This window comes from Sciurus carolinensis, chromosome 9 (genome assembly GCF_902686445.1).
Source record: "Sciurus carolinensis chromosome 9, mSciCar1.2, whole genome shotgun sequence".
Taxonomy (NCBI): Eukaryota; Metazoa; Chordata; class Mammalia; order Rodentia; family Sciuridae; genus Sciurus; species Sciurus carolinensis.
The window spans coordinates 121,420,917-121,493,005 of NC_062221.1; positions in this window are offsets into that span (position 1 = coordinate 121,420,917).

Genomic DNA, 72,089 nt, shown 5'->3' on the forward strand with positions numbered 1-72,089 from the left:
CAGACATTGAAGACAAATTATTTAATCTTGAAAGCAAAGTTGACCAAACAGAAAAGACGGTAAGAAATCATGAACAGAATCTACAAGAATTATGGGATATCATGAAAAGGCCAAATTTAAGAATTATTGGGATTGAGGAAGGCTTAGAGAAACAAACCAAAGGAATGAACAACCTATTCAATGAAATAATATCAGAAAATTTCCCAAATCTGAAGATGAAATGGAAAACCAAATACAAGAGGCTTATAGAACTCCAAACATACAAAATTACAACAGACCCACACCAAGGCACATTATTATGAAAATACCTAACATACAAAATAAAGACAGAATATTAAAGGCCGCGAGAGAAAAGAATCAAATTACATTCAGAGGGAAACCAATAAGATTATCAGCAGATTTTTCAATCCAGACCCTAAAAGCCAGAAGGGCCTGGAACAACATTTACCAAGCCCTGAAAGAAAACGGATGCCAACCAAGAATCTTATACCCAGCAAAACTTACCTTCAAATTTGACGATGAAATAAGATCCTTCCATGATAAACAAAAGCTAAAGGAATTTACAAAAAGAAAGCCAGCATTATATAACATTCTCAGCAAAATATTCCATGAGGAAGAGATGAAAAACAACGATGCAAATCAGCAACAGGAGGCGCTAGCCTAAAGGAATAGCCAAATAAAGGAGAAACCAAATCATGCCAAAAACAAATATGAGTCAATTGACTGGGAATACAAATCATCTCACAATAATAACCCTGAATGTTAATGGCCTGAATTCATCAATCAAAAGACACAGACTGGCAGATTGGATTAAAAAGAAAAATCCAACAATATGCTGCCTGCAAGAGACTCACCTCATAGAAAGAGACACCCATAGACTAAAGGTGAAAGGATGGGGAAAAACATACCATGCACACAGACACAGCAAAAAAGCTGGAGTATCCATCCTCATCTCAGATAATGTGGACTTCAAACCAAAACTAGTCAGAAGGGATAAAGAAGGACATTACATGCTGCTTAAGGGAAGCATAAATCAGCAAGACATAACAATCATAAATATCTATGCCCCGAACATTGGCTCATCCACGTACATCAAACAAATCCTTCTCAATTCCAGAAATCAAATAGACCACAACACAATCATACTAGGCGATTTTAACACACCTCTCTCACCACTGGATAGATCGTCCAAACAAAAATTGAATAAAGAAACTATAGATCTCAACAACACAATCAGCAATTTAGACTTAACAGACATATATAGAATATACCATCCAACAAAGAACGAATACACTTTCTTCTCAACAGCACATGGATCCTTCTCTAAAATAGACCATATTTTATGCCACAAAGCTACTGTTAGCAAATACAAGAAGATAGAGATACTACCTTGTACTCTATCAGATCATAATGGATTGAAATTAGAAATAAATGACAGAATAAAAAACAGAAACTTCTCCAATACTTGGAGACTAAATAATACACTATTATACGATGAATGGATAACAGAAGACATCAGGAGGGAAATAAAAAAATTCTTAGAAGTAAACGAGAACAAAGACACATCATATCAAAATCTCTGGGACACTATGAAAGCAGTACTTAGAGGAAGATTTATTTCATGAGGTGCATTCAAAAAAAGAAGTAGAAATCAACAAATAAACGACTTAACACTACAGCTCAAAGCGCTAGAAAAAGAAGAGCAGACCAATACCAAAAGTAGTAGAAGACAGGAAATAGTTAAAATCAGAGCCGAAATCAACGAAATCGAAACAAAAGAAACAATTGGAAAAGTTAACAAAATAAATAGTTGGTTCTTTGAAAAAATAAATAAAATTGATAAACCCTTAGCCACACTAACAAAGAGAAAGAGGGAGAAAACTCAAATTACTAAAATTCGGAACGAACAAGGAAACATCACAACAGACACGAATGAAATACAAAACATAATTAGAAGCTATTTCGAAAATCTATACTCCAACAAAACAGAAAACCTCGAAGACATCAACAAATTTCTAGAGACATATGAATTACCTAAACTGAACGAGGAGGACATACACAACCTAAATAAACCAATTTCAAGCAATGAAATAGAAGAGGTCATCAAAAGCCTACCAACAAAGAAAAGTCCAGGACCAGATGGGTTCTCAGCTGAGTTCTACAAAACCTTTAAAGAAGAGCTCATTCCAATACTCCTCAAACTATTTCATGAAATAGAAGAGGAGGGAACCCTCCCAAACTCGTTCTATGAAGCCAATATCACCCTGATACCTAAACCAGACAGAGACACATCGAGGAAGGAAAATTTCAGACCAATATCCTTAATGAACATCGATGCAAAAATTCTCAACAAAATTTTAGCAAATCGCATACAAATATATATTAAAAAGATAGTGCACCACGATCAAGTGGGTTTTATCCCAGGGATGCAAGGTTGGTTCAACATTCGGAAATCAATAAATATCATTCACCATATCAACAGACTTAACGTTAAGAATCACATGATTATTTCAATAGATGCAGAAAAAGCATTCGATAAAATACAGCATCCCTTCATGCTCAAAACACTAGAAAAAATTGGGGTAGTGGGAACATTCCTAAACATTATAAAGGCAATCTACGCTAAGCCCATGGCTACTATCATTCTAAATGGTGAAAAACTGAAAGCGTTCCCCCTAAAAACTGGAACAAGGCAGGGATGCCCTCTTTCACCACTTCTATTCAACATCGTCCTTGAGACTCTAGCCAGAGCAATCAGACAAACCAAAGAAATTAAAGGAATACGAATAGGAAAAGAAGAACTCAAACTATCCCTGTTCGCTGATGACATGATTATATATTTAGAGGAACCTGGAAATTCCACCAGAAAACTTTTAGAACTCATAAGTGAATTCAGTAAAGTAGCAGGTTACAAGATCAATGCTCATAAATCCAATGCATTTTTATACATAAGTGATGAATCTTCAGAAAGAGAAATTAGGAAAACTACCCCATTCACAATAGCATCGAAAAAAATAAAATACTTGGGAATCAATCTCACAAAAGAGGTGAAAGACCTCTACAATGAGAACTACAGAACACTAAAGAAAGAAATTCAAGAAAACCTTAGAAGATGGAAAGATCTCCCATGTTCCTGGATAGGCAGAATTAATATCGTCAAAATGGCTATACTACCTAAAGTGCTATACAGATTCAATGCAATTCCAATTAAAATCCCAATGATGTACCTTGCAGAAATAGAGCAAGCAATTATGAAATTCATCTGGAAGAATAAAAAACCTAGAATAGCTAAAGCAATCCTCAGTAGAAAGAGCGAAGCAGGGGGTATTGCAATACCAGATCTTCAACTCTACTACAAAGCAATAGTAACAAAAACGGCATGGTATTGGTACCAAAATAGACAGGTAGATCAATGGTACAGAATAGAGGACATGGACACAAACCCAAATAAATACAATTTTCTCATACTAGACAAAGGTTCCAACAATATGCAATGGAGAAAAGATAGCCTCTTCAACAAATGGTGCTGGGAAAACTGGAAAACCATATGCAATAGAATGAAATTAAACCCCTATCTCTCACCCTACACAAAACTCAACTCAAAATGGATCAAGGACCTTGGAATCAGACCAGAGACCCTGCATCTTATAGAAGAAAAAGTAGGTCCAAATCTCAACTTGTTGGCTTAGGATCAGACTTCCTTAACAGGACTCCCATAGCACAAGAAATAAAAGCAAGAATCAACAACTGGGATATATTCAAACTAAAAAGCTTTCTCTCAGCAAAGGAAACTATCAGAAATGTGAAGAGAGAGCCTACAGAGTGGGAGAATATTTTTGCCAACCATACCTCAGATAGAGCGCTAATTTCCAGAATCTATAAAGAACTCAAAAAACTCTACACCAAGAATACAAATAATCCAATCAACAAATGGGCTAAGGAAATGAACAGACACTTCACAGAAGAAGATGTACAAGTAATCAACAGATATATGAAAAAATGTTCAACATCCCTAGTAATAAGAGAAATGCAAATCAAAACTACCCTAAGATTTCATCTCACCCCAATTAGAATGGCGATTATCAAGAACACAAGCAACAATAGGTGTTGGCGAGGATGTGGTGAAAAAGGAACACTCATACATTGCTGGTGGGGTTGCAAATTAGTGCAGCCACTCTGGAAAGCAGTGTGGAGATTCCTCAGAAAGCTTGGAATGGAAACACCATTTGACCCAGCTATCCCACTCCTTGGCCTATACCCAAAGGACTTAAAATCAGCATACTACAGAGATACAGCCACATCAATGTTCATTGCTGCTCAATTCACCATAGCCAGATTGTGGAACCAACCTAGATGCCCTTCAGTTGATGAATGGATAAAGAAACTGTGGCATATTTATACAATGGAATATTACTCCGCAATGAAGAATGATAAAATTATGGCATTTGTAGGCAAATGGTCGAAATTGGAGAATATCATGCTAAGTGAGATAAGCCAATCTCAAAAAACTAAAGGTCGAATGATCTCGCTGATAAGCAGATGAGGACATATAATGGGGGTGGGAGGGGTTAGCATTAGGTTTAGGGTTAGGTTTAGAGTTAGGCTAAGGAGAGCGGTAAGAATGAAGGAAAGAAGGACTGTATAAAGGGAAAAGGGTGGGAGGGGTGGGGGGGGAAGGGAAAAAAAAGAAACATCATTACCCTATGTAAACGTAAAAAAATAAAAAAAAATTAAAAAAAAAAAAACTCAGGAGACTTGGGTTCTACTGAGAAAAAAAAAAAAAAGAGTTGATCACTGGAATAATCATGAAGTATAATGTTTACATTCTCAAGACTTTAAACTGGTAACAACGTTTATCTAACCTAATACCTTCTTCACCTGCCCACAAAATGGAATCTAGAAAAGCTTAACTTCTTTTTGTTAGTTTCTCATGCAGCAAATTAAAAAGTGAAATTTAAATAGTGAGTTCCTGCAATAGGACACAGGGTTCTTAGGAGAGTTTCGCTTTCTTACCAATGTAAAATTTGGGAGTATATGATGTCTCTTGTAACTTTCTCCTGCTTTGAAACAGAAAGTGAAGTTTGGAACTTCAATGGGAAATGTTCAATCATGAAATGTCTGGCAGATATGCTAAGTGAAATTGAGGATCTTGATATTCTTGTCCTGTTCACAAGTTCTGGGCTGCTACCTTGATGTGGGGAAACAACTACCTGTTCGCTTAAGCCATCATTAATTGACTTTTCTGTTTGCTTGTTTGTTTGTTTGCCTTAAACACATTTCTAAATGATTCAAGAGTTTGTGAGGACTATGATTCTACCCTAGCTAGAGTCACAAAATCTTGGATTTTGTATTCATGAACATTAATTTGAAGATGTGTAACACACTAAGGACATTATTACACATTGGGGAGAGTTTGCTAATATTTCAAGTACTGCACAAGAGGAAATCACAAGGAATGCAAAGAAGGAACATTAAGCACAACTGATTAAAGCATACAACAGTAAACTTTATAAGTAAATGTAAAAAACAAAAGGTTTCAAGAAACCATTGCTCACAGATGCTGTAATTCCAAATAGCCAAAAGTGTTAGATCATAGATATTTTAATATTCAAACCTATGCATTGCCTTTTGTCATTACAAAAATGTAAGCCCTATTATTGATATTGATTTCATATTCTATTGTCTTTATAAAATCAGAAATGAAATAAGTAAAATGCAGGATATGGCTTTCTTTTTCCACTAAAGTGTCATTGTCTAAAGGAAGTAATCTCATTTTAATGAAACTTTCACTAACTCTTGCTGCAGAACACTGAATAGGGTTCAAGTTAACTATAGAGAAATTAAATTTAATTCAAATAAGTTAAGGATATATTTTACACAGTAAGAATAGAGAACATTCAAATAAAAGTATAAAATATTAAAATTCTATACACATAGAACTTTGAAGGATTATGCCCTATTCTTGAAAGACTTAACAAAATTAATATTCCATTTCTCCCTAAATCTATAAGTAGTATTTGTGCAATTCCCACCCAAAACCACAGAAATCTTTTTGTTTGGAAATAGGATATGCAAACTCATTCATATACAAGAACTCTTTAAAGAATACATGAAATAGGAAGGCATGTTCTGCTAAATATTATGACATTATTAACATATGTTGATCCCGTGTAAAATCATGGAAAGAAAGAGAATAGAAGAGAAAAGTCAGATCAGAAACCCAACCAAACTTGCTAGTGCTGTAATAGATTTACCACATATTTCATTTCTAGGATTTTAGGGGAAAAAAATCTAGTGCCACAGACTCCAACATGTCACACTTGGAGATCCACATTATTCTGCCACCATTATGGTCATTTATTTCATTTGTTTGTAGTCGTTCAGTGGCCTCTGCAACTGCAGGCTCTCATTACCTGCAGTAATAACTGTAGATCAGGCAACATTACCCACCCTTATTGTATAAGGACCCTCCCACCACTATGGCTTATTTCATTAGTGTAGATTTCCGTGTTTGACATGCCCTTTGTCCCCCTTGAAATATGTAGTCAGTGTGGGGAGAGTTGAGGGCGAAGCTCCCCCCTGATTATTCTGCTCTGACATTCTTGCATTTTTGGATACCTTTCTGTATGTGCGATCCAGGGAGTTATGTCCCCTGAATGCAGGCCATGTCGACCTCATTTTCAATCAGTTAACCGAGGAAACTACTAGAGTCAATCCTTTTGGAAGCATCTCAGAAATATGTTGTAAAGACCAGGACCCATTTCAAACTGATTTCCAGCATCAAGTCTGTTTTCACTTTATCACTCATGGCACTAAAATATAATAGAAGAAATTGAAAAAAAAAAAAAAAAAACATGTTAGAAACACCAAAATTACCATGGCATTTAATATATTTTAGCAGTTCTTTATAAGCTAATTATCATAAGAATAATAAGAGGATGTTTCACGTATCTTCATCAGTTCTTCACTGGTGAAATGCTTCTGTTAACTGCTAATGAAAAAACAAGTAGTTAATTATAAAGTGACAGCCATTGAGCTGCAAATTTTAGTACTTTCATTTCAGCAACTGATTGTTACCATCTCAGAATCTGTAATGGCATCACTTGTTCTCAATCTGAAAAGCAAATATAATACATGCCTCCACTATTTTGATTGAGTATGAAAATGGTTGTCTGTTAAAATAAGTACCATTTTCATTTTACTTATTTATTTTTAGCTACTAACCCTTCTCCTGAAAGAATATTTTGACTTTTGAGAATTAATGGGGACAAGGGATGTAGTTACACATACATTTCTTTTGCCCAACAATGACAGTTCTTTTTCCAGGGACTTGCCAGAAAGGATACCAACATTCCCTATGCCACAAGTCCGTTCCTTTCAGCAAATTATTTGTTAATACCATTCTCTATTTTCATCTGTTATACAATAGGAAGGAAAAAGTTTATATAATAATTTATTAATTTTTACTTTTTTATTTTTTGGGGGGTACTGGGAATTGAACTCAGGGTCACTCAACCATTGAGCCACATCTCCAACCCTATTTTGTATTTTATTTAGAGACAGGGTCTCACTGAGTTGCTTAAAACCCCACTTTTGATGAGGTTGGCTTTGAACTTTCCATCCTTCTGCCTCAGACTTTTAAGCTACTAGAATTACAGGCGTGTGCCACTGTGCCCGGCTGAATTTTACTTATTTATAATACACTGATAAGCTTTCTGTATGTACCTATTTTGGTTTTCTGTTTTCCTGGATAATTTTCTCTATAAAAACAATCAGTCATTTGCTGTCTGAAACTATTATCAGAACTACAAAGGGAAGTCGTTACGAGGGAAAGGAGAGGAAGTGGAGAATGAAATTGACCAAAGTATATTGTGTGCAAATATGAATATATCACAATGAATCCCATCATGTTATATATAGTTATGATGCACCTATATGCAAAAAGACAAAAACAAAAACTAAGAATCAAAATTATCACGGTAGAATTGTCATCCCTCCTGTGACAGAACCATGCATCAATTGCTTTCATACTGTTTGTTTATTTCTGTATTTTGTAAGATAAAACAGTACACTTAGAATGATACTAAAATGGTAACAACTATTTTGGAATAACTACTTATTAGGGAAGCTTATCAGTTTCATGATGGACACTCCTCTATCTTAGAAGATCTCCATAGGAATATGTAATGTGCACCCTGGTCAGAATGTAAACAACTGAATGCAATTTGAATTCCACTACTTCATTCATCTTTCGGAACACTTTTCAAAGTGTTCATTGATTCTAACTCCCTTCATTTCTGAAATGAAGTTCAATAAAGCCAAGAAGTACTTTATCTTCCAAAAGTGATACGGTAGAAAATTCCTCTGTTGGATTTAATTAGGTGAGATGTCTGCAAGTGGGTAATTAGTTCACTCAGCAAATGAATTCAGAAATGTTTCTCATGAGGCAGCTTTATTATATTTTCACCTTCAGGACCCAAGAGGAAACATTATTTTTTAAATAAATACTTCTAATGAAACTGCACTTCTTCCACTGGTGTAATTTGAAATAAACAGGAAATAAGATTTAATAAAATCATCTTTATCAGTAATTTATCTTTCAATGCAAGTTCTTATTCATTAGTAGGAATTTTATAAAAACCATTTCTTTGGTTAAATGAGAGATACAAAATTTAAGTAGATATTACTTGGAAATACCATACATATTTTACTTTCAAGAAGATAACTGGAAAATGATTCCAACCACACTTGGTAAATGTGAATTTTGTCTATCTTTATAGAGCTAATGTTCTTTCCCTAAAATGTGCTTTAAATAATTGCATTCATTGGGAATTTGACTGTTAGCATCTATTGTTCAGATTACTGAATTGAATTCATGCATATCTATTACCACATACATATTGTATCACCGAAAGATTAACTTTGCATTCCTCAAATTAAGCAGTGCCTACAAGCAAACCCAATCACATTTTACCTATGTCATCTATATATACAATAGCACCTAATGTCTTCTAAAAAAAATAAAAATCAGTATGTCACTTTTGAATTGAGCACACTGAGGAAATGAAATGATATATTAAATTTCCAGTCTGAGTTCCAGGTCAGTGAGTTGAATAAAGAGAAATTATTTCTATAATTTTTATTTAACAATGGGTGGCATTTGAGTCTTAAACCTTTATTTACATTGAGACTTTATTAATATCTTAAATCCTGAAGTTTTCACTACCACAGACGTTGTCACTCTATGTGGTTTTAATATACACAAAATATCAAATATTATTTTGGACACTGAAGTGCATCTCCAGTCCCATGTGATACACATCTTATATTAGGTTTACATACATACCTTATATTAGGTATACATACCTTATGTTTGCTATTATGAAATAATTATATATAATATATAAATTTTACAAAAAATGTTAGTATGATTTATACTAATAGAGAAATATGATTATTTTTCAAGCTGGAAAAATTTCAAGACAAAACTACGTTTCTTTTTTTTTTTAGATAATAGTGAATATCTAATTACTTGAGAAACACATAAAGTTTTGAAGAACTAGAACCATTCCTTTTCACTCCACATGATATTATTTTACCAAGAAACTGTGAAACTGAATTCTTACCCTTCACAACGTCCTGTATCACTTAGTCAATGGATATTGAATGTCAGACTCTCATCTCTGCAGTTACAATGTTGTTGCTTAAGCAATTTGAGAGGAACTTCAGGCCTTGCCATTTATAACTGGGACAAAGATCTGTTATAAACATTGGGCAACCAGGATACACAGCTAACCAGTTTTACCATTGACGGAATATTCTTCTCAATTCTTCTCAATGTCTCTTCATTTCTTAGCTGCAGAAGAGTACAGGGATACTTTCTCCAAGTTTTTCATAGAATGAAATATAACCACTTGTCCCAACTGGAAATTAATCTTTAAAAAATTCAGCAAAGTAAGAAAGAAGTATCCTTTATGAAATATTTGGGAATAAACCCTATCACCTAAAAGCATACAATATTTGTAAAAACAAAATGCTTAGTACTTTTAGATTTTTTATGTTACCTTGTCATTAATAGCTACACTTAATGGTCATATTTCCCCATTCCTTCATTGTTAGCAGGAATGGGGAAATATGACCATTAAGTGTAGCATCTGCTGTAACTTTTCTGTGTATTCTATTTAACTAGTATAGAGCTAATTTCTGTTCCTAATTTGCTAAAAATTGTTATAAATGGGTAGCTCTATTTTATCACATTTATCTAGCATCTATTTAAAAAATGACAACCAGTTCACCTATCCATGGATTGCTCATACTTTGATTCAACCAAACTTTAATCAAAAGTATTTTAAAAATGCTTTCTTCTCAGAAGATGTATAGTTTTTTTTCTTATCATCATTTCCTAAACAATACAATTTTACCAAGATTTTCATAGCACTTTTATATTATGTATTATAAATTATGTGGAAAGGGTTTAAAGAATACAGGAGGACATACATGTTTTATACAAATACTATACATTCTGCATAAGGAACTTGAGCATGCTCAGATTTTGCTATCCATGGGACAATGAGGTGGGTGGTGGTGATTCTGGAACTATTCCCTCATATGTGCAAGGTACCACAGATAATTCCCATATTCTTGGTACAGGGACCACATTTTCTTTTCTTTTTCTTTTTGTTTCTTCTTCCTTTCTTTTTCTTTTTCTACTCTTCCTTTCTTTTTCTTTTCCCCTCCCCTCCCCTCCCCTCCCCTCCCCTCTCCTCTCCTCTCCTCTCCTCTCCTCTCCTCTCCTCTCTTCTCTTCTCTTCTCTTCTCTTTTTTGGTGCCAGAGAGTGAAACCAGGGGTGTCACATCCCCAACCATTTTTATATTTTACTTTGAAACAGGGTCTTGATTAAGTTGCTAGAGCCTCACTAAATTGTCAAGAATGATCTTGAACTTGCCTCACCTTCCTGAGCTGCTGGGATTTCAGGAGTGCACCACTGTGCCCCACCCAGAGACCTTATTTTGAGAAACACCAGTTAGGCTTCACTTCAGTGAAGATTTTTTTCGGTGGTAAACTTGCTTGGGTTTGGTTTATTGGAATGTTTTTCCTTTGTTATTTTCCATCATTTTGTTTTTTATTGCTGATCAGGGGCTCAAACCCCAGGAATTGCTATCAATCTTGAATGACACTTTCACTGGATTCGCCTTTCTAAATTGACAGTTAAATTTCTTCAAGATTTTTAACTATATTGTGTCACGTACTTCTGAATATTTTTTGTTTTTTGAGAACTCAAATGTCAGTCTAATCATTCTCCTTGTTATAAGCTAACCTTCTTTCTCTGAATGTTCTAAGAATTATCTATTTGGATGTGTGTTGGCTTTTTCTTATGGCTGTAACCAGTCTCCGTAAACTTAGTTGCTAAAAGTAACACAGACTTCTTATTTTACAGTTGTGTGTAAGTTTAAAAGGGACTCAGAAAGTGAAAATGAAAGTCAACAGGAACGCATTTCTTTCTAGAGACTCTGGGACAGAATCTATTTCTCAGCCTTTTCCATTTTCGAGAAATGTCCTGCATTCCTTGGTTTGTGAAGGATAAAGGATCTCTTTCTTCTTCAAAGATGGCCCCAAGAAGTAGAGTTCTAGTGTCACTTTTATCTGACTGTAACCAAGAAAGATGTTGGAATTTTAAGGATTTGCATGATTATACAAGTCCCTCTAGAAAAATCTAGATAATGCCTCCACACCAAGGCCTTATTCTTAATTATATTCAAAATGTCCCTTTGCCACATAACATAACATATTCACAGGCTCCAGGGATTAGGCTATGAGTATTCTGGAGTAATATTAGGCTGCCTGGCACAGTATGACTGTGGTTTTGGCATGCATTTATTCTCATTTGCTCTAATTGAAAAGTTTGAACTCTTGCATATTATTATTTTTTCATCAGTTCAGTCTAGAAACTTTCGTACCATGTCTAAATTCTCTGTTATTTTCCTGTGACACTCCATTTTCATTCTCTTTTTTATATACACTCTGTTTCTCTTTAACCTTTACTTAACATTCATATTCTTTTTTATGAACTTTGAAGGTCCTCTTACCTTCCTTTATGTATATTAATCATCTCTTCTGGTTCTTTTTTTATAATGTAAATTTTTATTTTTATTTTTGGAAATTTTAGTTTTTATGTTTAAAATGTCATTTTTTTCCCACATCTACTTATTTTATATCATCAACTCTAATGTTAATATTTAAAATTCTTTTATTTCTTTAAATATATGTGCCACATGTATTGGGTGTTCTTTTTAAGAATTAAATTTAATTCTTTTTAAGAATTAAAATAAGAAATCTATATCTGGATCTGACTCAGCTGACTCAGACTTCTGACTAATTCATTAATGTCCTTCTGTATATTTTTACTTTTGTTTGTACTGAGCTCATAAACCTTAACATTTGGTTTAGAATTATACTTAGATTATTTAAAATGGTTTACTTGGGTGCTTGGTCATACTCTCAACTAAAATGTAAACTTTGAGTTTTTTGCTTTGTTAAATTTGGTATAATCTATAGAGATTTAGAGGTGAGCTTTTTTGATTTACTTGCTTATTTATTTGCAACTTCCTATATGCTTAATATTTATGTATCATTTTTTCTTCTTTCTCTGGGTTTGTTATAAACTGACATCCGAATTGCACAAGCCTGGTTCCCTCTTTTAAACTGTTTTTGTGGTATTATAAATGTTTAATTTTTTTGAAAGTTAAACAAATTAGTTCTACGATTTGGAATGCTTAAAATTTTATCTCTAGAGGCTACAAATCACTGTGATTTAAATAGGAAAAGCAACAACAGAAAAAGAAAACCAAAAAAAACCCCACCAATTATTCAAAAAATAAATCTGACAAAAGCAAACTATTATGTTAAATAAAAATAATGATATTTAGCAAAACTGACAAAAATATATAAAGAATATTTTATTAAAATTTTTTTTTTATTTTTACAGACTGCATTTTGAGTCATTGTACACAAATGGGGTATAACTTTTCACTTCTGTGGTTGTACACAATGTAGATTCACACTATTCATGTAATTATACATATACATAGGGTAATACTATCTGTTTCATTCTACTATCTTTCTATCCCCAACTCCCTCTTACGCCATTTTCCTCTACACCATCCAAATTTCCTTCATTCTTCTCTTCCCCCGGCCAAACCCCTCATTATATATTGTCATGTACTTATCAGAGAAAACATTCAGCCTTTAGTTTTTTGGGCTTGGCCTATTTCACTTAGCATGGTATTTTCCAACTTCATCCAATTACCAGCAAATGCCATAATTTTATTCTTCTTTGTGGTTGAGTAATATTCCATTGTGTACATAAATGATTTTTATGCCTCTTGAATCTTGTCAAATTTAGCATATATATCAAGACTTTTGACTAATCTGTTTGATACTGAGATTAGAGGTAGGCACCACAAGTCACTGTTTACAAAGCTTCCAGGTGGATAAATAAAATATATTTAGCAGGGAATCTTCTTAACAGTGAAAGCAGTGAATATATTAGTTCACATTTGTTTTAAGGTTATATAACAACCAAAGGCAAGGAGAAAACCACTTGACCAGATTCCTTAGGTAAAAATTTGGATGCTCATTAATGCCGCCCTTCTAATATTCTTCAGATCATTTTAATAATATCTCACAGCTCTTCAGAATAAAACCAGACTAATCTTTTTACCCATACTTAAATGATTTGTTATATTTAATGTTTTCCTTCTCTATATTAAGGTTAAAGTTTTTTAAAATTGACTTCTGAGTCATTAGTCACATAAGATCCATTCCACTTAAAATGTAAAATTTAAGCTAATTTTGTTTTATTATAGTTTATTATATTTCTTAAAATATAATTTTGATTCTATTACATGCTATTTTTAATATGTGTCTATGTAAGAAAGTAGAGGCATTTTAGTGAGGTTGAAGAGAGTCTTTTGGGGGAGTTAGCAGAATTAATTTCAGTTCCTTGCCCTCTCACTTTCCAAGTCATGTTTGTTGGCAGGTTATCTATAGATGCTTCATCTGCTCTTATGGAAAATTAGAAGTTTTTTGCCCTACATGTTATCACAAACACTCTGATGTAATAAATGTGTAGTTATTCTGAAATGTCTCAAGACTCTATAGGTAATGTGGCATCAAGTGCTTCTTAATATGTGCACCATACTGGTATATTTGGGGTGCTTTGGCTACAATCTCAACTACAATGTAAACTTTGTGGAGCTTTTGCTTTATTTAGTAAAGCAAGAGCTTTTTAATTTGGACTAAATGTCTTTTGCTTGTGCGCTTGTTTAGTTGCTGATCTACCCACAGTACAGAGTCTCTGGTGACTGCTGTTTAGTGGGTACAGCCTTACACTTTCCCACAGTCAACCAGGAATGACCAGGATTCCCGTATTTTTTTTTTCTTTTTTCTTCACCTTCTGCAAACTTCAACAAATGTTGTGTAGGAAAGAGCAGAGAGTAAAACAAGCTGTGCAACTGAGTTCTTCAATGAATCTGGAGAAGGAAGGAAAATAATAGCAATGAGAACAAATGATGGTTGATGTCATGGAAATGATGATGATGATGGTGGTGGTGATGAAGCTTACCTTTAAGATATAAGTGAGTGATGATTTAGAAGTTGCTTTATAGAAAGAGAAAGAAAGTGAGTGACCCCAACACCAGAGCTTTGAATATCAGGAATAAAGGATAATGAGGGGGGTTCAGGAAAACAGCCTGTTCTGTAATAGGCAGGTTTCAATTATGGCAAGGAAGTGGAGGAAATACTTGGAAATACGGTAAGGAACAGGGTAATTTGCTGATCACTGAATGGGATGTCCACAAAGAGGCCTTGAGGAAAGGAGAAAGGGGTCGTTTGGAAGACTCAGGAAGAATATTGGGTCAAAATCATAAATGCATAGCAAATTAATCTGTTCACAGAAGGAAGAATGTACTTCCATAATTGTCTATAAGTACTAAAAAAATGAATCAGGAATAATGTTTGACAAAAACAATGGGACCAGAGAGACATGGATGAAAAGGCAGTATTTCTTCCCTCTCGTTGTGTGTGTGCGTATGTGTGTGTGTGTGTGTGTGTGTGTGTGTGTTTAAAGGATTTTATACACACGTCTTTAATGAAAACAGAAAGATACAACCATGGAAATTTTAGTATAATGTCCTTTCTTACATTTTTAGTACATTAAAATGGAAAAACCTGTGTGCAGTGGCCCACTCCTGTAATTCTCTCAGCTCAGGAGGCTGAAACAGGAGGAATAAAGTCCGAAGCCAGGCTTGGCAACTTAGTGAGACTCTAAGCAACTGAGTGAGATTCTGTTTGAAAATAAAAAATAAAAAATAAAAAATGGGGGCTGAGGATGTGATCCCATCTGTTGTACTTCATTTAAAAATCAAATCAGTGTTATTCATAATGAAGAAAGCTGTGGACCTAAAAATTTTCAAAATTTTTCTTTTAGAGAATAATTTAAAGTAGATTATTAACAACTTTATAAAAACTTGCCTATTCTTGCTTATGATTTTCTGTTTGAACAATTGGATGTTACTATAGTTATAATAACATGATATATTTTATATGACAAATAAATTATAAGGAAGGATCACATGTGCAAGTAAAAGAAAGGGGAATAATGTCAATTAAAGTAATTATAGCTAAATATATATTTTATGTATCACAATTAATGAACAGTAGAAAATCCTCGTTAAATTTCTTACAAATAAAGTATTTTTGTATTTTCCTAATTTATAATTGTCATTAATTTTATAACATGAATTACTTCCTTTGGGCAAGTAATATACACAACCCATTCCACTTCTTTTATTTGATGATTTATTAGGCATTGTAAGTAATGGATTTAAGTTCCAGAATAATAAAAGAGCATTTAATAAAACTCATAGGTCATTTGTGCTGGACTGCAATTTGTTGTTTACATATGTCAGTCTCCCATTTGTCTGGCAGAACTTTAAAGACGGAAGGTCATGGTTATTCATCTCTGTAATCTCAATATGTGGTATAGTGTTAACATAGGAGAAAAATTCTAAAAATATTTGTGATATGAATTCAAATGTCTTAATAAAAGCTGCATTACTTAGCGAGTACACTGCTGTTAATGTAAAAGTAGTTTTATGACTACATTAAGGGTTTGCCTTCTCATTCAAAATAAAACATGATCCAACTTTTCACCCCAAATTGATAAGGGCATGTGTTAAAGTTTCTAAATCATGCTTCATGCTCCAAAAAGCATAACTAATTTTGTATTTTATGAATAACTGGAAGAGAGCAGTTTGAAGACTCCAAACATGACATAAATGATAATTAGATGAAACATTAATTACCCTGATTTGATCAGTATAGATTGCACACATGTACTGAAATATCACTCTGCACCCCATAAATATGTAAAATTATTGTGTGTTAAGCAAATTTCCACCCCTCTGGAGATTGAACCCAGGTGCACTTTACCTCTGAACTACATCCTCAGCCCTTTTATTTTATTATTTTGAGACAGTCTTGCTAAATTATCTGGACTGGCATTGAATTGCAATCCTATTTCAGCCTTCTGACACTAGTAATTCAGGTGTGGAACACTGCTCCTGCTGGGCAAAAATAAAATTTAAATGTTTAAATAAAAAGAAATGCTAACTTATCCTAATTTGATACATACTGTATGTGTTAAATTATCACAGGATTAAATAATTAATACTATTAAAAGTATAACCAAGTGCTCATATTGTCATTAAGTTTGCCCATAACATGCTTACCTTACCTTAATTTAATTCACAATCAAAAAATGCCTCTTTTTTTTTTTTTTTTTTCAATTTGCAATCCGGTTTTGCCCTCTAACGTACTGTATCCATAAAATCAGCGAAGTTAGGGAATATGGATTTCTTTTTCCTTTTTAGGGGTAACTGCATAGGAGAGGGTCATTATTTTGTCTGTCCAAGTATCATAGTTCTAGGGAACAATCTTTGAAATGTAAAAGTAGACATGTTTTCTTGTATTTTTTACAATTTTCAAGTGAAGTAAATTATGGCCATTCTTTGTCCTTAAATGTTCCCCAAGTGTTTATAAAAATGTTAATATCCAATTTTAACTCACTCTTTAAAAGAATAATTAGGGTTACATTGCATTAAAAAGTCCAAATCCAAATGCTAGATAATATAATTTTGAAAATGTCATTTTCTTACACCATCTTCAACTACTAAATACTTTCAATAAATATGAAATTATTTTCTTTTCATATTTGTTGAAGATTCTGATAATTGTGAATATTTATATTTTATGTGGGCCTAACCTGAAAATCTAGTGTTTTCCCTATTTAAAAATAATGATCAATGACAGGTATACTTTCAGAATTTATATTGATGATTACTGTAATAGAAAGTAGCTTATGTTACTTAACAAATGTTGAAAAGTAAACCATAGACAAGACAAAAGACTAACAAGTATTTTAAATAGAGTCTCAGCTTTTACAAATGCAAATTTCCAGTTTCTTATTCAAGTAGGGTTCTATATAGGTTGGTGTGCAATTTTATCTTAAAATGTGAGAACCGTTGCTCTGAGTCACTGCATATAGTTACCTACCTAATATACCCTAAGGTGAAAGAAACAGGTCCTTTGCTATATATTTTATGTTTTGGGTTTTATTACAGAAGGTTTCACATAAGTACAACATGTTTTACAAAACCATAAAAGAAACTATTATGTCCAAGCCACACACTTTCAACTTATCAATACAAAACCTGGGTAATTTTGTATCATCAATGTAGTCTATACCTCCACTTTCTCCATCACTTTATGGATTATTTACAAATATTTTCTAGATATGATAAAACATTCAGAGATTTTTAAATACTATTTATGCAATTTAAACAATTTTATAGTGCGTATAAGAAGGATCAAGGTCGGGCGTAATAGTGAGCGCCAGTAGTCCCCAATCCAGGAGTCTAGTACAGCCTGCACAATAGTAGCCTGTTTTTAATCTCAGTGTGATTAAATGAGACTCTCAAATACTTGCCTTTATCTACACTAAGTCATATTCCAAAGCAAAGTATCCCTCCCAGTGCCTTTGTAGAAAGCACTGCACAGGCTGCATGCTGGCTGTGGAGATATGGGGCAAGGCTGAGGCAGCTTGGAAAATTACAAAGAAACCAAACTAGACATGGTGGTACACAGCCTGTAATTGCAGCAGCTCTGAAGACTGAGGCAGGAGGATCACAAGTTCAAGGCCACCTTAGACAATGGGTAAGACCTATCTAAAAAGTAAACTTTAATAATGAGTAGGAATGTAGCTCAGAGGTAGAATGCAGGCCTTGGATTCAATTCCCAGTACTGCAAAGAAAGGAAAAAGGGGGAAAAAAAAAAAAAACTGGATTCAGAGAAGACTCTTATAAGTGTAGCATATAAACCATACGGTTGTAGTAAATAGGACTTTACTAGCAGTACTTTACTATCAATAAAACAGGGCTTGGACATCTGACAATGTACTCTACAAATGTGTGAGATGCAAAGAGCCATCAAGTCTCAAAGTATCCATGGAAACAAGGTGACATTCAAGAAGGGAATAAAAGCAGGAAAAATATACCATTTTAGCAAGGTATCTGGACAACAGACTATTGTAGATTATTACTAAGCAATGCAGCTACTCTGAGTCAAACATTACAGAGACAAGAATTTTGAGCTATGAAAACATTACTGCTCTTTGAACTATGCTTCAGTTTCCAATGCATAGAACATTGGTTCTTTTCCTTTATTCTTACATTCTGGCATCTAACTAAAACCAACCCAGTATTGTTCTAATAATTGTCCAGCTAAATCCTTTCAGTGAAACTATTCACCTGATTTGCTCCCTATTCTTTACTTCAGGTGTTTACCTACAGTTAAATTCATTCCATTGACACTGTCAGTAATGATCAGCCACTTTATTATTGTCCTTTCTCCCACACAGATCCAGTCATACCCAATTACTGACTGCATAAAAGATAAAAAAGGAGTGGGGGCCACATTTGTGAATAGCAGTCCTAATGGTGAAAACAGGAAGCCCTTAATAAAGAGAAAAACAAGTGACTTGGTTCATCTTTCCATATAGTTTTTTGTGAGGACCTTTTGAGTGTTATCACCACAGGAGGTTGGTCAAAATATATACCTAGCTAAAATTAGAAACTAATAGGGAGACAGAGAATTGCAATAAAATGTAGTAGAGATAAAAAGCAAGATACATCTCTTTTATTATGCAGGAAAATCTAAACATATATAAAAATTCTTCATTTCCAATACTGTATGTAAAATTATTGAATGTTGCATTCCTATAGCCTCTGTTATCAGAAATGTGTATCATAAACAACTCGCATCTCCAGAACATAATTCTGCATACTAAAGCACACAAAGTGTATTTTACAGGTTTTTTTCCCCCTAATTAACACAATGACCCTAATGTTGCCAGGCAAAGTATTTTTACTAAGAACCTGCTTGATGGATTAAAGAGAAAGTTATTTACCTCCTGAAATCAAACTGCGTTTCCTCTCGTTTAACTCACAGGGAACTCATTTCCATGGATGTTCTTTCAGAAATGCTTTATTGTACCAATATACATGAGTGATTTTGGGGAGAAAATATTCCTCATTCAAATACATTTTATTTTGCAATAGCTATGGAAGCAAGATAAAAATATAAATAAGGTATTTTAAAGTAGATATAGTTTCCATCCTAAAGAAGTAAATATTTTAGAAATTTTTAGACTTTACTAGACCTCATTATAAAATGATTTGCTGAGTATCTAAGCAAGGATCTAGTCTGCCTACTTATTTTTAAAATCATGCCTCTGTAGTCACTATGAAGACCATAGCAAATGATAATTAAATGTTTCTTTAATTAACTACTATAATAATTTGTAAAATTTTTAAATCACTAGATGTAATCACTAATTTATTTTCATCATAGCCAGTTTTACTTCATAATACTCCACTTTTATTTAAAAATGATTTACTCAAAAGTCATGTACTCTCATCTAATTTTAACTTCTTTGCAATATGCTATTTGCTTTCACTTTTTAAATTTTTTTTATTTAGATTCATTGTACATAAATGGGTACAACTTTTGTTTCTCCTGTTGCACATGAAGTAGAGTCACACTGTATAATCATACATGTACATAGGGTAATGATGTTAGTCTCATTCTATTATTTTTCCTTCCTGTCCCTCCTCCTCACTCCTCATTTTCCTCTATACAATTCATCCTTTCTCCATTCTTGCCTCCCCCCCACTATGTATCATCATCCACTTATCAGAGAAATCATTCAGCCTTTGGTTTTCTGGGATTGGCTCATTTCACTTAGCATGATATTCTCCAACTTCATTCATTTACCTGCAAATGCCATAATTTTATTCTTCTTTATTGCTGAATAATATTCCATTGTGTATATATATATATATATATATATATATATATATATATACCATAATTTCTTTATCTATTCATCAATTGAAGGGCATCTAGTTTGGTTCCACAATCATAGAAATAGAGAAGGCAATCATGAAATTCATTTGGAAAAATAAGAGACCAGAAGAGCCAAAGCAAACCTTAGCATGAAGAGCAAAATAGATCATATCATAATACCAGAGCTTCAACTATACTACAGAGCAATAGTAACAAAAATGGCATGGTATTGGCAACAAAATAGACAGTTAGACCAAAGGTACAATATAGAGGACCCAGAGACTAACCCACATAAATAGAGTTATCTTGTACTAGACAAAGGTGCTAAAACCATACAATGGAGAAAAGATAGTCTCTTCAACAAATAGTGCTGGGAAAACTGGAAGTCCATATGCAGCAAAATGAAACTATACCCCTATCTCTCACCCTGTGCAAAATTCAACTCAAAATGGATCAAGGACCTAGGAATTTGATCAGAGACCCTGCACCTAATAGAAGAAAAAGTAGGTCCAAATCTTCATCATGTTGACTTAGGAGCAGACTTCCTTAACATGACTCTCTAAGCACAAGAAGTAAAAGCAAGAATCAACAAATGGGATAGATTCAAACTAAAAAGCTTTTTCTCAGTAAAGGAAACAATCAACAATGTGAAGAGAGAGCTGTTTGCTTTTAAATGTAGCATCTACTATTAATAAAAATGGGTTAAATATAGAAACATCTTAGTATTTAGAAGTTAATATCTATATTTTCACATACAGTAAGTTTACCTATCCTGTTATCTAAGTCATGGTTTTCCAGTCCTGGGCTAAATTTCTTGGGAAAATATAGGATCAGGTTTGCTACTTCTGCCTATTGAAAGAGATATCCTTCACCACCTGCACTCCTCCATAACAATGCCTGAGTGTGGCAATTGCCCAGTTTCTGGTAGTTCCAGAATTTTGTGCCTGGTATGCATACCTATCTGCAAATTAGGACTGAATGTTTGCTTGGTCAGTTACCTGGTTATAGAGAACTCTACAAGAGGCCACACATATGCACAAAGGGAGAGGAGACAATGTTATAGGTGTAAGAATGAGGCTTAAGCCTCTTGACCATGAAACTTATGCCTTCAGAATTATTTGAGGGTAACTTATGTACACCACTACCCTAGAGAGATAAAATGCTGTCACTAGGGTTCACACCAACATTATGAATGAGTGGATCCAAATAATCATGAGATTATTTGTTGGTCAAAGGTTAAGTCTTCTGTCACTTCAGGGTCCATTGGCAAGCTGTATACTTTCTGTACAAAGGAGAATCTTATCTGTGAACAATGGCATGGTTTTTCCCCTAACCTCAAAGAATTGCCAAAGCCTTCCAATTCATTAACAACCATTTTAACTTTGCTGGGACCCTGAGGGGAGAGTAATTTCTGCACACATCAGACCTGCTATAAAGTCTCTTTTTGCACTAGGCACCACTCAAGCCAGGCATCTTTCAGGAGAATCAATACATGGCATGGACTATCATACACAGATTAAGTATATATTTTCCCTCAAATTCAGAAGTCCATGTATCATTAATTCTTTCATGTTATTAGGAGGGACCAGATGCAGTAACCTTTTCTTTTCTCGGAAAGGATATCAAGTTTCATATTTCTGGACCACTACAAATTTTTGAAACTTGGCAATTTATGAATTTTTTATGGATTATTTCCTATCCTGTGGAATATATAGGTCTCAAAAGATTCAAGTAATGTGATATTATTGTTTTGGTGAACCGAATGAACCACGATGATTTTTTTCATGATGGAGAGATGCTCCAGGTCTCTGGAGAATAGATTGGGACAGTGGGGAGAATAGTTGATATATCCCTGAATTGGGACATTTAAAATGTATTGCTACTATTGAAAGTTGAAGCAAACTGCTTCTTATTGTCTTTACAAATGAACAGAGCACAAAGCACTCTCTAGGTCAATAGCAGTACACAGGTGGTAAAGTTTGAATTTTATTCTTGAGTAAAGATACCATATTTAGACTAAATGTTATGATATAAATCACCACCAGTTAATTAAGTTTATAATATTCCACATTTTTTCCCTCCAAAAATCATTTGCTATCTTCATAGACCAAATAGGTGAGTTAAATGGAAATAAGATAGGAATTATCATTCATCCATCCTGAAACTCCTTGATAGAACAATATTTGGAATCCATTAGTAATGAGGTATTGCTTTTGGTTTGTTATTTTATTAGGTAAGAGACATTTCTAGAAACACATACTTGATCTCTTCTAATACTAATACTCTCTCACGGAAGATTAAATGATAAAAAATATCATATGTAATCTTGCTGGTGAACGCAAAAAGTTTTGAGCTCATATGAACTCATTTCATTTTAGAGTTAGTGTCCAATATATTTATTTCAATGAATTGTAATCTCAAGTCATAGCGTTTTTATACAATTTCTACATGTATACATGTAATTAAATTATGAAAATATTATGAATTAGAATTTAACAATCATTTTGAAATGCATATGATTTTTCATAATTTAATAATTTCTTAGATTATTAAACATTTGTATTCCAAGATAAGTTTAATGGAATTTTTTTCATTTTGTTTTTCATACATGTAACCAACAAGAGTTTGTTTAAAATATTATTCTAGCTTAATAGTTATTAGGAAAGCCTAAATACTTTCTAGATATTAGGCTATGCTTTCTTAAAAATCAATATTCAATATTATTTGTGTGCATAAATTATTCCAAAAATTATACTCACCAGTTTGTTTAAAATAGTGAATCAAGAAAATGAAATTCATACCCTCACTGCAGGTATAAATGCAACTCATGATATAGGTCTGGTGTTTTACACATGAGTAAGTAACTCACAGTAAAAGGTAAGTTAATTATTATTTTATTCATTCAAAAAGTTTAAAACTTAAAAACGATACCAGTGAGAAATAAGCAGTTTATTTATAGAATAAATTAATTGTATTCTGGCACATTCTGCTAATCTCCATGAGATCCACACTTAGAGTGAAAGAGGTGTAGTTTACCCATAGCATGAACTCGTAGTCCTCTAATAAATGCCTTTCAGATCTCCTACCCACTGTAATTACAGTGCCCAGTTTACTCTAGCCTAAAGATCTTTGCTTGTATGGTTACTCTAAATGATGGTTACTTCATCCAAATTTCACTGACGTGCTTAAACTTCGCTCATCAATTGAGATCCACTTTCTCATGGAGCTTGCTTGCAACTTCAGAAATGGGATCATGCCCCTGTTTTAACCAAACTTTTCATCACTTGACAACAGACCTGAAAAAAACAGTATAGGGGAAGAAAGTTTATTTTGTCTCATGGATCCAGAGGTTGAGTCCATGGTCGATGGACTTCATAATTCTGAGCAAAAGCTAAAGCAGAACATCATGGCATCCGGTGCCAAAGAAGAAAGCAGCTCTGGACATGGCAAGATCTCAAAGGGACAAAATACAACATATAAATCCCTAATCACCTATTTCCTCTGGTCAAACGCTACTTGCCTACAATCACCATCCAGTAAATCCATATCCATGGATTATTCCTGATTATGTTAATCCAATCATCTCACCTCTGTGCATTCTTGCATTATCTCATACATGAGCTTTTGGGAGATACCATATATCTAAACCATAGCACTGCTATTATAAATTATTTTGTCACTCAGAAACTGTCTTCAAAAGTACTTATTGAAGTATGTAAATGTGATATTTCTATTTGGTTATATAATTCATGGCTAAATCACTATTACTAAATGTTATAAAATAATAACTAAAAGTTATCAAAAAACTATACCAGTTGACACTATAATCAAATGCATTATATATGTTTATATACCTATGCTATTCTTTTTTGTGTACATATGATGTGTATATTTATGCATATACATTACATATATATCCATATGCCTATACGTAATCTCATTTGATATTAAGGACAGGCAGATATAATTGTACAACATAGTAACTTCAGACCACCAATGTCTATTTCTGACCTTAATTTTCCTCATTTTGTACACAAAGCCCCTTAAATGATTATTGGTGGATCCAAAGAGAAAGAGATCTATCATATAGGATATCTCAGTAGTGTAACTATACTCCTACATTAGAAAATTTTATAATTATTTACAGTAATCAATTCAATAACTTAAAACAACCACAGGTAATATTAATAGGAAAACAATATTCACCATAGTGCACAACTTTTTAAATAACATTGTAAAACAGATATGGGAAATATCTTCCTTTCTTTTAGAACCTAGAAGAATATTTTAGCACAAATACTACATTAAATTGCAAACTAGGCATGAAATGTGATAAACATCTATACTATCATCAGAAACAAACAAGATATCCTTTATGAAGTTCATTAGTCATTATCACTCTAAAGCTCTGAGTCAGAGCACAAATATTTTAAAATGTAGTTATAAAAACAACATATTAGTTGAATTTTAGATGCCAGGGTCAATTATCTGATAAGAACAATAAAGAGAAGAAAAGTGTATTTTGGCTCATTATTTCAGATACCTAGTCCGTGGTGGGCTGACTTCAAAAGTGTGGGCCCTTATGAAAGAGAATACCATGGCATAGCAGAAGAAAGCCACTTAGCTACTGTTGCCCAGAAAGAAGAGAGTATGAAGGTCCAGGGACAGAGTATAATCCCCATAGGAATGCTTGCAAAGACCTACTTCTTCTAGTCATGTCCCAGCATCCAACAGTTACCACCCAGGCGTCCATTTGAATCATTAATTCATTAAACTGATTAATCCACTATTAGGGTACAGCTCTCACAATTTAATCATTTCACATCTGAATATTTTTGTTACTATATAAACTTTTCAGGAGACGCCTCATATCCAAACCATTACATTCTGTCCCTAGTCCTAAAAGCTCATGTTCATTTCAAGATGGGAAAATTCATTTAGTCAATCTTTAAGAGTTCCCATAGTCTTAACAGTTTCAGTAATGCATAAAAGCCCAGGTCCAAAGTCTCCTCCAAGACTTAAAGCAAACTCTTGACAGCCTCTGTAAAGATCAAATGCAAGCTATGTCCATTCAATTTCCAACGGCACAAAGTAAACATTTCCATTAAAAGAGGAAGGAGGAGGGGTAAGAAAGAGTGAATGGGACCAATACCCACCATGCAGATATTAGATCCTCTAGTTTCAGGTCTGCAATATGGGGCTCATGGTGATGAGATATGTTCTTCCAAGGGTTCAGACAGCCCCACACTTGACTGGTTGTATCCCACATGACCTCTCCTGTCCGGACTCTGCAGAAATCAGCTTTCTTTGGCAGAGACTTCATGTTTCTGGCATCTCTTAATCCCCTAGGTCTCCATTCCAGCTTTGGCTTCATTCTCACAGTTTCATGAATTGGCTTCTCATGGACTTCCTACAGGAATTTGGATCCTGCTGAACTCTGCCTGGCCTCCCAAGCCTTTCTTTGAAATTTTGGTGGAAAATTTTATGACCCCTTACTCAAGCATTCTGCATTTCTGCAGTAACAGCACCACATGCTGGACAGCACAGTCTCCTGCAAGCTTTAATAGTAGTTAGGGCTCTTTGGATCACACTTGCAGCAGCCTCAGAGTGCTTAGGTGGCTGAATGCAGTAAAAAGAATCCTGGGGAAACAACTTTCTATGCATCCCTTTTTAAGCAAGTTTGCCCCAAGGTCTCTTCTCAAAGGAATTTTTGTTTTCATACCTCTTAACTGGCATTGGGTGTGATCTTGTTGATTCCTAAGATGCACTCAAGGTATGTTTCCTTTTGTCTCTGCACAGAGTACTCAGCTTCTCCTCAGTGCTGAAATTTTCTTCATCAACCTCACATTCCTTGGCCCCAGTTGTACATTTCTGACCAAACTGAAAGTATTTCAAAGTTTTATTCTCTGCTTTCTGTTCTTGACTCTCAGAGTAAACCTGGCTAAAAGGTGCCAGCAACATACATGCATTCAGCTGAATGCTTTATTACCTTGAAATTTCCTCCACCAATGAGTTAGTTCATCATCTTTAAACGAGCCTCACAGAAAGTCTAAGGACATAGGCAAAGTGTAGACAGGTTATTCACCAGAATGAAACACCTGTGGCCTTTAGTTCAATTTCCAGTCAAGTTCATGTTCCCCTCTGAGACCTCATGAATACAGATTTTACTGTCCACATTCATGTTGGCTTTGTGATCTTCTGAGATAGCACAGCATTGCTCATTAAGCTCTGCTTACAACACATGAAAGACTTTCCAACATATTTATCCAAACTTTTATAAACTCCTCCTATATAACAATTCCAAAGACTTCTGAACCACATGGCCAGTCATATCATGCAATAACCCCACTCCTGGTACCGAATTTTTCTGTGTGTGTTAGTAAGTTTTTATTGTTGTAACCAGAATATCTGACAAGAATAACTTAGATGAGGAAAAGTTTATTTGGGTTCACAATTTCAGCGATTCAGTACAAAATGACCAATTCTATTGATCTGAACCTGAGGGGAGAAAGAATATCATGGAAGAAGGGCATAACAGAGAATAGAGTCACTGATCATAGGAGGCTGTGAAGAAGAGGAAAAGCATGGAGAGCCTTGGACAAAATACAACCCACAAAGGCACACCATCTCCAAATGACCTCCCCAAGGCACAGCATCAATGACCTCCTTCCAGCTAAACTCCACCATGTTACAAATACCACCGTGTACTAATTAATCAAATTATTAATCCATCAAATGGATTAGCTCAATGACGAGTTTATACTGACCATAATCTAATCATCCCACCTCTGAATATTCCTGCATTAACCCTTGAAATTCTCAGAGAACTTCTAATATATAAACCATAATAATCAATACATAATTTATTAACAAGTCCAGATATTTTTTCAATATATCAGTATTACACTACAAGATAAATTATAATGAGAAAAATTAAGAAAATTATGTACAATATTATTTTTTTATTGTATACAAATGGGATACATGTTGTTTCTCTATTTGTAGTCAAGGCATACCATTTGTGTAATCATACATTTACATAGGGCAATGATGTTTTGCCCTATGTTTCATTATTTTTTCCCCTTCCCCCCACACCTCTTTTCCCTCTATACAGTCCTTCTTTCCTTCATTCCTACAACCCTCCTTATCCCTAACCCTAAAACTAACCATAACCATAACGCTCACACCTCCCACCCCCCATTATATGTCCTCAATCGCTTATCAGCGAGATCATTTCGTCCTTTAGTTTTTTGAGATTGGCTTATCTCACTTAGCATGATATTCTCCAATTTCATCCATTTGCCTGCAAATGCCATAATTTTATCATTTTTCATTGTGGAGTAATATTCCATTGTGTATATATGCCACAGTTTCTTTATCCATTCATCAACTGAAGGGCATCTAGGTTGGTTCCACAATCTGGCTATGGTGAATTGAACAGCAATGAACATTGATGTGGCTGTATCTCTGTAGTATGCTGATTTTAAGTCCTTTGGGTATAGGCCAAGGAGAGGGATAGCTGGGTCAAATGGTGTTTCCATTCCAAGCTTTCTGAGGAATCTTCATACTGCTTTCCAGAGTGACTGCACTAATTTGCAACCCCACCAGCAATGTATGAGTGTTCCTTTTTCTCCACATCCTCGCCAACACCTATTGTTGCTTGTGTTCTTGATAATCGCCATTCTAATGGGGGCGAGATGGAATCTTAGGGTAGTTTTGATTTGCATTTCTCTTATTACTAGAGATGTTGAACATTTTTTCATATATCTGTTGATTGCTTGTACATCTTCTGTGAAGTCTATGTTCATTTCCTTAGCGCATTTGTCGATTGGATTATTTGTATTCTTGGTGTAGAGTTTTTTGAGTTCTTTATAGATTCTGGAAATTAGCACTCTATCTGAAGTATGAGTGGCAAAGATATTCTCCCACTCTGTAGGCTCTCTCGTCACATTGCTGATAGTTTCCTTTGCTGAGAGAAAGCTTTTTAGTTTGAATATATCCCAGTTGTTGATTCTTGCTTTTATTTCTTGTGCTATGGGAGTCCTGTTAAGGAAGTCTGATCCTAAGTCAACAAGTTGAGATTTGGACCTACTTTTTCTTCTATAAGATGCAGGGTCTCTGGTCTGATTCCGAGGTCCTTGATCCATTTTGAGTTGAGTTATGTGTAGGGTGAGAGATAGGGGTTTAATTTCACTCTGTTGCATATGGTTTTCCAGTTTTCCCAGCAGCATTTGCTGAAGAGGCTATCTTTTCTCCATTGCATATTTTTGGACCCTTTGTCTAGTATGAGAAAATTATATTTATTTGGATTTGTGTCCATGTCCTCTTTTCTGTACCATTGATCTACCTGTCTATTTTGGTACCAATACCATGCCGTTTTTGTTACTATTGCTTTGTAGTAGAGTTGAAGATCTGGTATTGCGATACCCCCTGCTTCGCTCTTTCTACTGAGGATTGCTTTAGCTATTCTGGGTTTTTTATTCTTCGAGATGAATTTCATAATTGGTTGCTCTATTTCTGCAAGGTACATCATTAGGATTTTAATTGGAATTGCATTGAATCTGTATAGCACTTTAGGTAGTATGGCCATTTTGACAATATTAATTCTGCCTATCCAAGAACATGGGAGATCTTTCCATCTTCTAAGGTTTTCTTTAATTTCTTTCTTTAGTGTTCTGTAGTTCTCATTGTAGAGGTCTTTCACCTCTTTTGTGAGATTGATTCCCAAGTATTTTATTTTTTTTGATGCTATTGTGAATGGGGTAGTTTTCCTAATTTCTCTTTCTGAAGATTCATCACTTATGTATATAAATGCATTGGATTTATGAGCATTGATCTTGTAACCTGCTACTTTACTGAATTCACTTATGAGTTCTAAAAGTTTTCTGGTGGAATTTCCAGGTTCCTCTAAATATATAATCATGTCATCAGTGAACAGGGATAGTTTAAGTTCTTCTTTTCCAATTCGTATCCCTTTAATTTCTTTGGTTTGTCTAATTGCTCTGGCTAGAGTTTCAAGGATGATTTTGAATAGAAGTGGTGAAAGAGGGCATCCCTGCCTTGTTCCAGTTTTTAGGGGGAACGCTTTCAGTTTTTCACCATTTAGAATGATATTGACCATGGGCTTAGCATAGATGGCCTTTATAATGTTAAGGAATGTTCCCACTACCCCAATTTTTTCTAGTGTTTTGAGCATGAGGGATGCTGTATTTTATCGAATGCTTTTTCTGCATCTATTGAAATAATCATGTGATTCTTAACTTTAAGTCTGTTGATATGGTGAATGACATTTATTGATTTCCTGATGTTGAACCAACCTTGCATCCCTGGGATAAAACCCACTTGTTCGTGGTGCACTATCTTTTTAATATATTTTTGTATGCGATTTGCTAAAATTTTGTTGAGAATTTTTGCGTCAATGTTCATTAAGGATATTGGTCTGAAATTTTCTTTCCTCGATGTGTCTCTGTCTGGTTTAGGTATCAGGGTGATATTGGCTTCATAGAACGAGTTTGGGAGGGTTCCCTCCTCTTCTATTTCATGGAATACTTTGAGGAGTATTGGAATGAACTCTTCTTTAAAGGTTTGGTAGAACTCGGCTGAGAACCCATCTGGTCCCGGACTTTTCTTTGTTGGTAGGCTTTTGATGACTTCTTCTATTTCATTGCTTGAAATTGATTTATTTAAGTTGTATATGTCCTCCTCGTTCAGTTTAGGTAATTCATATGTCTCTAGAAATTTGTTGATGTCTTCGAGGTTTTCTGTTTTGTTGGAGTATAGATTTTCAAAATACCTTCTAATTATGTTTTGTATTTTACTCGTGTCTGTTGTGATATTTGCTTGTTCATTCTGAATTTTAGTAATTTGAGTTTTCTCCATCTTTCTCTTTGTTAGTGTGGCTAAGGGTTTATCAATTTTGTTTATTTTTTCAAAGAACCAACTATTTATTTTGTTAATTTTTCCGATTGTTTCTTTTGTTTCAATTTCGTTGATTTCGGCTCTGATTTTAACTATTTTCTGTCTTCTACTACTTTTGGTGTTGGCCTGCTCTTTTTTTTCTAGGGCTTTGAGCTGTAGTGTTAAGTCATTTATTTGTTGATTTCTACTTCTTTTGTTGAATGCTCCCCATGAAATAAATCTTCCTCTAAGTACTGCTTTCATAGTGTCCCAGAGATTTTGATATGATGTGTCTTTGTTCTCGTTTACTTCTAAGAATTTTTTTTATTTCCCTCCTGATGTCTTCTGTTATCCATTCATCATATAATAGTGTATTATTTAGTCTCCATGTATTGGAGAAGTTTCTGTTTTTTATTCTGTCATTTATTTCTAATTTCAATGCATTATGATCTGATAGAGTACAAGGTAGTATCTCTATCTTCTTGTATGTGCTAACAGTAGCTTTGTGGCATAAAATATGGTCTATTTTAAAGAAGGATCCATGTGCTGCTGAGAAGAAAGTGTATTCTTTCTTTGTTGGATGGTATATTCTATATATGTCCATTCAGTGTAAATTTTTGATTGTATTTTTGAGATCTATGCTTTCTTCATTCAATTTTTGTTTGGAAGATCTATCCAGTGGTGAGAGAGGTGTGTTAAAATCGCCTAGTATGATTGTGTTGTGGTCTATTTGATTTCTGGAATTGAGAAGGATTTGTTTGATGTACGTGGATGAGTCAATGTTCGGGGCATAGATATTTATGATTGTTATGTCTTGCTGATTTATGCTTCCCTTAAGCAGCATATAATGTCCTTCTTTATCCCATCTGACTAGTTTTGGCTTGAAGGCCACATTATCTGAAATGAGGATGGATACTCCAGCTTTTTTGCTGTGTCTGTGTGCATGGTATGTTTTTCCCCATCCTTTCACCTTTAGTCTATGGGTATCTCTTTCTATGAGATGAGTCTCTTGCAGGCAGCATATTGTTGGATTTTTCTTTTTAATCCAATCTGCCAGTCTATGTCTTTTGATTGATGAGTTCAGGCCATTAACATTCAGGGTTATTATTGTGATATGATTTGTATTCCCAGTCATTTGACTCATTTTTGTTTTTGGACATGATTTGGTTTCACCTTTATTTGGCTATTCCTTTAGGCTAGTTCCTCCCATTGCTGATTTGCATCGTTGTTTTTCATCTCTTCCTCATGGAATATTTTGCTGAGAATGTTATGTAATGCCGGCTTTCTTTTTGTAAATTCCTTTAGTTTTTGTTTATCATGGAAGGATCTTATTTTGTTGTCAAATCTGAAAGTAAGTTTTGCTGGGTATAAGATTCTTAGTTGGCATCCATTTTCTTTCAGGGCTTGGTAAATGCTGTTCCAGGCCCTTCTAGCTTTTAGGGTCTGTATTGAAAAATCTGCTGATATTCTTAGTGGTTTCCCTCTGAATGTAATTTGATTCTTTTCTCTCGTGGCCCTTAAAATTCTGTCTTTGTTTTGTATGTTAGGTATTTTCATAATAATGTGCCTTTGTGTGGGTCTGTTGTAATTTTGTATATTTGGAGTCCTATAAGCCTCTTGTACTTGGTTTTCCATTTCATCCTTCAGATTTGGGAAATTTTCTGATAATATTTCTTTGAATAGATTGTTCATTCCTTTGGTTTTTATCTCTAAGCCTTCCTCAATTCCAATAATTCTTAAATTTGACCTTTTCTTGGTATCCCATAATTCTTGTAGGTTCTGTTCATGATTTCTTACCATCTTGTCTCTTTGGCCAACTTTGTTTTCAAGATTAAATATTTTTTCTTCAATGTCTGAGGTTCCGTCTTCCAAGTGTTCTATCCTATTGTTTATGCTTTCTATGGAGTTTTTAACTTGGTTTATTGTTTCCTTCATTTCAAGGATTTCAGTTTGTTTTTTTTTTTCCAGTATCTCTAACTCTTTATTGAAATGATCTCTTGCTTCCCGTATTTGGTCTTTTAACTGTTGATTGGTGTGATCATTTAATGCCTGCATTTGCTCTTTCATCTCCTCCTTCAATGCCTGCATTTACTCTTTCATCTCCTCTTTTGTTTCTCTGATTGTTTTAATTATGTACATTCTGAACTCCCTTTCTGACGTTTCTTCTGCTGTGCTGTCATTGGGTTTTATTGATGTAGTATCTAGGTTTGTTTGGGACATTTTCTTCCCTTGTTTTCTCATATTGGTCAGATATCAGTGGGACTCTGAGATATTGCAGATTTCCTCTATTGACTTATCATGTCCTGGTAGATTTCCAGTGTATCACCTCCCAGCCTTCAGTAGCCCAAAGTCTTTGAGGAACTTGATAATTCAGTGCTCCGAAGAAAGCTACCCCTATCCCCCTACTGGTTCCAGGGCTTGGAGCTGGCTCTGTGTGAAAAGTCTCTCACTGGGGGACCTGCACCGTGCAGCTGGCCATGTGGGAGGAACCCACTGCCAGAGTGTGCAAGGCTACCTGGGTAAGACTCTAGCTGCCCTGCCCTGCTCTGATAAGCCACCCCTATCTGTGCCTGCCGCCCCGGTCAAGCTTCGCCCAGTGGGGGAGACTCACCCAGTGACTCTATTTTAGTCCAAGTCTCTCAATGCCTCCCCTTCTTGAGTCCTGGGTCCTGGAGCAACTGGAGATGCAGTCACCCTCTAGTCCGCCATCTTGGATCGTCCTGTGGAAAGAGCCTGCGGCCGGAGAGGGCAGGGCCACCTGGAGAAGTCTCTGGCTGCCCTGCCCTGATCCAAGAGGCTGCTTGCGGATCGAAGCTCTCCGTTGGCTTGGGGACTTGTGGCTGGCTCTGTGTAGAAAGGCTCTCACTGGGCGGTCTGCTCCGAGAAGCTAGTCTTGAAAGGCACCTCCCACCGCAGGGGGCCGGGCTGCTTGGGGAAGTCTCTGGCTGCCCTTTCCTGGTCCCTGAAGCCACTTGCGGGCTGGAGCACGCCACGCTGGGTCCGGGACTTGGGACTTGTTCTGATCAGAAAGGCTCTCACCGGGGGGCCTGCTCTGAGAAGCTGGAGAAGCTGGCCGTGTGGGAGGGGCCCAATGCCGGAGTGCGCAGGGCTGCTTGTGGAAGATTCTAGCTGTCCTGCCCTGCTCCGATAAGTCACCTCTATCCGGGCCTGCCACCCAGGCCGAGCTTTACCCGGTGGGCGAGACTCACCCGTGGCTCTATTTTAGTCCGAGTCTCTCAATGCATCCCCTTCTTGACTCCTGGGTTCTGGAGCAACTGGAGATGCAGTCACCCTCTAGTCCACCATCTTGTATTGCTATACAAGATTTGTTACTAAAATATGTCTAACAAGATCTGAAAAAATGTGTAAGGCATTATAATAACAAGCTATTATTGTGAGCTTATTTTGTACATTGCACTGTTCTACATTATTTGTATTGACTTATTTAACTCCTAGCAAAACTCTGCAACAGAAAAAGAGATTTTTAATTTTTCACAATCAAGATTCACAATAAAAGGTGATTTCTGGGTTTATATTCTTTTTAAACATTTATGTTGTGTTGACTTATTATGAGACAAAAAATACAGAAATAAATAGGATGACTGATTTTATTTTGGAAGATTTGCTAGTACAATAAATATGAGTTCTTATCAACTCAACTAAAGCATTTCATGAAATCCAATGCATAATCTGATGAGGATCTATTTAAAGCAAATTTTTTCTTCTAAAATTACACATAGAATTAGAAATATAAAGAAGTTATAAATTAAAAAGTTGAAAAAGGAAAGTTTAGGATATCCAAATAAACTTACCTTGTATACCTATAGAGATAGTATATAAGAGAGCAGTGAAAGATAACTAATGAATAGAAGGTCTAAAGTATAGAATACATAAGCACATGTAGAATTATTTTTAATGAAAATGATGTTTAAATTAATTATCAGAAGCATTAATTATTAAATGAGCAGCATTGAGAAATATCTTATTTTACATTTGGAAAAAAGATGGTTTTGCTCTTTGTCTTATATATATACAAAATAAAGTTCAAATTATTAAAGATCAAGATATAAAAATGGAACAAAATTTTTAAAAGTTGAGTTGCTTTCAAAGACCAAAAGTTGAGTATAATTTGTCTCTGATATAAAAAAGTCTTTTAAAAAATCTCACACAAGTGATCAGTTTAATAAATATGATGACATTGAATTTTTAATATCTTTTCTACATAGAAACTCCAAATACATTAGTTAAGACATACATGTTTCTTCACTGACATCATTGAATTAGACAAAGCTGAGCCCATTGTGTGGTGGTGATACCTTTGGTTTTGTGCAGGTGCTGGGAACTAAACTCGTTAATACAAGTGGCTATTTTCAGACCTAGTTTTCTACTGCGAAGAAATTTAATATATAGCTAGAATTTTTTAAAATAATTTAGGATCCATTGAAAGTGAATCTCTAGACTGTATCTTTCTATGAGCATCATTTGAAAAAAATCAATTGAAAGTTTTGGAAAATAGCACAAGTAAATAGGGTGAATCAATATTTGTATATATCCTTTCATAATCATAAAATTCCTGTAGCCTACTTAAAAATTAATCCATGTAAGGTCATATATTTTATTAACCTGTACATTCTTGAAATCTCAACACATAATTTATATTGAAGGAAAAGTTTTAGAATCAAAGACATTCCTTAATAATCCAATCTGGAAGAAATCCAATTCAACTATTAAATTCTAAAATGAAATAGCAAAATAATTACTTATATAACCAGTTCGATGGATCTTAAAGGCCTAGCAATTTCAAAAGGCTTTGGATATATCATTCATAGGTGATTCCTCTTGGAGGCTTTAGTGTACTGATACCATTCTGGGAAACCCTACATAAAGAACAGCAGTTATCATTTGCCTAAGCCTTTGTTGCATTGCAATCATGATCTTGTTTTTTAAAGAGTATTACTTGTCAGAAATAAGTAAATGTTTTCCACTCTTTATGGTGATAACAATGAGAACTCAGAATGGTAATTTTGCTGGTGATTGATGTACTCATTTTTAAATTTTTTATATGACCCTTGTTAAATGCACCTTACTAACTGCTTGCTTCATTATTGGATTGAATGAATTACATAATTTTTCAAATCTGTGTAAGAAATGAAATTAAATTTAACAGTGGAGTATACATGTAATTATTTCTTTAGTCTTTTCCTACAGAAATAGTCTGCTATGTTTCAAGACCATGAGATATTTTATTACTACTCTTTCTTGGCATTCAAAAATGTTAAAAAAGAATGAAGAAACGTTTCAACATAGCACATTATTTTGGTCTCCAAGTGATTTGTGTCATGCATCATTATCAATTAAAAAATATTGAGTTATAACCCTAAAATATGATTATTTGCTGATATTTGCTGTTTCCCCTTATTTTTATGACACTACAAAAGAATTACAAATATCAATGTTTAAAATAATGAGATAAAGATAAGATAAACTTATTTAAATGTTTTGATATGGACAAATAAAATGTAATGTCATGATTAAATACTAACATTTTTCTTTAAAAGTTTTAGCTTAATACTTGATGAAATAATTATTTGAAGACAAGGTTCTCATCACAGTTTATTTCAATTATTTTAAAATTATAATTAAAAATATTTTCTAAAAGAAACCTAAATTTAAAGGAATAAAAGCCTTTTTGGTGGTATTTGCTGAAATGATCACTTTCATTTTCCAGTATGAAGTGCCTGCTGTGCAAAATCTTTTAAAATGTAAGGTAGTACATTTTTATTTCCCTAATGTTAATTAGACAATTTTGGGGGGAAAAATTAAAAACTTTCCCAAGTTCTTATTTAATAAATTGTATTTATCAGATTAGAAAGTATGATTTTACAGTATTTTAAATAGAAATCTGAGCATGTTAACAACTGATTGACTTTCCAGGTTGTACCATCTCTTTTCCTGGTGAAAATCAGTAAGAAAAAAAAATCTCTGTGAGACTCAAACTAATTCTAATCTTATTCTCCATTTTTACAACCCTGCACTTAAAACTGTTGACTATGTAAATTTGTTGCATATTCTCTTAAAATGGGCATTCACTGAGAATTCAGTGGACTAATTGACATGATTATATTTCCTGCTTGAAAAATCACTCTGGCTACTCATAAGAACTGTGTGGAACAGAGGAGGAAGCAGGCATATAGCCTAGTAGGATATTCGACATTGTAAGTAAGAGATAATGGTGACTCAGAAGTAGAAAAAGTACAACTGGGGTATATTCAAAGGTGATATTAATAACATTTCCCATGAATTTGGAAATGTTTATCTATTTTGACTGATTGCATAAGCCTTAGTCTATCATCCTTAGTTATTAAGAGTGCTTCACTTCAATTTCAAAAGTGAATAAAACTATTTCATTTAATCAATTGTATTCAAAATTTAGATTAATGGGGACTGAATACTGATTATTTGAAACAAATATTAGGTAAAAACATAGAAAATATTCTTATTTTATGAAAAATTAAAAATAATAGCATTTCATATATATTCTTAATTTCTATTTGTGTGTGTATGTGTTTGTGTGTGTGTGTGTGTGTGTGCGCGTGCGGAGGGGGTACCTGGGATTAAACTCAGGGACAATGGACCACTGAACACATCCCCAGTCCTATTTTGTATTTTGTTTAGCGATAGCTATCACTGAGTTGCTTACCACCCACCATTTCTGAGACTGGCTTCAACTAGCGATCCTCCTGCTTCAACCTCCTGAGCTGCTGGGATTACAGGCATGTGCCACCATGCTGGGCTTCTGTTAATATTTTCTTTACAAACTTAGTTAACAGAGTTTCTAACAGCATTCATTATGATGTTTGTATCAGTACATATATATATATATATATATACACATATATTTTAAATATGGAAAGATATATTTGATTCTTTTACATTGTGATTCTACTGTGTCTGTGGATTATTTTTATTAACCAAGTATTTCTTGTTCTTTCTGAGTTTATAATATGAGCTATTATAGTATTTAGTACCTCGAGAACACCAACATATTTTATAGCCCTGTGGGGCAGAAACAACTAGGAAAATAGAGAAATATGATACAAAATAGCGTATGACATAAGACTATCTGAACTTCACCTGATTCTATAGCTAAAGAAATGCGTGAATTCAATTTATAAGCTTCAAATATAGTTTAATAGAATTAACTGTTACCTTATAATTTTCTAAATTGTTTGATTTCAGTCTCTACCTGGTTTTAAGCTCTGTGCACATACCTTCATTTTAAGTTAAATGTTCTTTGCCTCAGGAAACAGATATGTTTATAAATGTATCATAAAATAGGTGATAGAAATGAAAGTGCTGCATATTAAACTCTTCTTTAATGGCTAATTTGTAACATGAAGAAAACAGTGGAGGAAGCAAACGTGAGTTTTCTATAAAATGAAATATTTTTTATTTGAAATATTTCCATAAAGATTAAATGTGTATCATTACAGATAACAGGTTATTTGTCTTTTTAAAGTTTACAATATTTAATGTTCACAGTTTGTAACAAGAATTTCAGACAGCATGCCTGTAATCCCAGCAGTTTTAGGAGACTGAGGCAGAAGGATAGTGGGTTCAAAGCCAGCCTCAGCAATGGGTGGGGTACTAAGTAACTCAGTGAGACCCGATCTCTAAATAAAATACAAAGTAGGGCTGGGGATGTGGCTCAGTGGTTGAGTGCCCTTGAGTTCAATCCCCATTATCAAATTAAAAAAAAAAAAAAAAAAAAAAAGAAGTTCCAGAAGAAGACAAGCATTTAAAGTGAGGTCTGAACACTCACAGAACTACAGAGCATGAAAACTATTCAAGACCAACAATCTGTGAACATGTAATTCAGAATTTATATTGCAAATTACTACTTCTGGAAAAGCAGTTTGAATACTGCAAGAGTCAATATATTTATAGCTGTTTATAGTGATTTACACTTGTTTTGATAAGAATTTATAGTGATTTTGATGCCAATGTATTTAGTAATTCATCATGTAAAATATTCAACTCTCAACACTAACTTCACAAGAAGCATGCAGAATGTATACATTGATGAAATATTTGTGAATAATTTGACAAGAGAGTACAAAAAAGTTATTTATTACCCCAAATAGTGACTCAATAAGGAGGGTCAATTTTTATGACCCAATTTGCCATTAAAGTATCTAGAGTGTTATGTTTTGTTTTGTTTTTGTTTTTGTTTTTTGGCACTGGAATTGAACTCTGGACACGTTACCACTTAGCTTTATCCCCAACCCTTTTTAGTTTTTTTTATTTTACGACAGGATCTCACTAAGTTGCTCAAACTGAACCCTTGAACCCATGCTCCTCCTGCCTCAGAGTCTCAATTTGCTGGTGTCACAGGTGTGCACCTCTGTGCCCAGCATCTATCCTAGAGTGGTTTAAACATGCTTCTGGTTATGAACACCACTGAGCAATACTCTAATGCTAATGTTTTCTTACATTTGTCCAAAATTGATAGAAGTTGTTTAACAACATTGAAAGAAAAAGCATTAGTTGTTTTTAAGAGGTTTTTTCCAAATGGATATAGATTTCAAAAGCCTAAGAAGTAGGAATTGTAAAGGTTGTTGTTAATCTCACCTCCAAAACTGATGAAGAAGAGTTTAAAAGAAGGCTGCCTGAACCTCTGAGCTAATAAATCACTGTTACCGAACCATATGCTTAATATTTTAGTTTAATTTTAACCACTACATTTCTGCTTTTTGAATGACTAATATCGCGCTCTGAGTAGGAGTTGACCCACTGACTTTCTGAGTCCATGAACTTCAAGGACCTTCATTTAATAAGTGGAGCTTAATGGGAGGGATAATCTACCTGATTTTAAGACTTATGACATACATACCTTAAATCAAGACTGTTTGCTATTTGCATAAAAATAAGACTCATAAATTGATAGGAACAGAATAGAGTCCATAAATGGCCCCATATGAATATGGGCACTTATTTTTACAATGGTGCCAAAGTAATCCAATGAGAGAAATAAAATTATTTTCAAACAAAAAAAGAAACAGAGCTTACAGTGTCTGCTGCCTTCTTGACTCTGCTATTGTAACAAATGTGTTGGGTGCTTAGTCTCTTCCAGCTTTGAATATTGTGATATGCTTACTGACATTAGCTAAAATATTGACTGTCAATGCTGGTCTGAATCTGGGTTTCTGCTGCCCAAAAATAGAATTTACAGACCTCAAAGGGCATCCTGCCTGGAAATTTAAGCATGAACTGCAACATGCATACTTGAATATTGCTTTCTCCCCTTACATTGTTTTTTTGCTGTTAAATTATCTTGACCATCAAAAAGCATTTCTTTCTATCATAAGAAATATGATGCCACCCTTAGACTCAATAGTTTCCATTTGGCTTCCTGCTGGATTCAGTCAACTATCTGCAGTAATTGATGAAACTCCTTATGACCTCCAATGCCCCATTTAGTACATATTTTAGCAGAACTTATGTGCACTTTCTGGATTCATGATCTTGTCCCTTCTAAAAAAGTATAAAATGAGATACAGATATTCAACACCCTTTGATTTTATAAGTATCTAGTGGTCAATAAATAAATTAAATAATTAATAATTGAATATCATATATTTTATATAAAATATTTTTATATTGAAAATATGTGAAGTCCCATAAAATATATTTGCCATTACACCATTATTATATACGGAGGCTATGACTTTACTTAAAATAACAAAGATTTTTTTTTTCTTTTACAAGGTCTTAGATTTCAAAAACTTAATTTCACATGCAAATCATCATACACACAACCCTAATGCACATATGGACAGAAATAAACACATGCACACACAAACTTCTAAACTTGTACTTAAAGTTAAATTGTTTGTGTGTGTTTGTATGTATGTATGTATGTATGTGTATATATATATATACACACACACACACACATATATATGTGCATTCCTGCACCTAATGATACTCTTCAGTGTGAAAGTATGAGTTCTTCCAGAATCTCCTCTTAGCTTTCTTGGTGGTAAGTATCCTCCTGGAACATTCCTGATGTTCAGTGCACATGGCTATGTGTCAACTCACCAGGTAAAAGGCATCCCTTGCACATTCTCTAGGAGAATGAATAAACTAAGGACAGTCTTCTAGACTTACTGTTGTACAACAGATTCCAGCTATAGATTTATGTGAGTTATATTTCTACATATGAGATAACACAGAAAATGATCATGAAAAAGTGAATAATAATAAAGACTTCTTTAAACAAGGAATTTCTTATAAAAGTGAAATTTCTTGGTTATTAAAATAAAAATTGTAATGCCCTATAAAATCTGTAAATTCAGAAAAAAAGTTATAAAAACAGTTTAAAATCAATACCAAATCTCTAATTTAAAAAATTAATCCAAATTTATTGATTATTATTTTTTAATATCAACCTTGTTACTATAACAAAATGCATGAAGCAGGCTAACTGTATAAAGAAAGAGACTTATTTTGTCCATTGTCCCCTAGGTTGAAAGGCATGGCAATTGTATGAGTTTCACTCTGGTCAAGGACTCCTGAATGAATGGCATCAACATGGCAGGAGCAATAGATTACACAGCCAAGCAGGGAGCCAAAGGGCAACTTGGGTTGCCCAGTTCTCTCCAAGGCACATCCTCAATTGTTCTATGCATCTCCCACTATGTCCCACTTCTGAAAAGGCCCCACACCACCCTGCTCATCATCAAGCTGAGGATGAATCTTTTAGCTCATGAACCTTGGGCGACAAACTCAAATCACATCCAAACCATAGCATGTCAATTACCTGAAATAATGTACCTATATGGGTATCGTTTTCTCATTGTTGTAATACACTAAACATTTAGTGACTAACACCAGCACAAATTAATTGTCTTATAGCTCTGGAAATGAGACACCCCAATCACTGGCTCAAAATAAAACTGTAGCAGGAACTTTTCTAGAGGTACAAAGTGTAATGTTTGCCTCTAATATTTCTCAGATCCTAGTGTCCTCTGCCTTCTTTTGTGTTGGTTGCTTCCCCCATCTTTAAAAGCATCATTCTAATTAAAGCTTCAGTCTACCCAACACCCTCTCCTCTGACTCTGACTCCCAATGTGTCCCTTTTAAAAGTACGACTGTGATACTTAGGACCAATCTGAATCATGCACAAAAGTCTCCAGACTTTTAAGATTCTTAGCTTCATCACAACTTTTGTCCTTTTAACTACACAATATAATATCCACAGGATTCTTTGTAAAATTTTGAAAAACAAGATAGTAGAATTTTTAACATAATGCTAGGTTTAGTTCCATTGACTCCCCACATTACATCCTGTGAGAGAAATTTTCACATCTGTTGATATTAAAATTAATAATAAAACTCGAACATGCAGTTTCACATCTTATTACATAATTTTCCTTTTTAAAAAAGTGGAAAAAGAAGAAGAAAGAGAGAGGGAATGAGTTAATAAAGATGATTTAAATTTTGTCACCAATGTTCCATAAATGTTCAGGATTTATTGCAGGATCCTAGTCTGTTACTTTGGTTGATGTGTATGTTTGTATGCTAAAAAAAAAAAAAATCTATTTTGATTACTGTATCTTTGTAGAAGATATTAATGGAGGTAGGGTGGTGCCTTCAAGTTATTTCCTTTTATTCAAAATAGCATGGGCAATTGTACATAGGAATTTCAGGGTTTTTTTCTATTTATTCAAATATATAAACTTAACTTCGATAGAAATTTTATTAAATCTTCCTATAACTTTGAGCAGTATGTACATTTTAACAACATTAATTCCTATGATCCATAAACATGGCATATCTTACCATTTTTTTCTGTTTTGCTCAATTTCTTTCATTTGTGTTTTATAGCTTTTAGTTTATATAGATCTTTCACTCATGTGGTTAAATTCTTGATTAACAATATTTTGTTGCTTTTGTTGCTTTTCTTGCTAATTCTAATGGGGATATTTTCATAATTTATCATTTGAATAGATTTTTTGGTATTGTAGAATATCACAATTGCTTTTTGTATGGTAATTTTGTATTCTGTAACTTTACTGAATGTATTAGTTTAACAATATTGGTATGGAGTATTTAGAATTCTCTATGTTTAAGATTAGATTTTAATGTTAACAAAGACACTTTCATTTTCTCCTTTCCTATGAGGATTCCCTTATTTTTTGTTCCCTTGTTTTGGCTAAAATTTCTAGTTCTATGTTGAAAAGATATGGTGGTAGTGGCCATTCCTGCATTATTCCTGATCTTTGCTGAGGGTCTTTAATTTTTCATCACTAGATTGTAAGTTTAACATATATGACTTGCATTTTTTAAGTGGAATTTTTATTGGGATTTTTGCTAAGTAATTAAAAAAACAATAAATTACAAAGACAGTTGAATTTATAGATTGTCATTACAGGTTCTACTCACAGTACTTTGAACTCCCTACCATTTATTTTGCATGTAAATATTCTTGTTGAGAGGACCTAGCCCTAACATTTTTTTTTCCTTTTTTTTTCTTTTCTTTCACATTTCTTATTGGTGCATTATAGATATACATAATTATGGGATTTGTTGTTACATATTCATACACACAAATTTAACAATTTAATTTGACCAATATCACTCTCCATCTCCTCCACTTCCCTCCCTATCTCCTACTCTCTGGTCCCTTTCTTCTATTGATCATCCTTTGATTTTCATGAGATCTGCCCCCATCTTTTATTTCCTTTTTCTTCTCTAGGTCTCACATATGAGAGACATATGAGTTCTATTGTATTAAGGTATGTTCATTCTATACTTGCCCTGTTGAATAATTTTTCTAATGAAAGAATATTGAATTTTATCAAACATTTTTTTTCTGTACATAAGAAGATGACACTGATTTTCAAGAAAATACAAAGAATACCTGATTGGGAAAGAACAAACTCTTCAAAAAGTACTACTGAGAAAACTGAATATCCTTATCCCATATAATATAAAATATAACTTAAAGCTGATTAAAGATTTTAATATGATACCTGAAAACCTACTTCCTGGCTATCATGAGGTCAGGTCCTCTGTTCCTTCACACCCTCTTTGCCTTAGGCCTATATTAGTAAAACCAGTCAAACTTGTTCTGGACCTTCTGAAACCACAAACCAAAATAAATCTTTCCATCATTAAGTTGATTTTCTCAGGTATTTCATCAAAGCAATAAAAAAAAATAATTCAAACATGAAAGCCCTCTGACCACAACCTAAAGGTCCTTCATGATCAGGCTTATGACTAAATAGTCAACATCATCTTTTGAGAAACCCTGCACTTAATGTGCTATCCTAAGATTCTAAACAATCCATAGTTTCTTCAACTAATTATGATTTACAGATTGATTCCAGATTCTCATTAATATCTTCACACAGAAATTTTCTGCATCAGTAATGTTAGGTGTGTTTCTCATACTTTAACATTTATCGAGATTACATTGCTGGATTTGCTCCAACAAAGTATTTTTCAACATAAATTCCCAGAGTGATGAATTCAGTTTATCTGAGGTTAGGCCTGAACATTTTCAGGTGATGTTAGTAAAAAGTTTGCACTTGAGTTTCATTACTGTATCCCTTGTCTCGTCTCTCACTTTAAGCATATTTTTCTCATAGGTAAATCATGTTTTACGAAACCATCTCTTATAGTACAGTTGTTTGGTTTTAATGGTCATTTCCTTAGATAGCAGGAAAAATATTAAATCTCTTTTTGGGGAAGAAATATTAAATTCATTCTTTTAACTAGAACACCTAGTTAACAAAGAGCACAGAGTAGGTGTTAAATATCTGTAATAAATGCCTTAATCGAAAATTTAATTTTGAAGGCTACACCATACTTGTTATTTTTTTTTTTATATTTTGCCTTCATGTATTTAAAATTTTGAGCAGGAAAAGAACATGATGGTACATTGAGTGGAATTACAGCTTGCAAACATTTCGGGTGGTAATGAAATAGCACAGTGATAAAGAGGAGAGCACAGAGAGCTATTTCTCAATCCCTACTTAAATTTATAATAATGAGAGACATCATGAAGGCATTTTCAGAAGATATTATAAAAGCCAGTCTAAATGTCAGACAAAATTTTTAAAGACCTAGTGTTCAATAAGTGAAGAAATGTTTGGAATAGAACTTAAGTTAATGTCACAATAAGTTTCAGTAATGTCACAAACTTCATTCAAATGAACACAGTTTTGTAATGCATGCACAAAAGTATTTAAAGGAAGTAGATCATGAATCAAATTTTTTAACTTAAGATTTCAAAACAGGTTGTATGTTTTACCTTACAAACTGCAATTCATTTATTAATTCTGTGTCATGTGCAAGCTGCATTTGTCATACCATATCCTATCATTGTGACAATTCTAAAAACATAGTTATAAATCAGACTAAAAGTTTAAAATATATGAAATCCACTTAGATGTCATTTATACTTATACGTATATGTTTATATGTATGCATATATGTATATGAACTATAATTTGTAAAATATGAAGTTGATGGTAAAAACAAAAATTCAATTAGGCAACCAAAATAGAATGAGCATTCAAAATTCTGTTCAAACTAAGAGAAACAAAGGCAGTTATCATATAATTACATAAGAGGATATGTTAGAAAACAACATAGTTATATAATTTACTAATATGGGAAATTGGAAATATCGAACTTTTTTCATATCTACCCAAATGAACTCCTTTCTCTATTTTTCTTCAGGATCACTTGTAGCCATATCCATTATGTAGTTTTCTATGCCTTCTCTATAAATATACTACTGGATATTAATGCTGAAATTTCAGAATCAACTTTTTGATTATCTAAAGATACCCTAACTGGTGTGGATTTATTGGATTACAGAACAAGTGTCTTAACGCTTCCTGTTTCCTGGACTTACCCGATAACATTGCTTTACTATGAAACTTATATGCCAAAATGTGGCATACTTGGCTTCTAAAATACCCTCAATATGTGATTCATTATCTTTCTGATGGATAAAAATCGAAGGTATAATTCTTATTTTTTACATCACACTAAGCATTCCAAAAGATGTTGTACTTTTTTGAATCCAGGAAGCTCATTAAATGTTAAACAGTAAACTTTTATGAATTGACTATTCAACAGTCTCTGGCAGGTTTTTACCTAAGCATGGTATCCAGGTATCTTCTACATGTGCCTTAGACATTCCTATCAGCATGATGTAAACAATGTAGTCAAGATTTCTAAAAGAAGAATGAATTAAGCGATGACCCTGAATAATATTTTAGGGGATAAAGCCTGAGGTACCTAAAAGATGTGACAAACAAATAATGGAAACCCTGAAGGCAGAATTTAATCAAATTATACAGTTATAGTTTGTAACTTAGATATCTCCCAAGGGGTCACATGTTAAAGGCTTGCTCAGAGTTAATGGTTCTATCTGGGCGAGTGGTTATTGAGGGTGGAGGCCACTGGAAGGCAGTGAGTTCACTGTGGATGTGCCCTTGAAAGTAACATGAGGACCTCATTTCCTTCCTCTCTATTTTTTTCTACCTGACCTCCATGAGGTGAGCAACTTTGCTACGTAAAATGCTCCCCACAAAGATTTTCTGCTTTGCCACAGACCCAAGGTGGCTGGAAAATATAACCATGGACTGAAGCCTATGAAGCTAGGAGTTAAAATAAATCTTTCCTCATTCAAACTTGTTTATTTCAGGCATTTTGTCACAGTAATATGATTCTAACAGATGTATGACTATTACCTAAAGTGTAAACATTTTAATTCAGAGATCAGCAATGTTTTCTGTAAAAGGTCAGATAGGAAATATTTTACGTTTGTGTGTCTTACAGTCTTTCTCGTAATTCTCCTATGTTATTGTGGTGTGAAAATAGCAGTAGAAAATACATTTTAAAGAGGTGCAGCAATATAGCTGTATTTGCAAAAAGAGGGACAAGAGGGATTTTTCATGTTCAATGACTTATTGTATGTACCACAAGTAAAGGATATATGTTAACAAAATGATTGAAAAAAGCTATAAAGTTTAAAAAGTTTAATTTGCATTTAAAAAAACAAAACATTTGAAAATTATAATGTAGTAAAAGACTGTCTTGCAAAGTATAAGAAAAATAAAGTGTGCATGATTCTATTAAGAACAGAAAAATAACTTTTAAGGCAATAACTATTAAGAGTCAGAGATATTTCCTAAGCATTATGTATTAAGTTAAAACAATACATATTAATAAAAACACATACCAACTGTTAGCATAATGTTGAAATAGAAACAACAATTAAGCCAATGAGGTATTAGATATAGATTGACACATTTACCAGAAAAATGGAATATATAGTTAAGAAAATTCACTTGATCATAAGCAATCATCTGATTGATAATAGATGAGATAGTCTACCACAATTCATTAAATGAGGGAACTATATTCAATAAATGGTGCTCAACCAATTAGATATCTACATTCAAAAATGAATAAGTAAACTCTAACCAGTTCTTCACACTATATACAATAAATAATCTGAGGTTGATCATAGACCTGAACATGAATGATAAAGTTATCAAAAAAGCAAAATGAAACAAAAAAATAAAATTTCTCTTCTTGAAAAAATGAAGATAATAATGTCTTGACCATGAATAGTATTTTTTAAATGAGATAAATGTCCTTAAAATATGAATAAAATTTATTTCATTAAAATTAAGCATTATTTTTTTATCCAGGAGCTACATTAAAGAAGTGAAAAGGCAAATCACAGAACTTGAGAAATATTTTCAATTTATATGAGACAAAGTTTTATATACATATAAAGAATGACTGCACATTAATGACAAAGGTCATAAGCCAAATTTAGTTGATAAAATTATTTAATGGACATTTTTCTCAGGACAATAAAATTGCCTAAAAATATTAATAAAAGATTTTCAAGATGATTATTTAGAGATAAGTGTAAATACACAATGGTACAATAATAATATACATAATGTTGGGAAGCATTTAAACAAATTTGGTGATGTGAAGCCTTGAGATTGTGGAATAACAGAAACTCTTATATTGCTACTAGAAATAAAAAAGGTAAAACTAACTAAAGTGATGTACATGTTCTGTTATTCAGCTTTTCACAACTGTAACCAAAATAACTGACTTGGACAGCTTAGAAAAAGAAAAGTTTATTTTGGGCTCATGTTTTCATAAGTTTCAGTCATGGTCAGCCAGCTCCATGGCTCTGGGCCTGAGTTGAAGCAGAACATCGTGGTGGAAGAAAATGGCAAAGAAAATCTGCTCAACTCATAACAGTAAGTAAGCATACAGAGAGGAAGAGGCCATGGAGAGAAATAATCCAGGTCACACCACCAGAAAACTGCATCCTCCCTCCACCCCCTACTGGTCTACAGTTACCACACAGGTGTCAATTGAAACTATTAATCCATAAAGTGGAGATTAATCCATTGATGAGGTTACCATTTTCATAATCCAATCTTTTCACCTCTGAATATTCTTTTTTTTTTTGCCTCTAAATGCATTTAGTCCATCTCCCAGTTTCCCCATAGTCTTAACCATTTCAATATTGCTCAAAAGTATGAATCTAAAGTTTCCTCTGAGATTCAAGACTGACTCTTGTTGTGAGACCCTGTAAAACTACTTTACATATGTCATATACATCCAGGGCATAATGACACAGAGGAAACATTCCCATTACAAAAGGGATGCATAAGGCACAGAAAGAAGAAATGGAACTAAAGCAAGACCAAAACACAACCAGGCAAATATTAAGTCCTACAACCCCATTCCAGGATCTGGGGTACTTGGTGGCAAGTTGTGGGTATTAAAGGGCTTGAGTAGCCCAGGCCCTTCAACCTTGCTGGCTGTAGACTACATGGTCTCTCTTGACTTGGCTATACACCATGATTGCAACTTTCCTTGGCAGACACTTTATGCTCCTGGGGTCTCTTAGTTCCTTGGGTCTCCATTCCCAATTCAATTTAGCCTTCACAACTTTATGCATCACCCTATCAGAGGCAGCCTGCAGGGATTCTGACCCTGCTCCACTTTGACTGACCACCATCCCCTTCCTTTGACATTTCAGTGGAGGCCTCTGACCCCCTAATTCCAGCATCCTGCCTTATTGAAGAAGCAGTACCATATGAATAATGCCAAGGTCTTCTGGTAGCTCAAGCAGTAGTTGAAACCCATTGGACCATTGTCTTGACCTGCATGATGATTTATTCAGGAAACTGAACAAGAGGTGATGGGGGATTAGAGAAAACACATCTACACACAAATAGGAAAAAAGCTGGGACCCAGTGTGCACTGCACTTGGCTGGAGTGAATGACAATGAGTCAGTTCAGCACTTTTATTATATATGTTACATCATTAAAAAGGATTTATTGTAAGCAATTTCTTCAAAGCATTCAAGGTGAAGGACAGACTTCTGTGCAGCCTAATTATAATTATTAGCTTGTGCCCATAACTCTCTACCCCCAGACAGTTGGATTTGGAACACAAGTTTAAGAATTTATCAATTCTGTGGCTGGCACAGAACCCCATTTTGAACAGCAACTGGACAACCTTCGATCAACACTTTTGCACCAAGAAATTCCCAAGAGAGGTAGCACTACTATCTCTGGGCAGTTTAAGGACCATAATTCATTTGCCACTCTCAACAGATCATGGGCCTATCAACCTCTGGGTGCCTGGTGGCTAAGCGTGGTAAAACAAATCCTGGGGAAAAATTTTCTTAGGCAATGAGTGCAATCAGGCTCTCCTCAATATCTCTTAAAGAAATTTGACTTTTATACCCTTGAGCCTGTCATGTGTGTGAATTGCTGATTCCTTAGATTCCCTCAAGAAACGTACTATTGTCTCTCTCCAAAGTACTTAGCTTCTCTTTAGTGCACATTATCTCTTCAAAAATCTTGACTTCCTTGGACCCAATTTTACAAGTCCTTCTCTGGCCAAACTGCAAGTTTTCACATCTTTCTTATTTGCTTTTTATTCCCACTCTGCATAACAAACCTTGCTAAAGGCTACCTGCAATACCCATGCCATTGCCTGGATACAGTTTTGCCTAAAATATCCTCTACAATGTTAATTAGTCCTTCACTTATAAATTCAGCTTCACAGAAAGTCTTAGGGCATGGAAAAAATGTATATAAGTTCTTTGCCAAAATGTAAGATGAAAGACCTCCAGTCAAATTGCCTTCAGAATCCTAATTCATCTAAAACGTCATGAGCTCACTTTTTTCTATCTGCATTCCTATGGGTATTCTAATCTTCTGAGCACTCACCAAACTGCCCATTAACTTCTTTTTTTTTTTTTTTTTTTTTTTTTTTTTTTTTTAAAGTGGACAGAAGACTTTAATGAATATATGTTCATTCAAGTGAACAGCAAAAGTGAGCAGCAGATATATGAAAAAAATAGTAGCCTTAGATATCAGACCCATGCAAATTAAAACTTCAGTGAGATTTCACCTCATACCTGTTAGGGTGGTTATTGTCAAAAAGAGGAAAGGTAAAGTGAGGATGTGGAAGAAAGGGAACCTTTGAATGTTACTGGTGGAAATGTAAATCAGTTCAGCCAGTATGGAGCATAGTATAGAGGTTCCTCAAAAAGCTAAAAAACTAAACATAGAAGTACCATATGATCCAACAGTCCCCCTCTGGGCATCTATCCATAGGAATTGAAATTATGTTGCAGAGATATCTGTGCCCCCATGTTCACTGCAGTGTTATTCACAATTGCCACAATGTGGGTCATTCTTGTGTCCATCAGTGGATGAATGGAGAACAAGAATGTGATAGAAATATACACTGGAATACTATACTACTTTTAAAAAGAAGGAAATGCCATTGTGTTAGTCAGTTTTTGGTCATTGTGACCAAAAAACCTGACAAGAACATATTTGAGGTGAAAAGTTTGTTTTGGCTCATAGTTTTCAGAGTTTCAGTCCAGGGTCTGCTGACTCCATCACTCTGGGTCCAAGGCAAGGCAGAACATCATGGCCAAAGGGTGTGGTGGAAGAGCTCTGCTCACCTCATGGCAGCCAGGAAGCAGAGAGAGAGGGGAAGAGGCCACAGGGAATGTGAACACCTCCAGGGAACATCAGCAGTGACCCACCTCCTCCAGGCATGTACCCCCTGCCTACAGTTACCACTTGGTTAGTCCCTTCAAACGAGGATGGACTAATTGGGTTACAGCTCTCGTAATCTAGTCATTTTATCTCCGGATATTCCTGCATTAACACAGGAGCTTTTGAGGGGCACCTCATGTTTAAGCCATAACAGCTGTCGTTTGTGGCAAATAGATGAATCCAGATAACATTTTACAGAGCAAAATAAGCCAGGCACAGGAAGATAAATACTGCATGGTCTCACTTATGTGGGGCGGTGGAGGCGGGGAGAGTCAAAAAGGTAAAGAGCAAACTGGTGATTCCCAGAGGCTTGGCTAGGCTACAAGGTTAGGTGGGATTTGGGGATAGGGATATGTTGACCAAAGGGTTCATATTTTCAGTTAGGAGGAAGAAGTCTTTGCTGTACAGACGTTGTACAGCAAGATGACCATGGTTAATAATATCCACTTCAAAATTGCTAAAAGAATAGATATTGAATTACTTCACCATGAAAATATATAATAAATACAAGAGATGTTGTATACGTTAACTTTATATAATCATTCCACAATAGATATATACAGTTGACTCTCCATATCTGACAGGGTGTACTTCTGTGGATTTAGTCAACTGTAGATTAAAAATACTTTTTAAAAACTGGCAGAAAGTACTAATGGGTAAAACAAATTTGCCATGCACTGAGCACTATGCTGCGTCCACATGATTGAAGTGGTGGAGGGCACCCTGCTGGGAGCCGCCTCCTCTCCCTGGATCCTCAGTTTCTCCAGCACCTGTATTTTGAGTGTTGTTCACCTCACGTCTCATTTGTGTACTATGTAGTTAGGCCTATGATGGTTGTGTCTATACCGAACATGTAGAGATTCTTTTTTCTAGTCCTCATTCCCTAAATAATGCAGTATAATGATTATTTATATACCATTTACATTGTCTTAGGTATTATGAGCAGTCTAGAGATGATTTAGAGCATACAGGAGGATGCATGTAGATTGTATGCAAACACTATGCCATTTTATTATGGGCCTGGGATTTCCTCGGATTTTGGTAGGTCCTGGAACCAATCTTCTCAGATCCCAAGGGATGACTGTATATAATAATATAAAATCATTCCTCAGTGTGTACATATGTCAATAACCACATTGTACCTCATAAATGCACAATGTGGTCCCTGTGTTCGCAAACAGAAGCAAGGACACCATATGGGCCACTGAATAAAAACATAAAAGGAGGAGTACAGCGTAAGAAGAGTCCAGAAAAGACCTGACATTTCCCTCTACCCTCATCAAAATTGATCCCACTAGAATTTAAAGGAATTTCTTTTCATAATACATTTGGGAAGAAATGTAGCAGTACTTCCAGGGTACTTCTAGTATATGACCTATATCAAGTTCCATCAACTACCAAGCTTTAGTTTCGTTTCTTGTAAAAAGGGGGAAGGATACTAATAACCATGACCCCAGGATGGATGTGTGGAAGGAAGCAGGGGTGAGAAGCACTTAATCACTGGCAGCAACTTCTCTCTCTGTGTATGATAACGTGCTTTGCTCTTTTGTGTTTTCATCTTGAATGGGATCTAATCAGATCATGTGTCCTCGGGATGGAGCAGAAAGTAAGAAACGTAAAGACAAAGTCATTAATATTCATACGCCAACGTCCAAGGTAGACTTCTGCAGCATGACAACCGGACAGATCTGAAGAGGAATGTGACCCGCCTCTGTGCCTCAAGAACCAACCATGTGACTGCTGGATCTCGTACTCTTCTATCCTGTGATGAACAGGCCCCGGGTTTGTCCCCCTTGAGGGAGGAGGTCAGAAAATAATGGGCTGGACAAGCTTGAGCTGTCCCAGGTTGCTTCCAGTGCACAGTGGGAAGGAGGGAAAGAGGCAGAAGAGATAGGTGGTAAGCACGGGGGCCCATCTCCCCTGGCTGGGCTTGGGCCTGAGAGGTGAAGCCAGGTAGAATTCAGAGAACACTGAGGACAGGTAGGCTGGTTTACACACAAATTCAGGCTTGAGACACAGTGGAGACTGCCTCAGGGTTGGCTGCCAACCCTCTCACGAGGCAAGCAATCTCAGAGTCCATCAGCTGCAAATGTAGTCAGGAACTTTATTTTTCCTGAGTGCTTCTGACCCAGGATAAGGAGCTCTTCTGCCCATTAACTTCTGATTATAGCATTTAAGACTCTACCAGACTGCATCTCAAAACTTTTCCAATCTCCTCCCATAAATCAGTTTCAAAGTTTTCTGAAAAAATATGGTCAGGTATTATCACCGTCATGACCACACTTCTTAGAAACAATATCTATGCTAGTTTTTTGTCACTGTTATCAAATATCAGAATAACTGACAAGAAAAACTTAGAGGAGGAAAAGTTTATTTGGGGCTCACATTTTTAGAAGTCTCACATTTTTAGAGGCTGAGGTAGAGTTGTCAGTCAATTCTATTGATCTGGGCCTGAGGTGAGGTAGACCATCATGGTGTAAGGAATGACAGAGTAAAGCTTCTCATCTCATGTAAGTCAGAAAGCAGAGAGAGAGAGAGAGAGAGAGAGAGAGAGAGGGAGGGTCCAAATGAACCCTCCTCTAGTGGTCGAAATAAACCTCCTACAGCCACAGCTCTCTTGCCTAAAGTTAGCATCCAGTAGTGCATCCACATTGTTAAAACATTAAATGAAGATGAATCCACTTATGAGGTTGCAACTCTCATAATCCAATCTTTTTTAAAATTTTTTTTAATTGTAAACAAATTGGATACATGTTGTTTCTCTGTACATGGAGTAAAGGCATACCATTTGTGTAATCATAAATTTACATAGGGTAATGATGTTTGATTCATTCTGTTATTTTTTCCTTCCCATCCCCACCCCTCCCACCCCTCCCACCCCTCTTATCCCTCTATACAGTCCTTCCTTCCTCTATTCTTGCCACCCTCCTTAACCCTAACCCTAAAGCTAACCCTAACCCTAATGCTAATCCCACCCACCCCCCATTATATATCATCACCTGCTTATCAGCGAGATCATTTGTCCTTTGGTTTTTTGAGATTGGCTTATCTCACTTAGCATGATATTCTCCAATTTCATCCATTTGCCTGCAAATGCCATAATTTTATCATTTTTCATTGTGGAGTAATATTCCATTGTGTATATATGCCACAGTTTCTTTATCCATTCATCAACTGAAGGGCATCTAGGTTGGTTCCACAATCTGGCTATGGTGAATTGAGCAGCAATGAACATTGATGTGGCTGTATCTCTGTAGTATGCTGATTTTAAGTCCTTTGGGTATAGGCCAAGGAGTGGGATAGCTGGGTCAAATGGTGGTTCCATTGCAAGTGTTCTGAGGAATCTCCATACTGCTTTCCAGAGTGGTTGCACTAATTTGCAACCCACCAGCAATGTATGAGTGTACCTTTTTCCCCACATCCTCGCCAACTGCTATTGTTGCTTGTGTTCTTGATAATCGCCATTCTAATTGGGGTAAGATGGAATCTTAGGGTAGTTTTGATTTGCATTTCTCTTATTACTAGAGATGTTGAACATTTTTTCATATATCTGTTGATTGCTTGTAGATCTTCTTCTGTGAAGTGTCTGTTTATTTCCTTAGCCCATTTGTTAATTCGATTATTTGTATTCTTCATGTAGAGTATTTGAGTTATTTATATATTCTAGAAATTATTGCTCTATCTGAAGTATGAGTGGCAAAGATTTTCTCCCACTCTGTAGGCTCTCTCTTCACATTACTGATAGTTTCCTTTGCTGAGAGAAAACTTTTTAGTTTGAATCTATCCAGTTACTGATTCTTGGTTTTATTTCTTGTGCTATGGGAGTTCTGTTAAGGATGCAGGGTCTCTGGTGTGATTCTGAGGTCCTTGATCCATTTTGAGTTGAGTTTTGTGCAGGGTAAGAGATAGGGCTTTAATTTCATTCTGTTGCATATGGATTTCCAGTTTTCCCAGCACCTTTTGTTGAAGAGGCTGTCTTTTCTACATTACATATTTTTGACCCCTTTGTCTAGTATTAGAAAATTGTATTTATTTGGGTTTGTGTCTGTGGCCTCTATTCCGTACCATTGATTTACCTGTCTATTTTGGTAGCAATACCATGCCGTTTTTGTTACTATTGCTTTGTAGTAGAGTTGAAGATCTGGTATTGTGATACCCCCTGCTTCACTCTTTCTGCCAAGGATTGCTTTAGCTATTCTGGGTTTTTTATTCTTCCAGATGAATTTCATAAATTCTTGCTCTATTTCTGTAAGGTACATCATTGGGATTTTAATTGGAATTGCATTGAATCTGTATAGCACTTTTGGTAGTATGGCCATTTTGACAATAGTAATTCTGCCTATCCAAGAACATGGGAGATCTTTCCATCTTTTAAGGTGTTCTTTAATTTCTTTCTTTAGGGTTCTGTAGTTCTCATTGCAGAGGTCTTTCACATCTTTTGTGAGATTGATTCCCAAGTATTTTATTGTTTTCGAGGCTATTGTGAATGGGGTAGTTTCTCTAACTTCTCTTTGTGAAGATTCATCACTTAAGTATATAAATGCATTGGATTTATGAGCATTGATCTTGTAACCTGCTACTTTACTGAATTCACTTATGAGTTCTAAAAGTTTTCTGATGGAATTTCCAGGTTCCTCTAAATATATAATCATGTCATCAGCAAACATGGATAGTTTGAGTTCTTCTTTTCCTATTCGTATCCCTTTAATTTCTTTGGTTTGTGTAATTGCTCTGGCTAGAGTTTCAAGGACGATGTTGAATAGAAGTGATGAAAGAGGGCATCGCTGCCTTGTTCCAGTTTTTAGGGGGAATGCTTTCAGTTTTTCACCATTTAGAATGATATTGACCATGGGCTTAGCGTAGATGGCCTTGACAATGTTAAGGAATGTTCCCACTACCCCAATTTTTTCTAGTGTTTTGAGCATGAGGGATGCTGTATTTTATCAAATGCTTCTTCTGCATCTATAGAAATAATCATGTGATTCTTAACTTTAAGTCTGTTGATATGGTGAATGACATTATTTGATTTCCAGATGTTGGACCAAACTTGCATCCCTGGGATAAAACCCACTTGTTCGTGGTGCATATTCTTTTTAATATATTTTTGTATGCGATTTGCTAAAATTTTGTTGAGAATTTTTGCGTCAATGTTCATTAAGGATATTGGTCTGAAATTTTCTTTCCTCGATGTGTCTCTGTCTGGTTTAGGTATCAGGGTGATATTGGCTTCATAGAACGAGTTTGGGAGGGTTCCCTCCTCTTCTATTTCATGGAATACTTTGAGGAGTATTGGAATGAACTCTTCTTTAAAGGTTTTGTAGAACTCAGCTGAGAACCCATCTGGTCCCGGACTTTTCTTTGTTGGTAGGCTTTTGATGTCCTCTTCTATTTCATTGCTTGAAATTGATTTATTTAAGTTGTGTATGTCCTCCTCGTTCAGTTTAGATAATTCATATATCTCTAGAAACTTGTTGATGTCTTCGAGGTTTTCTGTTTTGTTGGAGTACAGATTTTCAAAACAGCTTCTAATTATGTTTTGCATTTCGCTCTTGTCTGTTGTGATATTTCCTTGTTCATTCCGAATTTTAGTAATTTGAGTTTTCTCTCTCTTTCTCTTTGATAGTATGACTAAGGGTTTATCAGTTTTGCTGATTTTTTCAAAAAACCAACTCTTTATTTTGTTCATTTTTCGGATTCTTTCTTTTGTTTCAATTTCATTGATTTGAGCTCTGATTTTAACTATTTCCTGTCTTCTACTACTTTTGGTGTTGGTCTTCTCTTCTTTTTCTAGGACTTTGAGCTGTAGTGTTAAGTCGTTTATTTGTTGATTTTTACTTCTTTTGTTGAATGTGTCCCATGAAATAAATCTTCATCTAAGTACTGCTTTCATAGTGTCTCAGAGATTTTGATATGATGTGTTTTGTTCTCGTTTACTTCTAAGAATTTTTTTTTATTTCCCTCCTGATGTCTTTTGTTATCCGTTCATCATATAATAGTGTATTATTGAATCTCCAGGTGTTGGAGAAGTTTCTGTTTTTTATTCTGTCATTTATTTCTAATTTCAATCCACTATGATCTGATAGAATACAAGATAGTACCTCTATCTTCTTGTATTTGCTAATAGAAGCTTTGTGGCATAAAATATGGTCTATTTTAGAGACGGATTCATGTGCTGCTGAGAAGAAAGTGTATTCGTTCTTTGTTGGATGGTATATTCTATATATGTCCGTTAAGTCTAAATTTTTGTTTGTGGTATGGAGATCAATGGTTTCTTCATTCAGTTATTGTTTGGAAGATCTATCCAGTGGTGAGAGAGGCGTGTTAAAATCACCTAGTATTATTGTGTTGTGGTCTATTTGATTTCTGGAATTGAGAAGAATTTTTTTGACGTAATGGATGAGCCAATGTTCAGGGCATAGATATTTATGATTTTTATGTCTTGCTGATTTATGCTTCCCTTAAGCAATATGTAATGTCCTTCTTTATCCCTTCTGACTAGTTTTGGCTTGAAGTCCACATTATCTGAAATGAGGATGGATACTCCAGCTTTTTTGCCGCGTCTATGTGAATGGTATGTTTTTTCCCATCCTTTCACCTTTAGTCTATGGGTATCTCTTTTGAGATGAGTCTCTTGAAGGCAGCATATTGTTGGATTTTTCTTTTTAATCCAATCTGCCAGTCTATGTCTTTTGATTGATGAGTTCAGGCCATTAACATTCAGGGTTATTATTGTGATATGATTTGTATTCCTAGTCATTTGACTCATTTTTGTTTTTGGACATGATTTGGTTTCACCTTTATTTGGCTATTCCTTTAGGCTAGTTCCTCCTGTTGCTGATTTGCATCATTGTTTTTCATCTCTTCCTCATGGAATATTTTGCTGGGAATGTTCTGTAATGCTCGCTTTCTTTTTGTAAATTATTTTAATTTTTGTTTATCATGGAAGGATTTTATTTCGTCATCAAATCTGAAAGTACATTTTGCTGGGTTTAAGATTCTTGGTTGACATCCGTTTTCTTTCAGGGCTTGGTAAATGTTGTTCCAGGCCCTTCTAGCTTTTAGGGTCTGGATTGAAAAACCTGCTTATATTCTTACTGGTTTCCCCCTGAATGTAATTTGATTCTTTTTTCTCGCAGCCTTTAAAATGTGTCTTTATTTTGTATGTTAGGTATTTTCATAATAATGTGCCTTGGTGTGATTCTGTTGTAATTTTGTATATTTGGAGTCCTATAAGCCTCTTGTACCTGGTTTTCCATTTCATTCTTCAGATTTGGGAAATTTTCTGATATTATTTCTTTGAATAGATTGTTCATTCCTCTTGTTTGTTTCTCTAAGCCTTCCTCAATCCCAATAATTCTTAAATTTGGCCTTTTCATGATATTCCACAATTCTTGTAGATTCTGTTCATGATTTCTTACCATCCTCTCTGTTTGGTCAACTTTGTTTTCAAGATTAAATATTTTTTCTTCAATGTCTGAGGTTCTGTCTTCCAGGTGTTCTATCCTATCAGTTATGCTTTCTATGGAGTTTTTAAGTTGGTTTATTGTTTCCTTCATTTCAAGGATTTCAGTTTTTTTTTTTTTTTTCCAGTATCTCTCTTTATTGAAATGATCTCTTGCTTCCCGTATTTGGTCTTTTAACTGTTGATTGGTGCAATCATTTAATGCCTGCTTTTGCTCTTTCATCTCTTCCTTCAATGCCTACATTTGCTCTTTCATCTCCTCGATTGCTTCCCTGATTGTTTTAATTATATACATTCTGAACGCCCCTTTCTGACATTTCGTCTGCTGTGCTGTCATTGGGTTTTATTGATGTAGTGTCTAGGTTTGTTTGGGACATTTTCCTCCCTTGTTTTCTCATATTGGTGAGATATCAGTGGGACTCTGAGATATTGCAAATTTCCTCTTTGGCTTATAGTTTCCCTGTAGATTTCCAGTATATCACCTCCCAGCCTTCAGTAGCCTGACGTCTTGGAGGAACATGATAATGCAGTGCTTCCATAGAAAGCTGCATCTAGCCAGGTACTGGGTCCAGGGCTGGGGGGCTGGCTCTGTGTGGAAAACCTCTTACTGGGTGGGTCTGCTCTGAGGAGCTGGCTGTAGATCGCGCCTGCTGCAGGAGGGAGCAGGGCTGCTTTGGGAAGTCCCTGGCTGCCCTGCCCTGGTCCCAGAAGCCGCCTGTGGGCTGGGGCCCACTGCTGGGTCTGGGGCTTGGAGCTGATTCTTTGGGGAAAGGCTCTCACTGGGCAGCCTGCTCCAAGAAGCTGTCTGTGAAAGGAGCCTGCCTCCGGAGGGAGCAGGGTTGCTTGGGGAAGTCTCTAGCTGCCCTTTCCTGCTCCAAGAAGCTGCCCCTGTCTGGGCCTGCCACCCAGGTCGAGCTTCCTCTGGTGGGAGAGACTCACCCCGCAGCTCTATGTTAGTCTGAGTCTCTCAATGCCTCCCCTTCTTGAATCCGGGGTTCTGGAGCGACAGGAGATGCAGTCACCCTCTAGTCTGCCATGTTGGATCCTCCCTAAATTTCATTTCTGTCTAGATACTATAATTGTAGGAGACTCTTATTAACATATACCCCTTCAGAGTCTCTTCTGTGCACCAGGTTAAATCAAAGCAACATGCTTTCCAAGATTCATAATCCAATCTTTTAACCTCTGAGAATTGACTAATACTTTCCAGGGGACATTTATGATTATATTACTGGTGTGACTCAGTACCGTGTATAGCCAGAGGAATGAGAAGGTATGCTCCATTTGTGTACAATGTGTCAAAATGTATACTACTATCATGCACAACCAATTAGAACAACAACAACAAAAAATTGCTATGAAAAAAGAAGATCCAAATCAAGGTTCATATTCTCCATTACTCAGCAATTCCTTTTTAGATTGTTAAGGATCAAGACAACCTGGAATTATGATAAGCTTTGGAAAAAGTACTCTTCCATCTGGGGAAGATAGAATTATCACATGCTCTGGATCTTGGACTCTGGAAATTCTTTGCTTTTTGTCCCTATCTTATTTTAAAACTTACTTTTTTGTTTTGATATTCTTCTTATGATTTACATTTTTATTTTCACAACAGGAAACATGGTCAAAATTAACCTAAGGTATCATATACAGCAGGATGTTTTTGGTTAGTTTTCCACCATTGTGACAAAAATAACTGAGAAAATAAATTTAAAGAGAAAAAGATTTCTTCTGGTTCAGAGTCTCAGAAGATTTGGTTTATGATTTGCTGATTCCATTGCTCTTAGGCCTGTGGTGAAGCAAAGAATCATGCCTGGATGCATGTGATAGAACAAATGTGCTCAGCGCATGTTGATCAGGAAGTAGAAAATGAGAGAGAGAGAGAGAGAGTGAGTATTCTCTTCAAAGATACAACCTAAGTGACTTATTACCTCCAATTAAATTCCCATCTTGCAAACTATCCATCACCTCTGTTATTGTCTAGATGTGAGGTATCTCTCAAAAGCTCACAAGTGAGGCAATGCAAGAAGGGTCAGTGGAGAAATGATTGGTTTGTGAAAGTCTTAACCCAATCAGTGAATTAATCCCCTGATAGAGATTAACTGAGTTGTAGGGTGTGGCTAGAGGAGGTGGAGATTGGGGGCATAACTTTGGGGTATAAATTTGTATCTGGCAAGTGGAGTCTCTCTATCTGCTTCCTGATCATCATGTGAGCTGCTTCTCTCTGCCACACTCTCCCACCATGAAGTTCTCTACTATTGTTCTGGTTGGGTCCTTAAGTCATAGCAGTGAAAAAGCTAACTAAAAAAACCTCTTAATAGCTCCTCAAATTAAGAATAGGTCAGTGGATGAATCTTCTTAAGAAGTTTAGCCCTCATGATCCAACTGTTGGGGATCCAGATATCCCCAACTGTAGACACTGCTGCTTTGGAGACCCAAACTTCAGAACATGGCTTTTGGGGAAAATTTTTAATTCAGATCATAACAAAGGTCAATACCTCTGTTTCTGAGAACATTTGAATTAGAGAGACATGGTAAATGCGATGCATAATTATTGTGGTTTACATCTTGTAATGTATATACTTTATGTTCCACTGTAATGTGTCAGAAAATTTGAAGGAAAAGAAATCTAACACAGTGGGCACTCTCATGAAGGGGAATTGTCTCTCAGATATGAAGAGGTAAGATCATTGGGTTATTCTTAGTGGCTGCCTGCCTACAGATGAGAACTCCTCATTTCCAAGTGGGCACAATTTTCAGCACATCATGGTATACCAATATAGAACAACATCAGGAGATCCTCTTAAAAGCATTGAAAAAATATTTGACAAATTGCATTTTTATAGTCTTTTAAGTTTTATTATGATGGACATATGATAGGCATAACCTTAAAAGTATCAAATAATAGACAAAAAGTGTATATAAGATACTCATGCACATTGCTGGTTTGTTGCTTGAGCACACTGTATGGAACAGGATGTATTTCTGCATGGAATGAATAATAAAGATTGACAGACTGGGTGCACATGATATTTGTGCCATCTTATGCTTCAACTCATTTATGAAGTTTTTGCATTATTAAGATGTGACCATATGCTTCCCCTCCACACTTTAATCAATAGTTCCCAGAATCAGCAGTGAACTTCAGCATGTCTAAATACCTGCACTGTAAGTGAATTTTTAATTGTGGCATGTTTGAGACATATTATAGATCATTATCTTTTTCCTCCCCTATTTCTACTTTCCATTTCCACCCAAGTATTTGCATTTTCTTTTTTAACCCACTCTGCTCCGTTTAAAGCCAGAGGAGTTTCCTCTTACAAAATGTATATTCAGTATTCCTGTCTTACTCTTTTATAAATGGAGATTGGCTGTAGTCATTGTCTAAGTGTCAATTTTTCTGAAGATGAGTTTCATAAAACTGGTCCAGATTCCATTTGGGAACTGCAGCTGTAGTGATTCTACCCAAACACTGCAACACACATAGGGACCAGAGTATTTTGAGTGTCTCACAAATCACAAGGTATTTGGCAAACACCAAAGCTATCAGACCAATTAAGAATAAGACTAATTGGGATGAAGAATGTAAGAAGTAAGGGAGAAAAAGGCAGAATTTTCAGCTTTGTTTGATATATTTGTGGGTGTTTCCCTTGAATGAGAGGAAGGGAAGGACAGATAGATAGGTACAATGATCAAAGTACTTAAAATTATCTTATTTTCATTGAGACAAAAATGAGTTACAGTGTTCTGGATGCTTCTTGAACATTAAAGTTCTTCAGTTTGGAATACAGACTCACTTTGTTTTACTTAAGGAGTATAGGTCCAATTATTGGAATCTGGAAGTTGCAGAAGGAAAGATTCAGGTAAAATATATTTTATAAAATAAAGAGTGAATAATTTTAAGGTGAAGAAGAGTTACTGATCTTGCTGTGGGAGGTCACTCACCATCCGAACAACCAGACTTGCCTGAGCCTGGGAAAACCACAACTGCCCCTGTGTAACTCACTTGTGCTTTTCTGTAGGTGAAAGAAAATGTGGCATACAGCTGCTTAGATTAAATTCAGAAAATAAACTCTTATAAAGTTCAGTGTTTACAGTTTTATAAACTAAAATCCATTGCTTGTAGAAATTTTCTTCCTCTTCCCTCTCTACTAGCTTGTTTCCCAAATCTTCCTCATAAAGAAATTACGTGTTTTCCCTCTTCATCCATTCTTTTGTGCTCATAATCTGGAAAAAATAGTGTCTAAGGAAATGTCAGTGATTTTTTTCTTCTCTTCCAGGGATGATTTTTTCTACCTTAGAACCAGCCAAAGTTTGAGTCTGCATTGAGTCTGCTGTTAACTGTAATGTAACACCTCAAGGTAAAAAGAGGGGTGAAAATTCCCCCAGCTCTCCCTTCTCACGTAGCATCTTTTTCTTATATATACTAGATTTAGTCAGGTGATGTTTAATATATAATAAATCAATTTTACCCATTCAGCTACTATGTCCAATGTGAGGTACCACAGAAGTCAGAGCATGCCTTGATAGCTACGTATGGGAAGAAATTTACTGATTGGATAGTTGATACAAACTTTACTTCCAGATTTGAATCCTCTTAAATGTAATGGTCTAGCACATCCTTTGTCCTTAGTTTCTCTTAGAACAATGAATCCAAATTCCCATGGATTTTTCTGTTTAAAATTTCATTGTTTAGTGTCTATTGTTCCCAAGCGTTTTACCCATGCAGGAAGTAGATTTACAAGACACAATATGAAGCTTTAGCTAAACAATGTTATAAATATGACAGGGTTAAAAGAAAGCATTCAATCTTGAAGAAAAAGTATTAGTACAAAACATGGTCAAATAATTCTAATGGTCAAAATGTGTAAGGTGACATTCGAAATTCAAACACTAAGAATATCATTTAAGAAGATGTAAACTTTTTTTCAAGCATCTTAATTTTCATTTGAGTGTTTGGAAAAGTGATTGTTTAATATTTGCTTGTATTTGGGTGATTCTATCTTTTTACTCTCTCTCCTTATCACAGTCTCTCTAAATGTGACTCTGACCAAAATATTGGTTCTCTAAAGATACTAAACCACCTTCCATTTATCAAATGTAACAGATGCTTTCTCATTCTCTTCTAGCTTAGTTATTTCACAGTATTGCAGAAAATCTAACATCATCTTCCTCTTGAAGTCTGTTTTTCCTCTGACTTTTGCTATTCTTTAGCTATATTTTTATCTTTGATTAATCAGGTTTGCTACAATCTCCTAATCCACCATTCACATTTTGTGATCTTTTATGTATCTGTATCTTATATCTTATCACATAGTCTTATCAAAGATACATCTCTTTGTTTTGCCACTTTATCTACCAGAATTTCTTTTTTTCCAATAAAATTTCTATTTAATTCTCAAGATTTATATAAAAAAATTCCAGTCCTTTAAAGAATTTCTCTGTTTCAAAGAGAGTCTTAAACAATCTGTGATTTCCAGAACATTACAATGATAAGCAAAATTATAATGTATGCACTAGAACAATCATGAACTTTGGATTCAGAAATCCTAGAGTTAAATTCCAGTTGTCTAACTTACATGTATACAATATTGCACAGCCAAATTTCCCCATGTTAACTCTAGTCTCTACAAATCATTTACGCCCATTCTTTTATTTGTTCCAATTAGTTATACACGACTGTAGAATGCGTTTTGACACATCATACATAAATGGAGTATAACTTCTCATTCTTCTGGTCATACATGTTGTAGAATCACACCAATCATGTAATCATATATGTACATAGGGTAATAATATCTGATTCATTCTACTATCCTTCTTGCCCCCATACTCTCTCCCCTCCCTTCACTACCCTCTGTCTAATCCAAAGTACCTCTATTTTTCCCTAGTCACCACCTGTTAATGTGAATTAGCATCAAAATATCAGAAAAAAAATTAAGCCTTTGGTTTCTTTGGGTTGGATTATTTCACTTAGCATGATATTCTCCAACTCCATCTATTTACCTGCAAACACCATAATTTAATTCTTCTTTAAGGCTGAGTAATATTTAATTGTGTGTATATACCACATTTAAATTCAAAGTAGATCAAAGAGTTAGGCATTAGAACAGAGACCCTGCACTTAAAAGAAGAAAAAGTAGGCCCAAATCTTCACCGTGCTGGCTTAGAACCTGACTTCCTTAACAAAATTCCTAGAGCACAAGAAGTAAAATCAAGAATCAATAAAAGGTATGGATTCAAACTACAAAACTTCTCAGCAAAGGAAACAATCAATAACCTGAAAAGAGAGCCCACAGAATGGGAGAAAATCTTTACCGCAGGTACCTCAGATAGAGCACTAATCTCCAGAATATATAAAGAACCCAAAAAACTCAACACCCAAAAAACAAATAACTCAATCAATAAATGGTCTATAGAAACTGAACAGACACTTTGCAGAAGAAATACAATTTATCAACAAATATATGAAAAAATGTTCACTATCTCTAGCAATTAGGGAAATGCAAATCAAAACTAAGATTTCATCTCACTTCAGTCTGAAAGGCAATTATCAAGAACATAAGCAACAATAAATTTTGGCGGGGATGTGGGGAAAAAAGGTACACTCATACATTGCTAGTGGGAATGCAAATTGGTGCAACCATTATGGGAAGCAGCATGGAGATTGCTCAAAAAACTTGGAATAGAACCACCATTTGACTTAGCTACCCCATTCCTTGGTTTACACCCAAAGGACTTAAAATCATCATACAAGAGTAACACAACCACATCAATGTGCTAGCAACTGAATTCACATTTATGCCCATTCTTGACATCTAGGCATTTCATAATTCACATGAAAGCCAATCATGCTATTAGAAGCCAAGTGCTTTTATCTTTATTTCTTTTACAATAACCACCATTCATGTTAAACTATATAAACATTTGTATAGAAGTTAATAAAATTGATAAATAACTACAATCATCAATTTTGGATATGAGAAACCTTACTAAATTTGGTAAAAGGACATTGAAGAGACTGTATTTCCTACATGGACCTAAGTGAGAACAAAGATCCTTTGAAGGTTTGTGCCAGAACAACAGAAAGGAAAATGATTTTTAGGTGGAGTCTAGAAAGAAAGTAGGCTTAGCTAAGATCACATGAAGAAGGGAATCCTACTATTTACAGGTTTTCTAATTTAGACCTGTCATACCTATTTCTGTTGCAATAACAGAGCTCTATTTCAGAGAATCAGCCTTCTCATCTATGGTCTTACAGTTCCTCCATCGAGAAATTTGACAACACTGTCGCTTTTTAAAATATTTTTTTCTTTTCAGTTGACACATAATTATTCATACTTATGGAGAACAGAGTGATAATTCATTTCATATATGTGGCATGTAATGATCAAAGCAAGGTAATTGGCATTCCCATCTCATCCTTTTTATTGTCATATGCCTGCACCAATAGTCATCAAAGTACATTTAAGATTTTTGTCTAGAACTTGAAGCATAGGAGGATGAAGCCATCTTAGCAATATGAATAATGTTCTAGATAACTCATATGACAAAAAAACTACCAAACCTTTATTTTTATACTTTGTAAGATAAATAAATAAATATCCAGTAATTAAATCCGAAGAGAGAACACAACAAAACTAATAAGAGTTAAATGTTAGCTTCTTGAAGGTGACACACCTTCAAGGACCAAGTCTTTATCAGCATTCTAATCAATTATGATACTAAATGAGGTTATTTTATAAGGCTAATTGATTTTAATTTGAAAACCATTGCGTTACTCTCACTGGCTTCCCGTTTTCTGCTCTACAGAAATATCTAATCTGCTGTGATTCTCTAGACAGTAACATCACTGTGACCTGCTGGCGATCTCTGGTTGCACAATTGTTGATCCAGAAGGAACTTCGCCAGGCTCATTTGGCATCGTAGGCCAATGTAATGCCACAAAGATTGTTGCAAAAGCTCTCTGGGATGTGGAATAAAATATTCATCCCAACGAATATTCCTTGGGCCATGCTTAGTTTTATCATAGCGGTACAATTATAGGACCACAATCAACACTCAGTTCAGGCAAACTAATTTTCTTAGGAAGACTTCAAAGACCAATAGACAAGACCAAAGGTACTGCTGAAGTCAATTAAGTTGCAATATATATTCATTCTGATTAGGGTGTTTATATATGACAGCAGTATCCTCTGGATAATTCTTCATTTACATATATACATGCACAATCTAAGATTCAATAAAACTTGTTACTCACATATCTGCAAATATAAACATAATTTCTACAAGTAATTTTTGAAGCTGAAATACTAGCTTGTATATGACTTCTCATGAGTGGCCATGGCTTTGCAGTTTCAATGCAAATTTCTTGTGATTATATTCACAATTAAGTCTTTTTCTAACTAATAGGAAGTAGAACTTTGAGATGATTATTAATTCTTTAAATTATAATTATATGTCCACATTAAATAACAGGACGAGTACATGAATAAATTAATCAAGGATAGTTAAATACAAAACATACATTATTTTCTTTATTAGAAGGATTTATTTCACAATCAAGTATTTTCTCAAAGTTCATGTTGTGCTTTTAATGAAATAATATGACCTATGTGCTTTATTTCTCTTCTTTCAAACCTGTAATTTTCATATACCTCTTGATTAAGTTTTCTGCTTACCTAAATATGAAACTCATAATTTCTTTTAAGAAGGACTGAAATGTAATTCAAGAACACCATATTATATTTCCCAATTTTTCCTTAAGAAAAATGTAAGTAAATGAAAAATTGATATATATGTATATTTTTTAAACTTTCTTAATTAAACATAATGAAATTAATGAAAATATTAAATAGTTTATTTGAACAAGAGACAATTTATGCATTGGGAAGAACCAAAAAATATATATAAAGAAAGAGAAAGAAAAATGTGGTTTTGGACTCCATTGAAGCACAAGGGACAGGCTTTTTAAAAATGATTGCTTCTGATTAGATGAACTTAACTTTAATTTTTTTCTAATATAAGTGTTTACAAGAAATAGTCCAAGTTATGTTTCACTTATGTTTGCAATTCAAATAAGGTTAAAATTATCTTCATGGACTAATTTACTTTGCTCAGGGATTTTTCAGACCTGATTGTCATGTATAACTAAACAGAACAAACAAAGAAAAAATTGTCAACCCATCATCCTTAAAAAGAGCCATGGAAACTGTCAGTGGAAGTAAGTATATACCATTAAACTCTATGAGAGCATATATTTACATATATACTTATATATATGTATGTTTATATATATACATGTATATGTTTATATATGGATATGATGCAATGTATATTTAGATATGCAAATGTGATAAAATATGCAAATTTAAATTAGAGATGAATATGCATGCATGATTAAAATCATGCTAATTGGGTCAATGCATACCAATTGATATATACTAATAGAGAAGGTTAATGGACCAATAGATATGTTAGGTATTGTCATTCATTCAAAGTAAATATTACATTCATTTAGCAGAAGATATTCTAGCCACTGAAATTCTGTGAAAGATAAGGACTTCAAATTTGTTTTGAAATAGCAATAGAAGCGATAAAAATGGACTTCAAATACCAAATGATCAACAGCCCACATAGTACAGTTTTGATTTGGTTGATCAAATATATCAGATTTTTGTTTTCCTTTGAGAATGAAGAAGCACTGCATATGTGCAAAGATAAAATAGGTGATAACATTTATGCCATATTTAGTAGTTGGAAAGAATTCATTTTCTTTATGTTCAAAACAAGGATGAGGATATAGACAATGTAGAAACAAATGCATTTCAGATATATTAGGGCTTTTATCATATTTCATTAACAGTCTTAATTTCTCTCATTATAATGGCTTGTGTTTTATATGCTTTCTTAGTTGTTTAAACTTCTTAGTATCTACCATACTGTGCTTTAAATTTCATTTAAACATTTGCATTAGAATAGATAACTTATTATGTTTACAAATAACATTTTTTAAATACCACATTATATCTTTGTAATATAAGCTGTGCTTAGAATTGTGGTTGCTTGACATTTAAAGAATGTTATTTTAGTACAATCATTTCCAAGTAAATATTTAAAAAAATCAAATTTATGTTTAATTCTTAGAAAATACACAGTATTTCTTAGCAATTTACACTTTAAATGTACATGGTGGCCTGATATTGCAAAAGAAATTTAGACCTGGAATCCATAAACCATAACATAAGTTGCTAAAAAAAACTGTCAATTAAAAAATGAATGATCATTTCTAATCATTGGTAATATGCTAATAGTGCCAAAACAAGAATTATATTTCCTGTTTCTATTTAAGTTAACTTATTTTCCCAGCATTTTTAAACTACTGTGATATTTAATAGATGTATAAAACATAATGAAAAGTTATAAAAAAAAGACATATTGATTTTACCCCATGATTATAATTGAACACTCCTAATTTTTGTGATGATAATCAATTGCCTTCTTAATTGATAGGGAAAAAAGGCAGTTTTTATTGTCATTTTCTCAATATCATGTTCTTGATTACTACCCCTTATTTTTAATGTGCCTCTGAAAGATTCTAAAAAAGGTCAAGTTCTTTACACCAAATAAGTATGTGCATGAAAAATATTGTCATATCACCTTAAAAATGGTGCAGTTAGAAGAGTATTTTCTTCAGTTTCTTCTTTTTTCCCACAGCAACAGTGCAGACATCCTTGGCTCCTCACTTCATATTGCTAGGTTTAGTATCTCTCAATTTTTTGTAAGTGAAATTGAGGATAATAATATCTAGTCTGTACATTGATGTACGTACACTGACATTTAAATAATATTTAAACAAATTCTAAAAAAAAATTGAAGCTGCAAAATTTTACACAGAGTTATATTGTGTATAGCATACCCTCAGCACAAATAAGCATTTGAAATTCAAAATAATTGAAAATATCATCTCACGCATATTTCCAAATCAAAATTTCATTTCTCCCTGGGCGTGATGGTGCTTGCCTATAATCCCAATGGCTCAGGAGTCTGAGGCATCAAGATAGTGAGTTCAAAGCCAGCCTCAGCAAAAGTGAGGCAGTAAGCAACTTGGTGAGACCTTGTCTCTAAATAAAATACAAAATAGGAACTGGGGATATGGCTCAGTGGTTGAAGCCCTGAGTTCAATCCCTGGTATCAAAAAATAAAAAAAAAAAAGAAAAGTGAAAAAAAAAAACCTTTCTCATGTAACTCTACTTAAATCTACTCTTACAATTAGTTCCTACAAAAGATGTTACTATATTTAACACAACACTGGATTAATCAGTGAACTTTTGACTTAGGATTTAAAACTCTGAAATAGCTTCCAAAGTATCAAAATAGTAATAATGATTATCTCCTGAAGTTACTTTTAAAATTTTTCTAAACAATCAAACATCCACTATATATGTCAGAAAATGAAATGTTTTATTATTTTAGTGTCAAATAACATTAATAGTATTAAAAGAATATTAATTAATAAATTAACAAGATGAGGAAGTCAACCATGACAAAGAGAATGGCAAATAGAAAAGTGATAGATGTACTTTCTACAGCTGATAGGGCCAGCAATATCAGTGAATGCCAACATCTAAAAATAAGTGATCACAAATTTAGACTTTTAGATAATGTGTAAAATGGTTCTTAATATATTTCATATTCCAGTAGAACAGCCCGAGGTTCTTACTGCACTTACATATATTCTAGGCTTTTTATATAAGACACTGAATGTTTGGTCATGTTACTTTTCTTTTCTCTCTGCCTACTCCATTAAACAAAAGAGAGATTGGCATCATTCGAGGTGTGTGATCTTTAGGGCTAATCTAAGCAGCAATACCAACATCTGTCAATTTTTCTGTTGCCTGCAGCCTAGAAGCAGCCTCACATGCCCTTGTTTCCCAGAGGGTATCCAAAACAGACTTGAGTGTCTTAGGAACAGTTGGTGCTTTATTTTGAGATTACTTTCCAAGTTCAGAATCCTTATTAATGAAAAAAGTCGTCTAAGAAAACAGATGTTCAGTTGAGAGGGAAAAAAAAAAAAAAAAAAACACCATAGATAACAGGCATACTCTTGAATCATAATGAATATTTACCAGAAAATAAAGGATGCATTTCTTTCCATTTTAATGTAATATTCTTGTCAAACAAACAGGTCAAAATTACACATTTTAGCCATGACAAAACCATATAGCCAATATATATTTTTTAAATTTCTAATAAAATTTTATAATTATAAGAGTTACATGTTTTCAATTTGATTTACTATAAGAGGATTTGAGTAATGTTTAATATCTAAATGGTGTTTCTCTGAAATTTGTGTAAATTTTATGAATTAGTCAATTCACAGTGGTCACAAATCATTGCTATATTTAACTTCCTTCCTTCTCTTTGTCCAAGAAAATTCATGTTTGAATAGTCTCCCCAAAACAGCTCCTTAACTGGAATCTCACAAAATTATTTCCAGAATAGTGTCCAAAATAGCGTATCGGGTTTTGCTGTTTCAAATTTGGGGTAAGTTTGAGAAATTTCTTATATTATATTTCCCTTTGAAGAAAGGAAAATGTGAATTATACAATTTTCTTAAGTAGGTAAGTCATTTTATTGTTGACATGAACACTTAAAATATACTTGAAAAGAAAATGTGATAGGTAATGAATCATGTTATATTTTAGAATTTGTGTTTAATATGTTACTACTTTTAATACAATGAATATTTTTGCTTAACTTTAAAAATGTTTATGTGTTAGTTATCAAATTAGCTTATGAATTTTCCTTGGTTTTTATGTAATTTATATAAATGATTTTTATTTCTCCAAAAATATAAAGCAAAGAAGCATGGAAATTATTCAGTGATGCTGCTGATGTGCAAGCAGTTTTTTAAAGGAAAGACAAGAAACCTTACACATTAAAAAAGAAATCAATGTTTATATTAGGAATGTACTAAATTATTTCTAATGTGGTAAATTTATATTGAATCATACATCAAAAACATCAATCCTAAAAATTAAATACAAAAAATTTTTACCCAGGCATGGTGGCACACACTTGTAATCCCAGCTGTTCAGGAGGCTGAGACAGGAGGATGGAGAAAGTTCAAAGACAGCCTCAGCAGAAGGGAGGCTTAAGCAACTTAGTGAGACCCTGTCTCTAAATAAAATATGCAAAATAGGACTGGGGATGAGACTCAGTGGTCAAGTGCCCCTGAGTTCAATCCCTACTAATGCCCACCAAAGAAAAATTTCTTCCTTTTGACAGAGCTCTCTCCAGGGGAAATCACTAACTTGATATTTATTATTCTCATATATTAATTTAAACTGATTTTTATATTGATGTATTTAGAAACAATGTGTAATAACTTTAGATGTTTTAATAAATAATATAAACTCTATTAATTTGCTTTCAACAGTACATTTTATCCATACTGAACATCCTACTTCTACAATGTTCTATCTCTTGATGATGGAAATTGATGTAGGTCCTAACTTTTATCTCTTACAAACTTTGTATCTACTAATATTCTTTTTCAGGTCTTCATACGCATATTTTAAAAAGTTCCACAAGAGTATACATTTGATGACAGAATTGCTCTATCATGTTTTTGGTACTTCTTTATATTCAGTACTGTGTAAATAGCAATACATATTCATGCCAACAGGAAATAAAATATTCTAGAATTTGCTGCCTTTATAATACTGTATTGTCAGAATTTAAAGTTTTTCTCATCTGAGGTGTATGAAATGATATGCAATGGTAGTTTCATTTTGCATTTTTCTGATTTGTTATTTGAGAATCATTTCATATGTTCATTTATAACTGAGTATACTATTTAGTTAATATAATAACAGATCATGTAAAAACTCTTTATTTCTAATGATATATTGTGCCTTAATGTCAGTCTTGCCTAGTATTCTTTAGTTATCTTATGTCAGTGTTTGCCTATGTTAATTTATTTTTAATTTTAAAAATTAACCTGGTCTAAGGGTTTGATCATATATTTCATAAACTACATTAACCTGATTTTTGAAAATGTAATCTCAGTATATTCTTAATTATCTGACAAATTTAATTCTCATGCTTTTTTTG